Source organism: Pituophis catenifer, unplaced genomic scaffold (genome assembly GCF_029215685.1).
Source record: "Pituophis catenifer annectens isolate HBS135680 unplaced genomic scaffold, rPitCat1.0.hap2 SCAF_1, whole genome shotgun sequence".
Taxonomy (NCBI): Eukaryota; Metazoa; Chordata; class Lepidosauria; order Squamata; family Colubridae; genus Pituophis; species Pituophis catenifer.
In genome coordinates this window covers 62,430,438-62,502,526 of record NW_027256881.1, presented here as the reverse complement: position 1 = coordinate 62,502,526, position 72,089 = coordinate 62,430,438, and the positions used below count along the sequence as shown (strand labels likewise).

The following is a 72,089-nucleotide window of genomic DNA, read 5'->3' as shown; positions in this document are numbered from 1 at the left end:
GCTGAGGGCTATTCTGGAGTTGATAGAAATCAGTATCAGCTTGAAATTTGCTATTCCCCTTGTCAGTCCCTGACCTGCCTGTTGCAAATGATTGCCAGCCACCTGGCTTCTGTTCAAGTCACAAAGTCTTACATATATTTTTTCACATTGTCATTGGATAATGTGGTCATAAAGGGGAATATGCGACTTAGATATTGGTAGAGATAGTTGGAATGTGACAAAAGCAGCATCACTGGGAGAAAAGAAATATTGCCAGGGCATGATTGTGACATGAATTGGCAAGAAAGTGGTTTGAGGGACAAACTCTTAGGGCAGAGTTGAAGGTCTACGAGAGGTGTCCAACCTTGGCAACTTTAAGACTTGTGGACTTCAACTCTCAGAATTCCCCAGCCAGCAAGGGGGAATTCTGGGAGTTGAAGTCCATATTATTTTGTCGGGCCCTAAAAATTCATCTCTTTCAGTTAGCCGGTCTCTCTTGATTTTATGATTTTATGTTTGGTTTTAAATTTTGATATGGATTTTAAATTGATAAATTTTAAACTATGGGCCAAATTTAATTATTTTAAATCTATTTTTAATCGTACTTTATGTATAAATGCTTTTATTTTGGCTGTTCACCGCCCTGAGTCCAAAAGGAGAAGGGCGGTATAGAAATTCGAATAATAAATAAATAAATAAATAAATAAATAAATAAATAAATAAATAAATAAATAAATAAATAAGTTTTAAACTTACCAAGCTTGGCTATCCTGGTCTAAAAGAAGGAAAAGCTGGGAAATGAAGGAGAGCCAGCTGTATAATCAGAACTGACGAAAAACAGAAAAATGTCTGAAAAATTTTGGACTGATCCTCGCTTTTCCCTAAGTGAATCATCCAAGGTTTCCTAGTTTTGAAGTCATGTTTTCCCTCTATCTCCAACACAATTTCTGCTGCCGCCTCCTCCTTCTCCTCCTCTATGACTACTCATCTGGGTTCTTTTTGGACAGAGGTTTAGCTCAGAAAAGGAGTCGACTCAGTACTGAGAGATCCCAGACAGAGCCAGGAATTGCATCCAGCAGAAGGAGTCCCTCACTCCTGCTTCCAACCGCCCACCTTTGTCATTCTAAGTATCTATCTATGCTTGCCCAACTCTGTCTGCTCCAGGACAGATTGGTGGCCTTTTCCAGTTGATAGGAGAGTGGGGGAAAGAACCAATCCCTCTCCTTAACTTGGCTCACTGTTGGCTGTAAGGACAGTACTCTTTGCTAGCCTTGTTAATGTGGCAACATGAGCAGTAAATTTTATGCAGGCATATTTTTTTGGCTGGCTCATGAAATGGAGTAACACTTTAACACTCTCATCTGGAAGAGAATTTTGCTGTTCAAGAAAGGTCCAACTGGAACAGTCCCCCCCCCAAAAGGGGGAGTAGAAGAGGAGGGGACGAGGAAGTCATCCAAAAATTTGTCTTGTACAGTTGTTCAGCACCTCCCTCACTGGGAAAAGTTGTTTCTATACATCTGGCACTTCCTGAATATGATTATTTTGGCTCTTTAGGCATGTACTATTGGATATGACAACATCAGTTTCAGCATGAGGTGAAAATACTGCAGACATAGAAATCACATTGTTAAATTCTGCTTTAAAAGTACTGAAAAACAGCATAGATTTCAGATTGCTGGCTTGGGGAATTCTGGGAGCTGAAGTCCAACCATCTTAAAGTTGCAAAAATTAAAAACAAAACAAAACACTGCTTTAGGACATCTAGTCTCTTAAAAAATACTGATTCCTTATTTCTGATTTAAACCCGTAGAATTCTGGGAGTTAAAATCTATTCATCTTAAACTTGCCAAGTTGAGTTGCTTAAACACCGATTTAAACAATTAAAGAACCAATTAACAGTTTGGTTCCTTAATCATCTACTCTCAGAAAATAATGATTTCCTAATAAGTATTTTAAAGCCACAAATCCTAATGTTCGTTGTGCAGATCATGCACTTCGCCAGCAAGTCAATAAGGATTCAGGCATGACTTCAGTAGCAATGGGGAAGGGAAAATAAAATGTTTGCAAATGAATTAAATTCACTAAAAGAAGAGTGTGACAGTTCACTCTAAAAATGTCTCCTGCAACATAGGTTACTGCTTATAAGACTCATGTCCTGGATAGGTTTGCTGCTCCAATATAGATTTTTTTTAAAAGTACCGTCCTGTGTTTATTACAAAACTGATAAGGGATTAGTAACTACTGTAAGTTAACCATTTTGCTTTTATCAAGTTGTTTTCAGCTCCTAATGACCTCATTTTCTCCATGACAATTTACCCCTAATCTGTTCTTTCTAGTAGTCTACCAATGGTGTACTCATCACTACCATAACTGAGTTCATTCACCTCACTGCTGGTCATTCTCTTCTCTTTCCTTCTTCTTTCCCCAGCATTACAACCTTTTCCAGAGAGCTGAGACTTTGCATAGTGTGCTCAAATTAGGATAATTTGAGCCAAGCCATTTGGGCTTTGAGTGAGAACTCTATGTTGATTTGTTCCATCAGTCTGTTTTCTTGGCTGTCCACTATATTCTCAGGCGTCTTCTCCAACACGAAAGAAGACAAGCATCAGTGCTCTTCCTATCCTGCTTCTTTAAAGACCAACTTTCACTTCCATAGAATGTCACAGGCTTGGCCAGGTGTCAGCAACCTGTGGCTCCGGAGCCGCATGCGGCTCTTTGGGCCCTCTGCTGTGGCTCCCTGTCGGATGATCCCACCACTGGCTGTCCCAGTCCCTCGCCCTCCCCATCGTAAGGGCGATGGCGGGGGATGGAGAAGCGGCCAGGGCAGAGACAGAGAGATACAGAGAGAGTGGGGAAGAGAGAGGGAGGAAGGAGGAAAGGAGAGAGAGAGAGATGTCAAAAGGGTTTTGTGGTTCCCGGTGTTTTTTAACAACTGGTTCTCTGCCCTAATGACCCGCTGGGTAGGCGTAGCTAGGGGGGGGTTTCATGTGACTGGTGGAAGTGAGTGATGTTGAGTTGGCCACGCCCAGCCAGATTTTGTGGCTCCCAGTGTTTTCTTTTCTGTGGGAAATGGGTCCAAATGGCTCTTTGAATATTTAAGGTTGCAGACCCCTCTGCTTGGCTTACAAACCTGATTTACATGTTTCTGATCTTTGTAGGTAAACTGTACATAGAGACTATACTGCTCCTTTTTTGCTTATTTATTTTAAAAAATCATATAGCTGACCATCTTATAACTCTAAGCAGCACACTGTCGCAAACAATAAAAAAACATAAATTCAAAAAAGAGAGAGATATAATATAGAATGCCAGATACAAAAGCCAAGACTCCTAATGCATAATCCTCAGTCAACACATCCACCATTATCTCTGCTTCCCTCAGCTCTGCTTGCAGAAACTGTATATAATAAGTAAGACATGTAAATTGTTCCAAGAAAAGGCCTCCAGCTACGTGAATAAAAACATTTACTTTCACACCTTTCATTTCCCTGTTCTCAGAAGCAGATGGGAAATTGTGAGTCTTATGCTGCCTTGAGTAATTTTACTTTGGTGCTGTCAATCAGGATTAAAAGACTGATGAGATTGCAATTATCAATGGATGGAACCTGTAATTTTGGAGAAGTTTCATTGATCGATTGTAAGTTTTAGTTCGCCTTAGGTATTTATTTGGGTACAAATGATATATGTGTATATGGATGTCTCATGCATGCACAGAATATACCAATTAAGTATATAAAGATATTTGTACACTTCCACAGATAAATACATGTAAAGATTCTGAGAGACCTGAGGAAATAATGTTCATCTAAGTCTTCTTCTCTTCTCACTCAGCCTCCATTTTGAAGCCTTAAACATATTTTTCATGGGGCTTCTCTGGCGTGTAGCACCTAGCATAGTTGCACCAGAGGTGGTATTTGGCAGGTTCTGACCAGTTCTGGACAACCGGTAGCGGAAATTTTGAGTAGTTCGGGGAACCGGTAAATATCACCTCTGACTAGCCCCGCCCCCATCTATTCTCTGACTCCCGAGTCCCAGCTGATTGGGAGGAAATGGGAATTTTGCAGTATCCTTCCCCTGCCACACCCACCAAGCCATGACCACAGAACCGGTAGTAAAAAAATTTGAATCCCTCCACTGAGTTGCACCCTATTCCTTTCAGAAAACCTTCTGGAAAAAAATTGCTCAGATATTCACATCAAAAGACATGCATAGAAAACTGCAAGGGCAGAATTAGTGTGCATAACCCTACATCCCACCTCCATCTGAACAGAGTTTGTGTGCTTCGCATACACAAGGCTCCAGTTTCACTGATTTACAGCTTCACTTAATTCTCTGAGAAGTTTTTTTTTTTTTTTTTAATTTGATTTATATGCCGCCCTTCTCCGGAGACTCAGGGCGGCTTACAATGCGCTAAGCAATAGCCTTCATCCTTTTGTATATTTATACAAAGTCAGCTTATTGCCCCCAGAATCTGGGTCCTCATTTTATCTACCTTAGAAAGGATGGAAGGCTGAGTCAACCTTGAGCCTGGCGAGATTCGAACCTGCAGTAAATTGCAGGCAGCTGGTCTTAATAACAGGGTGCTTTAGACCACTGTACTACCAAGTCTCTTTGAGGGTTGAGGGTTAGGGCAAAGATAAGCCCTAGGGTCAATGAAGCAGTTTACCATACCCAGGGGAGGTTTATGGTCCCTTGAAACCTTTTCCAAAATTTAATGCTTTCATTTTCTTTTATTGCTCAGATCTAAGGTTCCCCCCCCCTTCAAATACTGCAACCTGCATTTTGTTAAATACAAAAGTGAGCTGTTGCAGTACTCCCACACATCTCACCTACTGGATCAGTCATGTACTCCCTTTATGTTGTAAATGAATCTAGCTGATTAAAAAGAAGCAACAGTACTATAGACTCTCTCAAATGCTGCTCATCTCATAATTACATACATGTGGGTAATTCTATGGATACATCCATGTGATTTTCTGGGCAACAGTATAGAAATTGCTTGCCACTATCATTCACTGTAGGTTATTTTTTCAGTTTTCTAGTCCAGCTGTCAGCCCCGAAATTTACTTGTGGTCTCCCATTCAAAATTAACCAGGACTGATCCAAGTTAGTTTTTCAATTCGTCAAAATTGAGTAAGTATTGTGCCACCTGCTGGTAAAACCTCAACAATTTTGTTCCAAAAGCATGATAGTACAGAACACCTGCCACACTTTCACTTCATCCACTCATCCGGCAGCCCATCCAATCTATCAATTAGCAACAGAACAGTGAAATCCAAGAACCCAGGTTTGCCGCTGAATGTTTAAACTTGATCCATTGTGCTAAATCATGCAACCATGTTTTATTGAATAAAGTATAGTTTGTTGAGTTGGCATAATGAGAGGTAGGTGACTCTTTAATGCCAGTGAATTGAAGTTAATATTTCTGGAGAGCAGTGGAGGGGACGCTGATACAGAATGGAAAGAGCTGTCCCGTCCATGTGGATACAGCTAGAATTTTTAGGGTTGTTTTTTTTATTGAGCTGGGAGAGATGGATGATTTTCATTTTTCATGTGCTAAACCCACCTTAGGTCTTTTACTAAAGCATTTGGGTTCTCCTGTTTCAAAATGAAGAAGAATTTCTGACCTGGGGGCAAGGAAGTTCCAAAAGCCATTTAAAAAAGGGCTGGGGACTGTTCTATCAGAGAGGCATTTGCAGATTGCTGCTAATTTTCAGAATTTTATTATTTGCAATCTAAGTGCAACAAGACATGATATCAAGTCCATCTTATTGCAGACAAGTTCCAAACCACGGAAGGTAAATAAGTAAATTTTAGAATGAAAATCAATTACTTCAATTAGCCATTGCCTCAAAGTGCATTATTATTATGGTTAGTTGCATTCAACCACCAAATATTTAGCCTGGATCTGGCATTTGTATCCACCTAACAAATCCTTTTCAAGAACCTGAGATAGGCAGACATTGTTTTAAGTTGCTAAAGGTATTGGGTTAGGACCAGTGGTGGGTTTCAAATTTTTTTTACTACCAGTTCTGTGGGTGTGGCTTGGTGGGCATGGCGTGGTGGGTGTGGCAGGGGAAGGATACTGTATAATCTCCATTCCCACCCCACTCCAGGGGAAGGTTACTGCAAAATTGCTATTTCCTCCCGATCACCTGGGACTTGAGAGGCAGAGAATAGATGGGGGCGGGGCCAGTCAGAATTTTTACAACCGGTTCTCCGAACTACTCAAAATTTCCGCTACTGGTTCTCCAGAAGTGGTCAGAACCTGCTGAAACCCACCTCTGGTTAGGACACAAGTTGTTCCAAGTAAAGCTGCCTTGTGCAGTTGACTGATGGTGGTTTTGTCAATGCCGATGGAATTTAAGTGGTACTCTAGATGTTTTGGGATTGTACCCAAGGCGCTTAATGCTATTGGTGCTATCTTTGTCAGTATTTACTATTTTACAAAAATAATGAGACCTTTTCATCCACAGCATTCCAAGATATAAATAGCTGCAACGTGGATGAATTACAACCATATTATCCTTAGGAGATAATATGGCTGTGGTGGCACAGTGGTTAGAATGCACTACTGCAGGCTACTTCTGCTGACTGCCAACTGCCTGCAATTGCCAATTGCCAACTGCAGTTTGGCAGTTCGAATCTCACCAGGCTCAAGGTTGACTCAGCCTTCCATCCTCCTGAGGTCGGTAAAATGAGGACCCAGATTTTTGGGGGCAATATGCTGACTCTGTAATCTGCTTAGAGAGGGCTGTAAAACACTGTGAAGCGGTATATACCCAAAATAAGACACCCCCTGATAATAAGCCCAATTGGACTTTTGAGTGCATGGCAATAAGGCCAAGGGCTTATTTCAGGGTTCAAAAAAATATAAGACAGGGTTTTATTTTCGGGGAAACACGGTATATACGTCTAAGCTAGGAATCTATGCTAGGCAGGATAGATAAAAGGATCTGAGAGACACAAAGCTCAGGCTAGTAGAAGAACCCAAGCCATATCTTCAGGATGAACCTCTACCACATGCACTGCTCAAAGACTGAGCAAAGAACATTTTCTAAACTGCAGCCTAGACCCCTGCATTTGTTGAGTGTTCATAACAAAGGATGGAATGATTTTGCCAAAAATAATGAAAAACTTCAATAGACCTGCAACCTGAGAGATGATAATGTGTTCAAGAAAAAGACTGGAAAGCTATCTCATTGGATGCCTACATTCGAATTCCTGCAACTTGTCAGAGATCTTAAAAGATCTCTTCTATCTGGTTTTACAGGCAGGATGAAAATAAAACTGGGTTCAGCTTGGACTGAAAATCCTTATACAGCAGTTATTATACAGTTATTTTTTATGGTTTCTGTCACAGTAAATTATGAATTGGGGAGATGCTAATATTTTCCCCCCAGACTTCTTTTGACACACTGTAGATGTTAACTGCTTAATTGCCCACTGCTCTTGCTTTCTTGAATATGAGTTGTATCTAGGGCCCCCTTCTATAATCTGTGTTTAAATAATGTGCTATATATCAGTTGTGAGCTTTTAAATCTCCTACTTTTCAAATTATTCTGTCCAGTATTTCAAAATACCGAATTTCTTTTCATTTAGTTCTTAATGTTTATGCTACTTTTATATCCCAATGTCATGCACTATCCTAACATAATCAGGATTTATGAAAGCTTTGCTTTTTTAAATTTTGTACATCTGTTTGGTAAGAGAACAAAGAGAAAAAAGGATACAGAAATTATGAGAATGATTCTAATAAATATTCTCGAATGTTTCATTGGGAACAATTAGTTGCAGTAGCATTTATTGCTAAATTGTGAAGTGGAACAGGATAATTGTGATGAACATGGATAAATAGTTTGATCTTAAATATTTAGTTAAATATTTCTACCCTGCTAGCATTATTATTGGGATATTTTTCTTAAAGAAAAATATTTTATTTATGACAACCTCTCTCCCCAGGAAGTTCAGACAATAGATACTCACCAACCTCCTTTATCATATTCCTGCCAAATCAAAGACACACACTTCAAAGATGCAATTAAGGATTTAAGGAAATCACATATTTTATTTTCAAGAAAATGCAAAATATGCTATCCCCAGGGCATAGAAATTCACACTGTGGATTTGCAAGACAAATTCCTTGTGTGTCCAATCATACTTGGCCAATAAAGAATTCTATTCTATTCTATTCTATTCTATTCTATTCTATTCTATTCTATTCTATTCTATTCTATTCTATTCTATTCTATTCTATTCTATTCTCTGTAGTCTGAGAGGCCACAGAAGTTCCTTCTCTCCTTTTTGCCTACTGTGTAGGATCCTGTAAAAATTCCCATGGAGCCGAATCAGGGCACCTTTTTTAAAAAGAACCCCTAGTGGTAGTTGCTGACAGAAATCCTTGTAACTGCTGTGACATGTCTCTGTCTACTACAGCTATCTCAGGGAATGGTTTCTCATTTATTTGATGAGATTATCCTGTCAACTTTATTAGAGGAAATGCTGAATCTCCTGTGTTAATTACCTTTAGGTGCCCTGAGGGACCTAGCTGCAGTAAACCAGGAATGGAATGTAGGAAATTTAAAAATCACCAAAATTCAAGCACTCTTTCCTCTAGTTTTTTGATCATGTACTTTATCAGTGCGTATACTAATACAAGACGGGGTGTGGAGGGAAAGAGACAGGCAGGCAGGCAAGCTCCAATTTTTGAATGCATCTTTCATCTGCGCTTCCACTGTTCTCCAGGAGATGAATTGAGGTCCATTGAAAGGAACTTACTTGGCAAAGAATAGCATACTAATATACACTCCAGTAAGTGTCTGATGGAGATAGGAGAATGTGTAGGGCCATGTTAACAAATCAGATTAATTTAATATTAATATACTCTAATAAATAGATAAGATCACCTTTTCATCAAGCTTGACTGCTGGTGACTTCATGGACATTTCTATGTAGTTGCCTTGGCAACAGTGCACAATTAGTTTGTCTTTCCCTTTTTCTGAGATGTTTTTTTGACTGCCCAATCTAACCTGGTCCTGGGATTTTCCCGTGGTTTCCCATTTAAGTAAATAATGTGATCTGACCCCGATAAGCTTTTTGAGATTTAAAAGAAGCAATTGTTTCATTTGATTTATTCTTTTTTTCTAACTTAAAATGAATATATTCTTTATATTTTTGAACTGCACCGTTAACTTTGTATGATTTTTTAAAATGTTTTCTTTTTGTTGTTAAAATAGTGGCAAAAAGAAACAATAAAGAACGAAACTCAAAGGTAAAAATTTCAAAGTGCATTTAAACAAAAAGTGTTTCAAAACAAAATACAACAAAGAAAAAAGTATAATTTTAACAGTAAACAGTTAGAATTCTAGTTATCTAGTGCAACTATGGTATATATTTATATCTATCTATATATCTATATCTATCTATCTAGCTCTATCTAGATATCTATCTAGATATCTATCTAGATATCTAGATATCTAGATATCTAGATATACAGTAGATATACAGATACAGATACAGAATATTTATATAACTTTCATTCTTTTTGCATAATAGACTATATAAATATTACTGTGCACAAAAGGTAAAATTTTCAGACCATAATACTCTGTTGAACTACACAATACTTGGAATTTGACAACTGAACAATATAAATGGATTCTGTGTGCCCTTATTATGATCAAAAGATTGATATTACAGCATTGAAAAGATAAATAGACGGTCCCTTTTACTCAATGTATTGGGGTCTTAACTGCACTAGCCACTTATGGCTGGGTTGCCTATAGACACGGACCTTATATGGACAAATATGGGGCTCATTTACACAAAATACAACATTAAAAATGGCATGATTTCAATTGAATGCAAATGCCCCTCCTAAGGCCTTTACTGTTTCTTTTAAAAAAATTATGATATGACATAGTGGTGCTCATGACTTCTTTGTATTATATTTAAACCTAATTACATGTTACATTGAATTACTTTAATCTGGTTATTCTCCAAATATTCTGCAGACCAGGGGCAGGTTTCAAAACCCGTCACCACCGGTTCGCTCATGGGTGCTCGCGCACGCAGAATTGTAGAGACAGGTGGGCGGAGCCTTCCACCGCCACCGCTACCAGTTCACCCAATCCAGGGCGAACTGGTAGCAACCCACCACTGCTGCAGACCCAGGAGAGATCCAAGGGACAAACTCCAGACGATGGTGTTGAATATAGTCTCTTTTTTCTGTATCAATAAAGAAAAAGCAAGAAATCTCTGAATCTCCAACCTTGAGATGCTCCCAACATATGAACAATACCCTGCAAGCCATCTTTATGAAGTGATTGGGCATGGTCTCAGATTATGTTGTTGTAAACTTCCCAGAGTTGTGCATTCCCAGAGTTGAGTCCTACAAATCAAATTAAATCCGTCATTCAACCAACTGTAATGTTTTTAAGGAATCCTGAATTACTCCCAGCAGTATGAATGTTTGGGCTGCCAGGCAGATCTTAGAGCTTTATTTCATCTGCTGCTAATGATGTTAAAAATAGCATGACTATTAGTTTTATCTCTCTTTTTTTCCTGCCTTTGATTAGGGGTACTTTACATACATTTTTAATTTGTGAGTAGACAGGTACAACAAAAGCATAACCGGATATACCTGTTATTTGCCAATGACCTGAGAGAGTTTAGTTTATGTTAAGCCCAAGGTTATGTCAGAGTTTGCACGCAATTCCCCAAAAAGATTTGCCGCAGGCAATTAGTGGATGGAGGTGTAGGAAGGGGGAGGAAGCCTTTAAAGTGACAGAGTCTTTTTCATGATTCCTCCAATCCTTTTGAGCATGCAATCAAAGTTTTATTTGAGATGCAGCCAAAGTTACATACTGCATTCTGTTCAGGAAAAAAATATATATGTATAATTTCAACCATATTTAGCTGGGGCAATATTTGTTGTAATTTGTTAACAGCTACCGCAATGCAATTTTTTTTCCAGTACAGAAATGTTTTTTTTTTTAAAAAAGAAAGACTTTAAAGTCAGCCTTTACAGGGCAATGACTTCTTTTTCAGCATTATTTGATTGTATTATGTGATTGTTAGATTTCATACTGACAATAAGTAACCATGAAATTCAATGATAAATACTCTCAAAACAAAACTAACTGCAAGCCATATATTTAATTTCCAAGAGTCCTTTGTGTCAGAGTTCTGCATAATTCAAAAGATTATGTAATTCAAAAGATTGCACACTGTTACAGCTTTGCAAGCTGATTCAAAGAAAATTTACTTTCTTTGGTATCTAGTACATCCAACAACCTAGTTAACTCATAAAGATTGAAAAAAATATCAAAATTTATAGTGTATTTTTAATGCTTCAGAATAGTGAAAAAAGAGAAAATCAGCCTGGTAATTCAATAAATAAATAGGGAGATGGAGAACAGACTACTTCATCTCAATATTTTGCTTGTCTCCCTAATAAACTAATCCAAGTATTCCAGGATGATATATTTCCTTCAGGAAAATATATTTTGGAACGTGGTTGATGATATCACATGGCATTCAGCATCACACAAACTAGTTTGTGCTATGAAGTATATATTTTTGTAAACACACAACCATCCTTGAAAGGACCCATCTGTTCCAGGGACAAAATGGAGTACTTTGAAGATGACTGCTCCACATTTCTGCTGTTGTTACAAGTTCTTTCATTTCAGATTCTTTTTCATTTTTATCCACTTCCTTTATCCAAGCTGCATTCTTATATTTCTTTGGGTTGTCACATAGCTGCACCCAAAACTGCACTATTTCGTCTTTGTCAGGGCTTGACTGGTTCATTACAGTCTCTCCATTGATGGATTAGTAGACATGCTTTTGATTCAAGTGAATCGGAGATTCTGCTAATAGTCTGCAATTGAAGATTTGTAACTCCTGAACTTGGCTATGGCTATTATTTGCTTCTGTATTTTTAGTGCTTCCTTCATCTTCTTTGTTTCTAGGTGACATTTCTTGATCAGGTATTCTTTGGTCTTCTTGTTCTTCAGCTTTTTTTTCTTTCATCTGTTCTAGCTTACTTGTATCTGATCTTAGAATGCTGATCTTATTATCCAACCTTATCTTCCATTTTGGTGGTGCACTTTTTGGGTTGTTTTGTTGTTGTTTTTGCTGTTGTTGATTTTGCATTCAACAATGCAACCATGCTGCACATTAGTTGGACATCACTGGAGTTTTTTAAGAAGAGACTTGACAGTCATTTGTCTGAAATAGTATAGGGCAGTGATGGTGAACCTTTTAGACACTGAGCGCCCAAACTGCACGTGCGCGCATGCCCAAACTGAAAGGTGTGCGTGCATGAATGTGTGCGTACATAAATGTGTACAAATATGCATGCATGGACATGCGTGCATGTGCAACAGAGACCAAAAGACCAGCTGGCTGGCGGGAGGCAGGGCATCCCAACACCGGCAGCATGGCAAGAGGTAAGATTTTTTCTTCCGTGAGCTTCTGCTTTGGCGTTTGCAGGGAAACAGAAGCTCATGAAAGAAACGCCATGGAGATCTGACCTGGGGTGATGGCTCACTCTGCATGCCACCTCTGGCACCCGTGTCATAGGTTTGCCATCACGGGTAGAGGGTCTCCTGCTTGAGCAGGGGGTCAGACTAGAAAATCTCCAAGGTCCCTTCCACTCCATTCTGATTGGTTTGTTTCTTGCAGTGAACTGATACTTTGTTTGATATTACAGTATTGGCATCTTTTAATATTTGTGCTAGATCAAGCCTCAATGCAGGCAATGTTATTCTGTTGTTGTTGTGCTGTTCTACATGCTCAGTTATTTTCTGTTTCAGTTCCTCTTGGTTTTTTTAGTTAGAAGGCTTTGTTGAAGGCAGAGGAGAGGGTGCCTGTTTTAGGAATAAAAACAATTGTATAACTATGCTATCCTCCACTGCTGACTGCCCCTGGTTTGTCCCTGGAACAATCTGAGCTACTTCTGGCAAGTCTTCTATTTTTTTGACTTGGGTAGACCTTTGCAGTTTTCCCAGTTCTTCTTCTTCTACTTTATTTTGTATTATAAATCAATGTTGATCTGCTAGCCTTGGTTCTGTTATTTCTGACTCTTGATTTCTTTCCAGAACTGGTGAATTCTTTCCAGATATCCTCTTCCTGTTGGACTTGATTTGTAATAGCAAAGCATTATTTCTTTGTTTTTAGTCTTTGTATATTTGTGACAGTTAAAAATTTTTCTTCCAGTAACCCTGCAGCTCCTGGCCCTAATTGGTCAGCCCACAATCCTTATTTCTGTAGCCCATTTGTCACCAAAGGTCCAGGAACTCCAACACCTAGTGCAGTCCTTGTTGAACTGGGTAATGAACCAGTATATTTCTATAAATTACATCTCATCATATGATTTATGGGAGAGGCACTCTTCATCTGGCTCCTCTGATGAGACCTGTCCAGTACGGTTGAACCTTTGGTGTAGCTCTCATTATCCTTGGAGTGACAAGCTCTACAACCATATCAAGGTAGTGCCTCACTGGGGATTATATTATTATTATATACTTTATTCATTAAACATGAAAATCAACTGAACATTCAAAAATGCATCACAAATACCATTGACTGGTGCTAATGGTTGATATGGGCCAGTGTCCTAGGTATCAACCAAGTACTTTCTTAACTTGCAGTTTTATGCAGTTCTGCTGGTGTTATTGCAGGAAGCTGCAATTTCTTGATGTATTTTATAAAATTCTTGGACATGGCACCAAGAGCCCCGATGACAATGGGTATCACTGTTACATGTTTCATCCATAATTGCATAGTTTTGATGGCCAGGTCACGATATTTCGTGATTTTTTCCAATTCTTTTTCTTCGACTCTGGCGTCTCCTGGTACCGCGATATCAATTTTTATTATTATTATTATTATTATTATTATTATTATTATTATTATTATCTTTTATTCATTAAATATGAAACCAGTCAACTGAGCATTTAAAAATGTATCACAAATATCATTGACTGGTATTATTATTATTATTATTATTATTATTATTATTATTATTATTATTATTATTTCAAAATGGGAAAATGGCCTGCTGTAAATCAAAGCAATAACTTCCAGCATTCCCTTTATTTCAAAGCATGCCTCTTGGTCCCAAATCAGGCATTCTTGGAAAGTAAAAGTAACTATTTAATGCTTTGCATTGAAATTTTTCCACCAGAGTGAGTGAGTGAGTGAGTATCTTAGGATAATGGGGAGAGGCAAGCTTGCCAATTTGTCTTTTTCCCCCTTCCACAATCCTTTGTGATTGGCTGCATAATCTTGGTAACCATAGATATGACTTAATCACAACTATGACAAAATGACAAAATGTCCATCATATCTTAATACAAGTTCTATCTTTCTATGCTTGCATGACATCACATGCATGTTCATAAAAGGCAGAGTTTGCAACAACTGTTTTATCACCTGTTCCCTTGTGTTCCCTTGCCATGGAAATGTACACTAACAGCCATTTTGTGATACGCTCACAAAATTTCACATGAGCCTGCAATTCAAACATGTTACATTCTTGTGCTCTCATGTATATTACTTTCAGCATTGAGAATAGCTCAATAGCTGGAAACTGTCAATATACACATAGGAGAAGATTGAGGGTGGATTGGTTATGATCTCAATATCTTCCAATGTCTGTGACAAAAGCCAACTATAATAATGATGTGCAGAAAATGTATTTTACAGCCAAATAGGAATCAAACAGAGAACACAAAGCAGATGAAAAGAGCTTTATGGACTGGATAAACTTCCTCTTTCTAATCCCATAAATCTCTGGTCTCTCTCTGATTTTGTAAACCAGATGAAATGTTGCCTGAGGTACATTTTTAAGATAGAGTATATAAATATCTCAATGAAGAGTTTTAAAAGGAAAAACTAACAATTGTATTCATGAACATAAGTTTCTCTCATAGGCAGGCAAGTGGAAATGGACTATCCAAGTCAAATACTTCCCCACACACTTTTAAACACTTCTGTACAATCTACTATAACACAAACTATTTTCTCTGTAGTACTTTATTTGTAGTTTTCTTAAGGGAAATCAACAATGGAAATGACATCTAATAAACACATAATTCATGATAGGCTTCTCTACATCTATTCTATTATAGACTGAAATAAAATATATGAAGTAGATTAAAATCTAAAATTTCCACTCAAGTAAATGTACTGTATCTTATCCCTACCAAGTACAGCAGTTCTCCACTTAACTTAAAAAGTTAAGCATATGCCTTTGTAGAAGAATACATCTCCAAGGTGTTGACCAAAGTTGGCATTGCAGAAGTGACCATCAAACAGGAAATGCTTACTATATAGGAAATTTCAGGCATGTTTTCATTTAGATGTGTTCCCAATTCCAATTAGATTAGACTGTACAGCTATCTTCCCCATTCTTCAAACTTGGACTTCAGCATCCAGAATTTCCAAACAGTGGATGTTGGCTGGGAATCCTGGGAACTCTGGTCCAATCATATTTGTACCTTGTCTGGGATTAGAATATAAGCAGGATCAAATAGGATTGTTACTTACTGATTGTTGCAATCAGATAGGATTGTTATTAATAAGATTATTAGGGAATATCAGGGGTGTAACCTAGAAAGCAATAAGAGTTGGAAGGACCTTGGCGTTCTTTTAGTCCAACCCCTTGCTCAAGCAGGAAACCCTATACCATTTCAGGCAAATGTTTCTTCTTAAAAAACCTCCAGTGATGGAGCACCCACAAATTCTGGAGGCAAGTCATTCTACTGGTTAATTGTTCTAATTATCAGGACATTTCTTCTTACATCTAGATTGGTTCTTTCCTTGATTAGTTTCCATCCAGTGCTTCTTGTTCTGCCTTCAAGTGCTTTGGAAAAAAAGTTGACCACCTCTTCTTTGTGGCAGCCCTTAGATATTGGAAAACTACTACCGTATCATGTCACCCCTAGTCATATCCAATTCAAGCAATTGTTCTTCATATGTTTCATGAAGTTATATAAGTCTAAGTGCCCCCTAACCATCTTAATAATCAGCAATAATCAATCCCTTTTATACAGTTACCAAGAAAACGTCATGGCTGAACCCATCTTGATTGACTGATTATGTGCCATCAACTTTTTTTTTACTCTTAATGACCACATAGATAGATTTTCTCCATGACAATCTATCCTTAATCTGTTCTTGTCATTATGTGAATCTCAATTCTCTCATTGACTTTGCTGGTTGGAAGCTAGTTGGGAAAGTTGTAAATTGTAATCACATGTCCATAGGATGCTGCAATTGTCATAAATACATGCCAGTTGTCAAGTGTCCAAATTTTGATTACATGACTATGGGAGCACTGTGATGGTTATACAGTAAATGTGAGGACTGATTTTTTTCATTTTTTTCAGCACCACTGTAACTTCAAACAGTTGCTAAACAAATGGTCATAAACTGGGGACCACTTATAAGCTTTCCCCTCTTTTTAAGATGGCTATAACTTTGAAGCAATGGTGGTGTCGTGCTGGCACCGTGGTTAGAATTCAGTATCGCAGGCTAACTCTGCTGACTGCCAGCAGTTCAATCCTGAGTGGCACAAGGTTGAATCAGCCTTCCATCCTTCTGAGGTCAATAAAATGAGAACCCAGATTGTTGGGGGCAATATGCTGTCTCTGTAAATTGCTTTAAAATGACTGTAAAGCACTGTGAAATGGTATATAAGTCTAAGTGCTATTGCTATCTGAGAATGACTTTGGGAGATAGGAGGAAGAGCTGCAGCCTAGACAGTGGTATGCTAAACAAAATTGGAGTTTGAAGGAGGAGGGGTAGCGAAAATGCCTCAGAAGGGACTCTTTGTAATTTTGGGGACAGTAAAGGTGAAGGACAGATGAGATACATTCAGACTCACAAGATTGTGTTAATGTAATTTAACAGTAAAGATGGAGCCAGTACTTCTAGCTGGGCTTTTCTGGACCATCTCATAAGACTAATTTTTGCAGACAATATCTTGGGAAGCTGGAGAAGGTAGTGGGGAGCAATCTCTCAAGTTTGCATTCTTAGGGATGGGTGTCCTATGACTGGCCATACCCAGAATGGCAACTGTTTTTTTTTTTTAATGGTCATGACCCACTCCCAAAATTCCCAATGTGTCTACTAGGATTCCCTTCCAATTGCAGAATGTCATTAATTCTCCTGTTACCTTGTTTTAGAGCAAGTTGGCTACATGTACCAATTTACACTATCATTTATACGTTCCCAAGAAATAAAACTGTATGCAAGTGGAGAATGTTTTCTGAGAGCCTCTGATTTCTTAAGTGATATTTTTCTATAAGAACATTCACAAATGATAGAAGGTCTGACTCAGCCTCTGATATCCTTCAGCTAGGAAGCCACTACCAGGAGTCACACATTGCATGATGCCATAATATTAAGCTGGCTTTATGTGATTTCTACAGAATCAGCTTTGCCTGTCAGAGAACCCATAAATGATGATTTTTCTAAGGGAACCCACCATTGAGGAAATTTGGCTGGGCAGAACCCACTCAAAATGTGGATTCATGGGGAACCACCAAACCACCAAGCCAATATCCAATATTCTTTGAAGGTTTTGTTTCGGTGCATGGCCTTCTTGATGCCTCCATCCGGACATCCAGGCACGTTGTGACTATAGCAGAGAAAATGGTCTGCCACTAAATTCTTCTGGGACCTTTCTCAATTTTCTAAGCTGTCTGTAGCTCTAAAGTTTTATGGAGGTTCAATCAAACCTGCTTAGCTTCGATGCCCCCAAGATCTACCCCAAACTCCTACCTCACCTTGCCAAATGAAGCTGGATAATAGAAACCGACCACTCTTTTTCTAGCCAGATTTGGGGAAAAGAATGGCGGCATTTGAAAACAGTTCTGGGAAGGGTCGAAACTCGCTTGGTCCCTGGGCGGAGGGCTTGCCTCCAGCCCGTCCCTCTCTGCAATTCCTTGGACTCCCTTCTCTCCCCCCCTCTTCGGATCTCGCGTGTGCGAGCATCTAATGCGGGGAAGGGAAGGGAGGGAGGGGAGGGGATGGCCAGAGGCTTTCCATCAACAGATCACGCAATGCAACTCTGCACGCAACGGGGAGGTGACACTCGAAGGATAGAAACTTTTTTTTCAGCCCCCAGGGATAATAAGAAGAGGAGGGCGCTTTTCCCTGCCGCCATCTCAAGCGTTTGCTGGCTGGATGCTTTAGGGATCGCTCGCCTTGGTCACTCGGGAGACGGAGCGTGGCCGCTTTAAGCGCGCCAAAAAGATCTCTCTCTCTCTCTCTCTCTCTCTCTCTCTCTCTCTCTCTCTCTCTCCCCCTTCTTTCCTTCCTTCCTTCCTTCCTTCCCTCCCTCCCTCCCTCCCTCTCTCTCTCACTCACTCACTCACTCACTTCTCTCTTTCTCTCCGCCCCATCTTTCTCGGCAACTGCAGCGCAAGAGCTAAACTGAGCGGCCGGTGCAACTCAGAGCACGCCAACCGGCTCCTTGCCCGATCGGGATCTCTAACAGGCGGCGGCGGCGGCAGAAACAGACAGCAGCGACTGCGGCATCTTAGATCGCCGGCAGCCCCGGTCTCAGACGACGATCTTAAACTGCTCTCCACCTTCTCAAGACCGCGAACCGCAACCACTTGTGCGCACAGCTCCCTCGTGAACGGCGGCATTATGACCCAGAGAGACCTGGGAGAAGCGTTAATGAACAGGTTAGTCCTGAGACTGGAAAGAGCTCCATCCCTTTTTAGGACGGGATGGTTCTTTTGTGGTTTATGTCAGCCTGTAATAAAGTCGTGGCGATGATGGGATTATCTACCCACGCACATCAAATGAGATAGGCGTTGTTTGTTTGTTTGTTTACTTTCTGATTATTCCAATATTCAAGGCGGCTTACCAAGTGGAATAAAAACCAGAAGGGTAAAGCAAAATTAATTTGTTCAAATAGAAATTAGAATCGGTCATTAAAGTATCGAACAAAAGCTTGGTAGAGTTTACTTTTACCATTTTGCAAAATACAGGTGTCTTCTTTCATTATGGTATAATACCACTGAAAGAAAAGTCTGAAGTCTTTTTTTTTTTAAACCATGCAAAGAGGTTCCTTTCACAATATGTTGTGGGAACTTTCAAATCCTTTTCTCCATAGCAACTCAAGCTACTAACATGTGTTCCTTAGAATCTTAAACTGCCTCTTGTCTTCCAGTGTCTCTTTGAGTTATAACGTTTGACTTTACAATGGCAAGTTAAAAACCCTATTTTTCTGAATTGGAATTTAGGTCCCAATATTCCATGTGATCTACAGCTATCAGCTTCTAAAAATGTTGACTTTAAGATGACCACCAAAACCTTGAGGTATTCCACATCTTTAACTTGAAAGCTAATACTTGATTTTACTGTTCTCACAGTGGCTTGCCCATAATTGTTTGTACCTTCAGGTTTTTTTTCCAGTTAACCCATTTTCTGTAGAACTGTACAGTTGTACAGTTCTATACAACTACCCTAACCCAAAATATGGTTGGCTAGTTTGTGGACGAGTGCATCACCAAATATTACCAACTTGCTGAATTCCGCATTTTTATGTACAAGTATGCTTCATCAATTATTGATTAGATTTCTGAATAAATTGTAGTAACCCTGTTACAACTATAGCTTCTTCTGTTGTTGTTACTGGATTCCTTGTTCAATGTATCTGATGAGAGGAAATCGAGCTGAAGAGTTACCGCCAAGTTACAATTATTCACTTCAGTTTGAATCTAACAATTAACTTCAGTGGTTAGTATCAAGATAAAAGGCTTCATCCTTCACTAGTTATATGGAAAAAAGCTCTATTGAAGTTAATGGACTCCCCGCCTCCAAATATTTATGGATCCACTTAGGACCAAATCCTACTGAAACTGGTTTTTGCCTTCAACTATGGGTTAAATTGAGTTGCATATTAGGATATTTTAGTCAAATTAATTGCATAAGCTAGTTAAGAAGGCAGGCAAAGCATAAATGTTTTATTACACTCAAGAATTCAGAAATGTGTGGCCATAGTGCTGTAGTTTTCCTGTTCTTCACATACATCTCATATAGGGGGGAGGGGGAGTGTTTTGGCCTGCAAAAATCTGGAAAACCACTAGATTGCAGTACTCAGCATTTTCTGAATCTCTCTGCTGCTATCTAAGTCTTATGGTATTTTTGCAGTTCAGACATGTAGCTCCAGGCTTTCCTAAGGATTATCTTGACTTTCTATCCATCCCAACCTTTGTGTTAAGAAAATGAAGAGCCAAGAAGCAATATGGATACAATGCTGTTTGGATTCACTGCCAAATCCCCATTTGTGGGTGGTCTTGGAAATGTTACACTTCATCCTAAGACACTAAGTCATTTCAATAAACAAAACCTGTAAAACACTTTGCATATACAGCAGATCAGATTAGCTCAAACCAGTGGCATTAATTTTGGGGAAGAAGGGAAGTAGTTTGCTAACATCTATTATTTAATGAGATGGATTTATTTTGAAATTGGCAAGTTAGAACAGAGATTTAATAAAGAGATTCGAGTTTAGTAGAATCCCCCGCAAGTTCAGTGAAATGACTTTTTATGGTTGGATTCAATCTAAAATATTGACTAGTTTGTAGTTTACTATGTTATGCATTCAATTCAGGTAACACAGTTTTTAGTGTATTATGCAAACTCAGGGAACAAATCCCTGTCAAATGAACCTTAGCTTGTGAGAACCCAGCCCTTTTAGGAGATGCTCTCATTTTGTGATGTAATCCCAGAGGAGAAGAGAACCTATTAATATAAATGTACATAAATGCTGTTCAGATACCTTTTTTTTTTCATTGAAGGATCTCCTTTGGTCAACGATGCAATAAACTGGTTATACACGAAGATACTCTTTCTAGTAACTTTAGATCTTCCTGTTCCCTGCTATGTATTTTTATTGTTTTTTTTTCTATTTAGATGTGGCTTATCAAATACCACAAATATGAAAATTCTATAGAGGAAAAAGTTCCTATATAGTATTATTGAACTTTCAACTTTCTGGTAGAACTCTATGGAACTGGAAATCTAAACTGGAAATCTTTGCTCTAGAAGTCAATGGTTCTCCTCCATTATGGTTCAATATTACTGCATTAAATCCTGTTTCCCTTAAGTATCACTTGTCCTTCTGGAAAGTATGACTTGACCTTCTGGATATTTACAGCATGAATTCTTCAGCATGCAAGTGAGTTACTCTTAGGAAGATGTATTAAGAACTAAAACTTTTTAGTTAGATACCCAGTGCACTTCACTTTGGGCACCTGAAAGAAAAGTTGTTTCCTACAGCCAAACAGAAATTCACAAATTTCACAGATAAGCCAGCCTCTTTCTGTGACATGGGTAGTGATGATGATCAAAAAAGTCAAGCTGGCAGCTATTACTGTGCAATTGAAGCCTCACCCCTTTTGATAAATATTGCACCCATTTTGACCTTTTGGGCACCATTTCCCTCCACCCACGAAGCCCCCGCCCCTGCTGTTTTTATTTCTAAGTATCTATAACTAGTAATGCAACCAACCACAAAAACACAAGAGGGAGATTATAGGTTTTGGAAACATGCAATACATAATTGAAAGCCAAAACGTGTCAGTTTATTACATGCCTCAAATTATATTCTGTCTGTGAGCTCCTTACTCTAAGCTTCAGAGGAGAGACTGAAGGTCTGAGTATCTTCCCACAGGAGGGGAAATTCTTTGGGATACAGATAGATCCAAGTGTACAAAGTGGAGTCCTTGGTTTTTTTTAAGGTGATGCAATAATGTCGCAACCCATATCTGGTCCCCCTAAATGTACGCATTTTGCAAGCTGGCACTGAAAACCAGCACCGGAGTCTGGTGCAACACATGTAAGTTTTGATCCACAGAAGCGCTCCTAAGGCAGAGCTTCTTTTTCTCCGCAGCGCGCGCCCTCGCGGGCTGGAAGAAGCGCTCCGGGCCGGCGTGCCGCCAATGCAAGACTTGCTGCTCCTGCTCCTCTCGCTGCTGCTCGCCTTCCAGGCGGTGAAATTTCTGGTCTTCGAATGGTCGCGACGGAGGAGGCTGGAACCGCCGGGTCCTTTCCCGTGGCCCCTTCTGGGCAACGCCGCTCAACTGGGCCGCGCCCCTCACCTAGCTTTCGGGCGCCTGGCAGCTACCTACGGCAGCGTTTTCCAGCTGCGCCTCGGCAGATGGCCAGTGGTAGTGTTGAGCGGCGAGCGCGCCATCCGCGAGGCCCTCATCCGCCAAGGGGCCGCCTTCGCGGGTAGGCCTCCTTTCCCTTCCTTTCAGCTGGTCTCCGGCGGGCGCAGCTTGGCCTTCGGAGGTTACTCCGAGCTGTGGAAACTGCAGAGGCGCTTGGCGCACTCGACCTTGCGCGCTTTCTCGGCGCACCGCCTCCTGGAGCAGCCCTTGCTGGCTGAGGCGCGCACTGTGGTGCGTCTCCTGGTCAGCGCTTGCGCCGGCGGCGCCTTCGTAGATCCGTCTCGGAGCCTGGGGGTGGCCGTGGCTAACGTCATGAGCGCGCTTTGTTTCGGCCGCCGCTATAGCCACGCTGACGTCGAGTTCCGGCGGCTGGTGGGTCGAAACGAGCAGTTCGGGCGCACGGTGGGCGCCGGGAGCGTGGTCGACGTGCTGCCCTGGCTGCAGCGCTTTCCCAACCCGGTGCGCTCAGCCTTCCGCGCTTTCCGCGCTCTCAATCACGAGTTCTACAGCTTCGTCCGCCAGAAGTTTCTCTGGCATCGGAACAGTCTTCGCCCCGGAGACCCTCTGCGCGACCTGATGGACGCCTTCATCCGCCTTCAGCAAACGCAGCCTGGCTTGTCTCTGGAGCATGTGCCGGCCACCGTCACGGACATCTTCGGCGCCAGCCAGGACACTCTCTCTACCGCCCTGCAGTGGCTCTTGATCTTCCTCATCAGGTGAGTTGATTGGCGGGAGACTGCAGGAGCTATTGTGCGCTGCACGCGCGCGGTTAGAAATGTTAGGTACCAGTATAAGAAAGTCTATGGAGATTCTCAGTCATCCAGGTCATGGTCGTCCCAAAGCAGAGGTGGATTTCAGCAGGTTCTGACCAGTTCTGTGGAACCGGTAGCGGAAATTTTGTGTAGTTCGGAGAACCGGCAGTAAAAATTTTGACTGGCCCCGCCCCCATCTATTCTCTGCCTCCCAAATCCCAGCTGATTGGGAGTATCCTTCCCCTGGAGTGGGGTGGGAATGGAGATTTTACAGTCACGCCCACCAAGCCACACCCACAGAATCGGTAGTAAAAAATTTTGAAACCCACCACTGTCCCAAAGATGATTTTTCAAGAGGCAACTGGACTTTCTGGTTTTTCTTTGAAGGCGTCCTTCCATTCCCCACCATCTAGTCAGAGCTGAAGAAGCTTCTTGGATGAGAAGCGAAACATCTTCAAAGAAAACCCAGAAAGTCCAGTTGCCTCTTGAAAAAGCACCTTTGGGACAATATAAGAAAGGTTAGTAAAAAAACCACTGTCCAGGGGACATAACTGAGCTAGAGAGTCTAAAATCTATGAAAGCAGCCAAAAATAGAAAAATCAAAAATTGAGAGAGAAATTTTATTCTGTTTGAATGCATTAGGGTTCACGATTCATTCCTGTATCCCAACCATGATCTGGATTTGGACCCCACTTTTGTGCCTTTTAAACATACATTACATATATCTCCTCTATGGTGTCTACACTTGAGCTAAACTATGTATTCTGGACAGCAGAAAAAGTTGATGAATATTTATTGAGAATTTGGAAATGTTCAGAGTAAAAAGATTTGACACTATGAAAGATTTTGAAGCCTTGCAAAGTTATGCATTTTTTTTTTAAAAAAGGGAGGATGATATCACACAAATTTGCATGATGGTTTCTGATATCTAACCTGCACTGGTGCTAAGCAAAAACGTAAGTTTCCCATTTATTCCCACACCACCTGCCAGATAGTTTTAGAGGGTTTCTGAATCATTTGGAGCAAATGAGGATGGAAGGGGGACAAAGGAAACGTGCAAAATACTGCCTCCTTCCCCCAGCCCCCCAGTAGAATTTTATCTCCTGGAAGAACAGAACTCCATTTGTGAAAGCAAAAAACTAGATTTATTTATTTATTTATACCCCATCTTTATTATTTTTACAAGTAACTCAAGGTGACAAACATATCCAACACATCTTCCTCCTCCTATTTTTCCCAGAACAACAACCCTATGAGGTGGGTTGGGCTGAGACAGAGGGATTGGCCCAAGGGCACTCAACTGGCTTTCATGCTTAAGGCGGGAATAGAACTCTCAGTCTCTCCCTTTCTAGCCTGGTACCTTAACCACTAGACCAAACTGGCCAATGACTCATAATTTAAGCAAGCTTTTTATATCTTCCCATGTACCAGAGAATATTTCAGTATTTTAAGGAAATTAAGCAATCTAATATTAGTCAATACTATTGCAGGCTGATATAATCTTGAATGATGAATATTTCAGCTGTTCAAGTGGCAATTATTTTTAATGAATGTTGTTTGTTTTCATCTCTCTCTCCCACCAGATTATAGAAAGCAAAGGGTTATGAGATGTTACTGATAATTTCTGTTTGAAATTTGCAGTTATCAATTCTGGAGAAAGAATGGATTTTCCATGGTTTGCTCTTCATTAATATGAATCTCCAATGAAACTTGTATTCTCTGACATCATTTTTTTTTGGAACAAATAATAGCTCTTCCTTGGATCTTTGGTTAGGTTAAGAAAAACCAACTGACAATTGTAATGTTGTGGGTAGCTGACAAATAGGAAATCTTTGTTGCATCTTTTAATGTATATTTTTATTTATATACTGCCCCTCCATATGGATACATGGCAGTATAAAAAAGGAATCAAGATCATAACAGAAAATCAGAACTCTTAGAAATAATAATCCTCAAAATTGTCAAAAACTTCACAACTGATTGTAACCAGAATTAGTATTAAAAATAAGCATAATAACAGATCTTAATTAAGTAATTTTCATTTTTTTCACTTTTATTCAAGAGTCTGGATTTCTAGTGGGCATTATTATTATCTGTTCCCAACAATGTGGAGTCACAGCTACCAGTTCTTTATCTGGTGTTGGCTTTCATATGCATCGAGTTCTTCCCAAGAATTTAGGATATCATAATATATCAGCCTAGTATATTTGTGGATCCAAGTGGCGCAGTTGACAGAAGAAATTTTGTCTGTGGGAAGATGAAAGCTGGCTGGGTGACTTTGGGCAAGTCACTTTTAGTCCAATTCACCTCACAGGGTTTATGTTATGGGGAAAATAGGAGATGAAAGGAGTATTAGATGTGTTTGCCACCTTATTTGTTATAAAGTAATAAAGGCAGGATAAAAATATAAAAAAGGAACTTTCACTAGGAGTCCTGTTTCAGTCAAATTCAATCAAAATATTACAGTGGGCATTGTTTTAAAGAATAAAGAATAGAAGTTCGGCTATCTTTTCTTTAACTTGCCTATTGTCATATATTTTCTGTTAGAACTGTTGGGAATGGAGTGGTTGGTCAGTTCCTTGTATGCCATGATTTTCAACATAATATGTTTGTCCATCTGTAAAACTATTGGAGAATGATATTAATTTTATACTCATTTGAGAAAATGAACATGAAAGAAAGAGAATATATGTGTGAATCTCTAGCAAGATACTTATATAAAGTAAAAAAAAAAAAAAAGTTGACAACCATTTCCAAAATGGCAAGGCCCAATTACTTTACATCAGAACTGCATTTGCAAGGGAAAACACATAGTCACAAGAGGTACAATATGTATCTTCCCCTTTCCTGCCAGTTGTGCCCTGTCTTCGTGTGTTCCCAGTAGCTTAGGTTTTCCTGGATAATAACTGCTTTCACAGAGTTGAAGAAAGTGTTTTAAAAACAGCTGCTCCTCTTGTTTTTAACCAGGTACCCAGAGGTGCAAACTAAACTGCAAGAAGAAATAGACAAAGTCGTTGGCCGAAACCGCCTGCCCTGTGCTGAGGATCAGCCCCATTTGCCTTCTGTCATGGCTTTCCTATATGAATCTATGCGTTTCAGTAGCTTTGTGCCAGTTACCATTCCTCATTCTACCACAGCCGATACCATCTTGATGGGCTACCACATTCCCAAAGACACAGTGGTCTTTATCAATCAGTGGTCAGTGAACCACGACCCAGTGAAATGGCCTGCTCCAGAAGTTTTTAATCCAGCAAGATTCCTGGATGAGAGTGGATTCCTGAACAAGGACCTTGCTAGCAGCGTGCTGATTTTTTCAGTGGGCAAACGAAGGTGCATTGGAGAGGAGTTATCCAAAGTGCAACTCTTTCTCTTTACTGCCGTCTTAGTCCACCAGTGCAATTTCAATGCTAATCCAAAGGAAGATTCTAAAATGGATTTCACTTATGGCTTGACTGTTAAACCAAAGCCATTTACACTCAGTGTCACACTACGAGATAGCATGGATTTGCTGGATAATGCTGTCCAGGGACTTCAGGCCGAAAATGCATCTGAAAATTGCTTGTTTAATACATGAATGCTCAGGTTTGAATGTTGTCTGTAATGCTGTGTAAGGATTGTATTTCTCCCCTCTTTTTTTTGTAATGAAGCATTTAGAAATACAATGTATTCTGGAGAAATGCTAGCAAGAGACAAAGTAAGACAACGTATGAATACGCATGGTGTGATTTGCAAACTGATGTTTTAATTACCTCAGCAAATCTTGTCAATGTTCTCTGTAGTGTGAATTTAATCATTAGATTGCTTCCCTAATTAAACTGTGGCATTCCTATATTTTGTTCACTTATCTTTTTACTGGCCATCCACACAATTCCCTCATTACACAGTTCCCTTTCTGTATTTTCTTTGTGTTTTTAACCTTTTCAGGGAAGGCTATATTTCTCTAACAACATTCTATCCAGAAAAAGACATGTTAATGCTGAAGACCAATTAAGAATCAATAGATTATAAAATAGTACCTTCTGTCAAGATAATGCACACAAGTACTAGGTTTCAGATGGCTAGATAGATGACTTTTCCACCAACAGTAGAATTGTCAGATCCATCGTGTTAGGTGACAAATAGAAAAAAATATAGGAAATCAGTTTCTGTAATTGAGTGTCTTCTAGGTGTTAGGGCCCTCAGAATTCTCTATATTGGTTTCAAATGGTAAGAACAATGCATATTACTCCTAGAAGATACCCATCTGAAACCTTAAATATTAACTCTACTTTTTAAAAGAACCTACATTAACTTACATATGGTGCATTGACATTTGCTAAGTCTGTGTCTAAGCTCTATCTAATATATTGCATAGGCTTGTAGTTGTATTCCTAATGCTTAACAAATTTTGAAATTCAAATAGGGTTTTTTGTTTTTGTTGCTCATAGGGTGGCTTTAAAACAAATTCAGAAATGCACTTCATATTATCTTAACTAAATGGGTGCATTGCATTGCACCTGCATAACATATTGATAAGAGATGATGTATTTAGTAATGTGAATTATTTTTATCCCCCTAATACATGTTTTCAAGGTATTCCACATATTATTTGTAGTTCAGTCAGCATTTATAAATCAGTTAATTTACCTGGCTTTCTTTAGTTAAGTGCATTCTATAGAATGCATTTTTTTTCAGAAATAGAATGATCTGTCCTTGATCAAAATATACTTAGGAATAATAGGAAAAAATGAAATAAAATGGATTGTCTATGTTTTAAACTAATTGAATAGGAAGTCGAAAGCTCTGTGAATTTTGCTGATGAAATCAGTGGTTTACTAATGAGAGGCAAAAACTTCAAAGTTGTGATCTTTCATTTAAAAAGGTTCTTGGTAAAAAAAAATAGTAACAGCATACAATCATTCTGTATGTTGTATACAGTTTGAGTGATGGAAGATTGGAATGCCCAGGCCCCTTTGAGTTGACTGTCCTCCATCGACCCCATGTGAATTTGTCACTAAGTCATTATTTTCCAGATCATCTAAGCCAAACTACCATAAACTATCTCCTCTCCAGAGACAACCTGAGAACCGAACATGGGAGTCTGAAAGTTGTTTAAGTTGGAAAAAGTTGTCCTCAGACTTTACCTTCCAAATTGAGTGTTCTATGTATGTGTAAATTACTATTTGAAACATTAGCAGTCATTTTAGGAAAATAGAGGGGGGGACAACACATCATGTCTCTGATTTCCACACAGTTATCATATTCCATACAATTTTATCCACATCTGCATAACCTGTTGGCTTGTGCTGAAGTATAGTTTTCAGCAGCCCCAAGCGGCCAATGGTAATAGTTGCAAAAAGAACATGAAGTGCCACAAGTTGCTTATCCCAAGTAAAGATTCTCATGCTGTATTGCCAAACAATGTTCTGGATTACTTTAAAGGTTTAATATCAAGTCTTATCAGGGCAATCTGACAAGTATCAAATTTGGTTCTGAGTAAAACACCCACAGTGAATAATAATTCAGTGCCTTGCTTCTGTTTTTAGATGTCATATATAGAGCACTATTCTCAAACCTGCTAAAAACCGAGTTTCAAAAAACATCCAGCTGTATACATTGGAAAATGAAACGATGGGTTTATGATTGCCAGTGCATTATATTGGTCTTCCCTATCCTGATATCCTGCATAGGTGTTAGATTCAACTTCCATAATACTCTGCCAGCATGGCCTTTGATCCTACTGGGATATTAGTTCAATCCCTGAAAGCATCATACTGTATTCTAGAAAGCTATATTATGTAATCCTGCAGCTGTATAGACCAATGCATTTGCCTGTGCATTCTATTTCTGAAATTCAAAATAGCAATAAACTCATGCATTCCTATACGTAAGAACTCTTAATTTTATACTTCATTTTGAGAGAGAAAGCATAGAGTTTAAAAACAAATCTAGAAAGGTGATATCAATTATTTCATAATCTACAACAAATAACATTTGTTCTTGCAGAACTTAGCCTGCTCCTGTGAAACCCTCTGTATGATTATAAACATATTAATCTCAGGTTAACCAAGGATTGAACATAGGGTAATATTTTTAGTTATGTAAAGAAGGTTTGTAATTGTGTGTTGTGTATGCTTATGAATATGCATATATATTACAGAATGTAATATTTCAACATAATCCTCACTGACTTTCTTTTAACAAATGTTGACTGTAATTTTGTTTATTCAACTTTCCCAAAACCTTTAAAATATATCAGACTGATAATACAGCATGTATATATGCAAACTGAATTCAGTTATATAAATCACTTTTGCAAATCACCGATATGCAAAATGGTCAAATCCAATCTGGGTCACCAGGACAACAGGTTTAGTTTTCCGAGATTTCAGACTCGTGCTGGAGCCCATCCTTGGGCAACTTCTCTCTCAACAGGACGTGTCACAGTACAGTAATGTATCACATTCTGGTAGAGAGAAGTTCCGTGAGAATGGGCACCAGCACGAGTCCAAAAGTTTAGAAGACTAAACCTCTGGATCCTGCAACATTATCCTGGGACACGTATATTTGCCTTCATTCGTAATGGTCACTTCATTTGAAAGCCAGTAGATCTGGGAGGGTTTTTTTTTTAAGCTGGGTGATTAATTAAACAAATTATTACAATTTCTTCCTCTATTCCAATTACTTTGTACTTAATGAAATTTTAAAAAGTATATCACTTTGGATTGTCTTGAATTTTATTATCGTGGCTAGGGTCAGGCAACATGGAGTCACTCTTAGTGTCCATCAAGTTTTTATTGTTTGTACCACCTAACTTTTTTCTTTTTTAATTTGTTTTATTTTAAAAAATGACTGAGCAGCTGGCAGAGCACACAAGAAAATGCCAGTCTTCTGAAAATACTTCTGGCTTAAAATATACTACAAGAACTCTTTAAAAAAAAAAAAACAACCTGTGTGGGGTTGTAATCCAATGCTTTATTTGGATATGTGCCCACCTGCCCAGAAAAAAACTTCAAAGAAAATCTGGGGGAGATTAAAATGCATGCTGAAGTATTACAGGAAACATCTTTCCATTGGCCGGGAACATCTTTTCATTGGTATCTTTTTAATTTTCTTGTTTTATAAGAGTGGGCAGAACATGCTCTTAGCATTCCAAATATGTACGTCCACCCACAAAATTTGCCTGGCTGTCCTCTAGAAGCTGTGTTGTTTTTCACAACAGAACATACATACTTTGTCTCACCTTCAAAAGTGGGAAATTTAAGTACTTCTCTTAAGACTTCATACATTTGTTCTTATAAAATGAAGCAGGAGAGCCAGCATTAGTTGTATTCTGTGTTTAATTATTGCATAATAGTTTTGGAAATTTCTGGCTTTGGAAAACTTAGAATCTAGTTTCTGGGCTTGTTTGCTTGCTTGCCTGAACTTTTATCCTTTCTTTTAAGACTCAACACATTTTCAGCATCCTGATGAACCTGTTGCTGGTCAATTTGATATGGTTCTGTGATTTTGTTTCATTTTTTGTTATTAACCTAGCTTAAATCCCTCCATTTTAGCTGGGTGTCTTGGCCCTTTTCTTACTAAGTACAGTTTGTTCCTTCTCTACCTCCTGTTCATCAACAAAATCATAATCTTTTGTACTTTGAAGCTTAGCAGAGAAATATTTTTTGGGCTTGTTTGATTTGGGTTTAAGAATCAGCAAAAGCTTTGAATTAGCTTTGTGGTAGGTAACCCTGGGATTACATTTAGGGCAGCCAGGCTCAGCATTTAACACCTAATGCCTTTTGGTGGTAAAATATTCTGAATATACAGTACTCTAATGTCCTGTGGAATCAGTTCAGTGGTGGATTGCCCCCGATTCAGACCAGTTCTACAGAACTGGTAGTAAAACCGGAGGGAGGTTCCGCCCACTGACCTCGACGTCATCAGAACTCTTCTGCACATGCCCAGAAGTTTCTGTGTATGCGCAGAAGAGTGAGCGAGCGTGCATGCACAAACAAAGCAAGCGCACGCACGCGGCACCGTTGCGAACCGGTAGTAAAGATGAGTAGAACCCACCCCTGAATCAGTTGCCTTTTATATTTTACTGGCGTTACAAAGAGATTAGTTCTAATTTTATATAAATTTTATTATAATGCACATTCATTTACAGTTTCTCCAGTAAAAAGTAAAATTCTAATTTTATTTTATATTACTTCCTGATAATAGTTTATACTAACCTTGAATCTTTAGATGTACCTGGGTGTTGGTATTTCTCCTTTCTTCTAACTTCCTGGCTATAATCTCAGTGGGAGGTTCTTGATGCTTTCTTTGTTTATGCTGTATTCATCTTGAAAGAAAATGATTTTTCCTGTGTTTGTACCATGTTAATCATATGTATTATTAATCTGAGTTGATCACGCATATTGTTACAATATGATCGTGTGTAAAGAGAATGGGGGTCTGTAACTCTCATATGTCCTTAATCAGTAGATGGTCTATGGGTAGATGTGGTTGGGGATGAAGTGTTTTGGATAAATTATTGTTGGACTACCTAGAGAAGTCTTCCTAATCTTCATTATTGTATTGTATGTCTGTTATCCATCATTATTTGTAACAAGGAACGTAAGTACCATCCTCCACAGAAAATAAATTTCTATTGTATAAATTGTTAATCAGTATAGTTTTAATAAAGAAACCTGGTTTATTTCCACTTGTGTATATCTTGCAAATATATGTAGCAGTCTCATCTGTTTCCTGAAGTTATTATTAGTGCATTGGTACATAATAATGAGACCACAATGCTATTACAGAATAGTAGTTTGGCTGCCAATTTACCAGCTCTGTTGTAAGACAGGCTCACGTGCTTCCATAGTAGGGCAAGTTGACTTCGCACGAGAAAGAAACAGGAGCAGCTCTTCCTTTAGCATCATCCTAGGCCCCGTCCCTTGCCAGAGCCGCCTCGTAAATCGGTACTGCAACCGGGAAGATTCCTGAAGAAATAGTTTCTGGCTAAGACCACAGTTGGGTTTTAGGGAAACTGATGATTGAATTTAATTCCTACAGAAGCAAACATATAATGATGTCAGCATAAACTTGGTGAACTCAACGCATAGACTTTTGTTAGAAGAATACAGTATATACATTTAATGACCCTAGGAAATGGATAGGCAGGTAAGATGTTCATTAATTCTTTTGATCAAGGTATTTCAGTATCAGTTCTAGCTCTTTAGTTCATCTCTTGTCTCCTTAGTTTTTGTCCATTGCTTATGATTATCACATTATTGGAGTTGAAGAAGCAAGCTGTCAAGATTGAACCGGTTTGCTTCTTTCAAACCATAATGTTTTTCAACTTGCCAATGAACTGGGGGGGGGAGGGAAGGGGGAAATGGAATGCTGAGAATGTATGGGGAGATCGTGAGAACACAGAAACCATCAAGGTCACCACTGCAGGTGTTGGAGAAAGAGAAGGACTGTTCCCATAACAAATGGATATCTCCTAATTGGACAATGTGATCACCAAGGGGTGGGAAGAAGGGGAAATTATTATTTAACTTGGTAAGCATTTGCACGGGAAAACCACAGCTGGTTTTGTTCTTCAGTACCAATATGGTGTATCCAATAAAGTTTTACTTTTGGGAATTCAAAGCTCCCGAGATGGTTTCCCTGAATACTCCCATTTTATGTTCCCACAATTTTTCTTGTCTTCAATCTTTAATGGAACCTAATGCTTTTGGAATATTATGCAAAATTAAAATTGCCAATGTGGATGAGCCAAAGCAGAAATCAGATATTGATGAATGATGCAAGCTCTGCAAATATATTTAATTCTCAAAAATTTCAATAAGTTTTAGTTTCTGGGCTTGTAGAAGCATATCTTTAATTTTTCATGTACAGCAAATTTTCCCCTTAGTTGTAGATTTTGGATTGCATCAGGCCTCTGACTTCGGATGATTGATTATTTTAGTTCAACCAAAACAATATAATTGAAGATTAGTTTCTTTTCCAAGATAACCTCTCAAGTGGAAAGGAAGCTTTGTTTGAGAGATTTCTCTAAAGTCTGGGCTTCCTTCCGGTTGCTGAGATTCAGTCAAGTTGAACAGCCTCATTCTGAAGCCTTGGCTCACGTTGCTGCTTGTTCCTAGACGGTTCTGCTTTGGCCTCTTCAGCTTCTGGCAGAAGTGAGAAGCAGTCTTCTGAATCCGTAGTTCGCACAAAACATTGTGCCTTCTGGGTAAACTTTTCAAAGGATGCAAGAAGAAAAGGAAATATGGATCCACCCACCACCATTTTCTGTTCAATGCATTATTTCTCTTAGGTATCCCCATTTAGCATCCTGTACAATGTTTCCAAGTTATATTTCTGAAGTGCGTGACAAGAATGCTTGACACATAGTCGACTACAGAGCGATTAATTCAGTCTCCTGAGGGAAAAATAAGCATACAACAGATACTGAGTCTCAATATTGTTATACTGAAAAAGATATGAAAAATGGGAAGAGCCAAAGGGGCTACAACCAGTTTGGGGTTAAGGCATCAGGCTAGAGACCGGGAAACTGAGTTCTAGCTTGTTTTAGGCACAAAACCAGTCACTGTATCTCAGCCCTAGGAAGAAGACAATGGCAAAACACTTTCAAAGTCTTACTAAGAAAACTGCAGGGACTTGTCCAGGCATTTGCCAAATGTCAATCATAATGTGAAGGTGCGCGCGCGCACACACACACACACGTAAGCAACCTTGTATGAAAAAAGCCAATGAAATAATGAAAGAAAATTCTGAAAAACAAACTAGTCACAGTGTTGTCATCAGTGTTGTGAGGTAGTACAAAAATAAGATGGCAAAATTTGTTCTGACTACATAGCTAGTCTTTACGCCTTCTCCTTAATGTGGCAAGCAGATAATATTGTCTGAATAATTTACCGCAGGGGTAAATTAAGACCCAATGACATGCTAGTGGAAAGAATAATTAGTGAAACATCCACCTTTGTAGTTCTGCACAAAAATTCCTAATCTACCCCTTTCTCTAGGAAAGCTGATGCTATGTTATCAACAGGAAATAGAACAGGCGCCCTTGTCTAATACATGGTCCTAATCAGGGGTGGGCTGCTGGGGGTTCACAGGGTTCGGGAAAACCTCTAGCTAAGATTCTGTGCAGTTTGGAGAACCCCCAAATCCCACTCCTGGCTGATCCTGCCCCACCCTGCCCTGCCCACCCCTCCCAGGAATCCCCACGTGGTCCGTTTTGGATGCAGGTAGGTGCAGGGTGCGTGCGGAGGCTCAGCGAGGGCAAAAAATGGGCCTACCAGAAGTTCAGGAAGGCCAGAAACGGGCCCGGTTCCAGCCTCCAGAGGGCTTCTGGAGCCCGGGGAGGCCGTTTTTGCCCTCCCGGAGGCTCAAAGAAAGCCTCCAGAGCCCAGGGAGGGCAAACCCCCACCATGCCCACCATGGCCACGCCCACCATGGCCACGCCCACCCAGCAACCAGGCAGAGAACCCCTTGCTAAAATTTTTGAAGCCCACCCTTGGTTCTAATCTACCTATAAGTGCTAGCACTAAATTAGGATTACTAGCAGAATTAGTAAACCAGGATATCTGTACAGCACTTTACAGTGGTTCTTGACTACCTCCTTTCATTGGAACAGTAGCTTTATGTAAGATGGAATAAATGGTAGATCAGGCCTCCTCTAAATGACCTGCCTGTCAGATCTGTGTAGAACCAGGACAACCTGTCTGTAAGGATCTTTGTTCCTCCACATCTAACAAGTAGAGCATTTTTCTCTCTCTAATTATCTTGCTGCTCTTCCCACACTCCTTGTGTAATATAAGCCATCACCATGAACAAAAATGGCTGCAGGGGAAATCAGCAATGACCAGAGAAGCAGGGAATGATTGCAAAAATCAAAAACAGCCAATAGGAGGTGGCCAGATCACAGTCCCATCTGGATCATCACCATGGTCACCACCACCACAACAAAGAAACATGCAGCTAAGCATGTGTTGTTTCAGAAGGAGATGGAAAACACTACTTTTACTCTGGATCAGACAAAGTCCAGAATTAGCTGGTCTCAGCTATGTATGTGTTAGAGATGAGAAAAAGGCTATAGCATGAAGATGTATTCTTAGTGGTTAGGGAGATATCTTTGAGCCAAAGTTAGGGAGAATGTGTGGGTGTGCTGAAAATTTGGGATTCTTGAGGAATTTCTCATTTGACCAGAGGCAAATCTCTTTTTTAAAATCAATTTTGCAGAGCTGGGTTGCAAAATCCTGATGACCTCTAGATGGGTGCTAGTAGCTAAATTAATATATCTAAATATTATACATTTGAATATATCAACTCTAATTTTTATATTAAATGTTGTCATCTGGTGGACGTTTGGAATTTTGTAGTCCAGATCTTTACCCCAACACTTTGTAAGCTAGAAAAAAGTGGGATAGATAACTTCACCACCAGATGGATTCACAACTGGCTGACAAACCGTATTCAAAGAGTAGTCTTTAATGGGTCTAAGTCTACATGAAGAGAGTAAGCAGTGGGGTGCCACAAGGTTCCGTCTTAGGCCCAGTACTCTTCAATATCTTCATAAACGACGTAGATGAGGGAATAGAAGGGGAACTCACCAAATTTGCAGATGATACTAAGCTGGCAGGGATAGCTAACGTCCTAGAAGACAAGCTCAGGATCCAGATGGATCTTGACAGACTTGAACACTGGACCCTATCTAATAAAATGAAATTCAATGTAGAGAAAAGTAAAGTCTTACACTTAGGTAAGAAAAACCAAAAGTACACCTATAAACTGGGGGAAACCAGGCTTAATAGCAGTGACTATGAGAGGGATCTTGGAGTCTTAATGGACAATCAGCTAAATATGAGCCAGCAGTGTGCAGTGGCAGCTAAAAAAGCCAACGCAATCCTAAATTGCATTAACAGAGGGATACAATCAAGATCAAATGAGGTGCTAATACCACCCTATAAAGCCCTAGTAAGACCACTTTTAAGTGTTATATCTTGTATACAAAAACAATGTTGCCCAGCCCTAAACATTTCACTTTATGTCTTGCTTTTGGAAAAGGAAAAGAACATAATTTATTTTCCATTAAATTAATTCCATTAAATTAAGCGAGTGGCTGAAAAATGCAGAAACTGTTAAAAACTATGAACCCCATTCAAATTTCTTAACAACCTTGAACTCAGCAGTGACCATACAGAAAAATCTTCCTGAGTTTATATTCATTACTTTATCTGAATTCCTTCCATTTTTTCTCAGAAGAGATTTTTTCCGGCAGCTCACAACTGATTAACAATTGTAGAACATCATTAAAATAGCAGCAAGCAAGAACAACCCCCCCCCAGAACTGAACAGCAATTAAAAAGCAATTCTGAAACCTGATTAATTTGATCAAAGAACAATAACAAACAATCCCAATGTTCTTTTTAAAAAGGAAAGCGTTATAAATCTTCTGAAAGGCCATTAAGGAAGGGAAAAAACATGGAAGGGAACTCTAAAATCTAAGTCCAGCCATTGAAACAACCTTCCACTTCAACCCAAAAAAACATATTCCTGGCATTGCTGCAATTACTTCCAAACATGAACTCAAAAGCAGTAAGTGCATATGTTGAAAGACAGTTTTTCCCACATCCTGATCTTAAACCAGGGATGGAAATGTTTGGTGGCCAAGAGTAACACTTAAGAGACAGTGGGGGAGAGCAGCAGTTGAATCATAATGGGTGAAGCCATTTCTGCTGTATGAGTGAAGCTAAGATCTGAATGGGTTTCTTCTAGATGTTTTTGAGTCTTGGATGATTTATTTGTTGTTGCTTTTTACTATTAAGCAGTCATCGGCAAATCCTTTCAATCCAGGAGCAGCCTTCAGTTAGCTTTGTAGGTACTTCTGACATGAATACAGACAGACTACTAAGAAGATTTTAGGTTTGACAAGTCTTGTATATCTCCTGTGGGATTTATCTATTTATCACAAGTCATATACTTCTTTTATGCTAAAATCATGTGGATTTGTTTGTTTGTTTGGTCTGATTTTCAGCAACCACATTCTAAGTTGGGTAGAAGGCACAGAAGTAGTAGGTATGGCCCTGTCATTTCCAACCTTGAAGATGTTAAAGGCAGTAGTGGGCTTCAAATCCTGGTGCTACTGGTTTGCTATTGGGAGCGTGTGGATGCGCACCCTCGCTTTGCGAGTGTGCAGTGCTTCTGCGCATGCGTAGAGCATTTTTGATGATGTCTGGGTGGATGGGCAGAGCCTCCCACCCAGTGGTGGGATTCAAGTAATTTAACAACCGGTTCTCTGCCCTAATGATTTCTTCCAACAACCAGTTTGCCAAACTGCTCAGAAAGTTAACAACCAGTTCTCCCGAAATGGTGCGAACTGGCTGAATCCCACCACTGCTCCCACCGCTGCTACCAGTTCGCCTGAACTGGGGGAAACCGATAGCAAGCCACCACTGGTTAAAGGCCACCAACCAGCATTTTGAATCATCCCCTAAGTCAAATGGAATATAATGCAATTAGTAGTCACATGTTCAAACACAAACCTTGTGACCAGCCTAAGAACCACATTCTGGATCAGTTTGTATCAGCCTCCAAATTTTCTCCTGCGGCAGTCTTGCCTCAGAATACACTGCAGCAATCCAGACACACTTCCAGGGTTATCAATGTAATGGATAGGAGCTATGTAGTAATTCAATTCCCAGTATTTCTACCTTGGCACAATGCCATATCTCTAGGCAGTCTACATATCAAATAATAGAAAATCAGTAAGCATTGTAACAGCCTAAAAATAGTAAAATTTAAAATAACCCATTGCCATTTGACTAGGAAGTGAAGTATAGATATTAACCTCCATAATTATTGAGAATAGCACACTACTCTTGAGAAGGTTGGGAAACAGTAGGTGTTGAAGAGTCAAAGGTAGCACATGACAGCTGTTACAAAAACATAACCCAGAAAAGAAACACTCTGCCTAACTTTCAGGTTTCTATTATAATCAATATCAATAAAGCAGACTTCTAGTATTTCTTCTAGTTTAGTCTATGTTGAAGGGGTGACATCAGTCTTAAAAGCTGGACAGATATTCCCTTTTCCTCCCTCTTAAGCACATGAAAATCAGTGTAGGCTAATCTTGAGTTTCTTCCTCATCCCTTCCTGTCTTTCCAAGATAAGCTGATGACTAATAGAAGGTCTAGACTCTAGCTGGATGGAGCTTATTCCAAAGAATGGGGTTGCAGCATAGCATCAATTCCCACTCCTTCCACCTGCTGAACTGAGGAAATTCAGAATATTTCCTTAACAGCTAGAAGGAACAGGCTGACCAGTGTTGCTAGAGATGGGACAATCTCATTCCCCATGGGGGCTTTGTTAGTTAAAACCAGCACCTTTAATTGTACTCATAAATGCATTGGAAGGTAGAGGCACTAATAATATTAATAGGACATTGATGCAATATTTGTATTAATGAACAGGGAGAGCACCTATAGCAAGTGCTTACTTTATCCATCCATCCATCCATCCATCCATCCATCCAGTTTGTCTACTTGCAATATATAACGGTGGGAATTACTTGCCACAAGTAATCAGTCAGGTTTCCTTGGAGTGAAATGAGCTGGCAAGTTGTTCATGAGGTTTCACATGTTTCTGTTTTGTGCTATAATGGAAACCGTCTGTATTGCTTGGCCTGGCTTTTCTACAAACACAAATGCTGGTGGAATTAAGAGTGCAGGGAGGGGGGGCATTAACTGGTACACAGGAAGAAATAAGGAAGTTTGATCCTTGGGCTGGAGTCAGTGGTGAAATCCAAATTTTTTTACTACCGGTTCTGTGGGCGTGGCTTGGTGGGTGTGGTGTGGCTTGGTGGGCGTGGCAGGGGAAGGATACTGCAAAATCTCCATTCCCACCTCACTCCAGGGGAAGGATACTGCAAAATCCTCATTCCCACTCCACTCCTGGGGGAAGGATATTGCCAAATCTCCATTCCCACCCCATTCTGGGCCAGCCAGAGGAGGTATTTGCCGGTTCTCCGAACTGCTCAAAATTTCCACTACCAGTTCTCCAGAACCTGTCAGAATCTGCTGGATTTCACCCCTGGCTGGAGTACTATTGAAAATTTCCGAGATTGAAGTATTAGCAAACAGCTACCGTAGTTTCTATGTTGATTAGGACTAGCAAGGACTGAAACCTCTTCAGTGTGAAATCATCTCCACAATATATAAGTCACTCTTTGTAATGCTGCCCTGTCCAAATGACCTGAGCACTTCCCAGGGATGTCACCTCATCCAGATTTTCTGAACTGGGTTATGACATAATTACAGCAGTCTTGTGCTTTTGGGTGGGCCTCAGTTCTCTTTGATCCTTTTTGAATGGTATAAGTTCCAGCAGTACCGATTAAGAAGCAGATTAGAGGGGAGCAAAAACAGTGGAAGACTGGAACAGAGAGGGAGCATCAGAGAGGAAGTTTAGCATTTATTTGTTTTGATTATTCTCCTGGGAGGACTGTTGGTTTTATTATGAAGATAAAAAATTACAGAAAATATCCTTGAAGCAATTCAGTAACTTGGCCAGTTATTGTTTTCTGCTGGGTTTTAGATGGGCAGAGTGATATTTGCTCCCCTCCCCACTGAAAAGAATTTGAGACAAATTCTCAACTCCATAGAAAGATAGGGTACACTGGACACTATATGAGTTTGCCCCTATAGCTAAATCAACTCTTCCACTACTCCTACTCTGTCCCAGTTGAAGGATATATAGTTGGGGTTGTAAATCAGCTAAAGGACTATAAATTCTTTATAGTCTTAGGGGCAATAGTAATTTCTGACTGCATCTTGCAAAACTGAGAATTGTTGCATTAATACATGTGTTTGTATAACTGACACAGCAGATTGCTTTTGTGTCATGCAGACTTTCTTTGCCAAGAATTCATTAAAAGCATAAAATTCAGGTATAATACAGCCTAATTTGCACCAAGTGTAGATAGTGCAAGTTATAAGCTTCAATTCCTTTTATTGCCTTTTTCCGATGACTTTTGACATGCAGCTAATTATACTCAATGTTTATAAATTTCTGAATATTTAAGTCTTCTATAGGGAGACTGTTCTCTCTGTCTCTTTTTTCCCCCTCCCCCCAGAGGTGGGTTCAGCAGGTTCTGATCAGTTCTGGAGAACCAGTAGCGGAAATTTTGAGTAGTTCAGAGAACCGGTAGTAAAAATTCTGACTGGCCCCGCCCCCATCTATTCCCAAGTTGTTTGGGAGGAAATGGGGATTTTGCAGTAGCCTTCCCTTGGAGTGGAGTGGGAATGGAGATTTTACAGTATCCTTCCCCTGCCATGCTCACCAAGCCACGCCCATCAAGCCACACCCACAGAACTGGTAGTAAAAAAATTTGAAACCCAGTACTGTCTCCCCCCTTTTCGTTGGAGAGATGGAGAAAGAAGAGCTGGACTCTGCTACATAGAGAAAATTGGATTGAAATGAAGTTTCTCAATCTCTCATCTAGCAAGGTGGAGACATTGCTGTGACAGATAGATATTACTGCAACAAATTGAGTTAAGTCATGGAGAACTGGGGCAAAGCTTGGTCTTCATCTCACACTTTGACCAACCTCTACCATGCTGCTTTATCTTCTATCCAATTTAAGAACATCTGATGTCGGAAGGAGCTGGCCTCTGGTGATGAGAGTGAATTAAGAGGTTGAAACCCACAGCCCCGTCTCTTGGATAGTACATTCTGCATTTGAAAACATCCTAAATTTATATAACGTGATAGGACAAATAATTCAGCAGCAGCACCCCAACTTTGCCATCTCTGGGATATTTTTTTAGCGTAGGTAGATATTAGAACATAGTGAAATAATCTGGATGGCCATTTTGCCATGCCTTCCTCCTATCCTGAAGCCAGGGTGAATCATGTTAACATCAATTGTGTTATTCCCATTCCATGTACTTAATGGACTTCTGAATTTTTTTTCTATAGTATTGTTGACTTTTCAATCCAACAACCACTTAGTTGTCAGAAAGCTTTCTCTTGCCCAATGTCATGCAAGTATTCTTCCCTCTGGAGTATTGGATGGTAAATCCTAAAAAGTACCATCGTCTGAAAGGTTTTGTCCCTTGTAATTTGGAGAGGTAAAAACTGCAGAACGTATTATTCTTTGTTGGTCTTTTTATAGGCATTTGAACTAGATTCACACTACCTCTGATTAATAGATATCCTGGTCACCCAGATTCAGCCTATGCCCAGATAGTGTTCATATTACTTTTGTTACAACATATGTAGCTAGATTTTGTGAAGCATCACAGATGATGGGCCAATTTTCCAATGCACTCTATGTAACTATAATTCATTTAAATTTTAGATCACTTTCTTATATAACATTTGATGTTATCATATTTAGTATAATTTTAGTGGTTGCATTATAATTTGATATAGGCTGTATCACTTATATGTATTAGGTTGTTTTAAAAAAAGTTTAAGACAAAAATGTACTTTTGTCTTAAACTTTACTTCTATGTGAATGATCTCAGTGTAGGGCAGTAAGGATGTGGGAACAACACAATTTAACACTGTAAGAGACTTCTAACAAAGTAAATAGGTAATGTTTAAAACTTTACACAAGTGGTGTTCAGGAATTACATTTTCCTGGGCATTTTTTTTGTCCTTAGCCATGGACTCTTCTATTTCACAGTTGAATGGTCTGTCTGTCTATTTGGCCCCAGCATCATGGACTAAAATCACGTCTGTCTCACAAGTTTAAGATTACATTTTGGCTTGCTCTTTTGAGCTTGGATGTGAATGGCAGTTGGTTTGGCAAAAAAAATGGAGGAGAGTCAGCTGTTTCCTGCTTCAGGGGGCTCAAATAATATCTACAGCCTGTACTTTGAAATGTGTGCTAGTCAGAATCCAATCTCTCTTTTCTTCCCCCTCTGTAGCAGAGCCATAATCTCCAAGGAGAAATATTAGCCAGATGAAGGAAATCCAAAAATATTTGGGTGCTCAGAAATGTCAAAATATGACAAATTCACCATATCTTTATTTTTTTTTTCAATTTAAGATTCAAAGACCAAGTTATATCCACAAAGTATAATTTTCCCACAGAATTGATATTTTTCAAGAGAAAAGAAACACATAATATAATATCTCCCATGTCTCTTCAGCAGAAAAACTCAGCTACATACATCTGCATTCAGGCAAAAAACCAACTAGATAAGCCTTCTCAGCAAAATTGTGCCCATCATTCAGTAACTACAAATATATCCATTGCCAGCAGTGGATTTCACATTTTGGAGAGTCCCAACAAGTTAAAATTAGTATTTTAAATGCTAAATTCATTGTCTCTATGCATTTAAAAAATGAGAAAAAGAAAAGATGGTTGATTTCCCTGGATTAAGATCATTGGTACCATTGATTAAGAATCCTGAATCGCAACCTGTTTGTTGGAGATAAATGTTATGAAAATAAAAGGAATGCAGTAAGCACTGTTCTTCTGCTTGACGTTGCAAACATAAAGCCATATCCCAAGTGAATTGCTTTTTCTTCAGCTTAGAGAAGGGTAGGTCCAGAGGAAAAGGATAGATGGTTTCACTTTTCTTCTGCATTTTTTCACACAAATCAGCAGCCCCATACAATGGTCCACATGGCCTCAGAAAACCCATCTTAATGGGGTTGCATGGACAGAATGCAAGACTGTCCTGTTGAACTGATAACATTGCACGTAAGTCTGTTATTATTGCAGGCCCTGAAGTAACTTGTACAAAAATTATAGGCTTAGAGAAGTCAGTCCGCTCATTTGTCACTGAACCGCCATAATTAAAAATGAAAATTCCTCCCTCAAATCCTAACTTCAAAATGGGCTGAAATCCCTCTGAATTCAACAGAATGCTTCTTCTGCCTTTTTTCACAGAAACCTAAATGATGGTTCGTGTCATCATCAAAGCTTCAAGGGTGGAAGTAAAGTTTCTAAAACTTTCTCAGCTTCTTGATCCTAAAAAGAAAAAAGAAAAAAAAAGAATTAAGCTTATGTAATTATGCCTTAAGAACCACCCAGAGCTGCTTGAAGCCAGCACCAATTTCTGCATCAAAACAAGAGATTATGTTCACTGTTAATAGTGCAGAAAGGATTACTGGTTCATTCTTCTTCCAAATGCAGTACAAAAACAAAGTAGGGGAAAGGGAGAAGACCCTACTTTTATACTATATTTTTCCCTTTCCAATTTCCTTCTAAAGAAGTGTAATGAAGTGTTATCTACAATTCTAATGGCTTATAATTAAAGGTTTTCCTCTTCCAACAGTCACCTTTGGAGGTATTTCAGTGAACTCAACATTCCTGAGGCTTGAAGTTTCTAATTTGCATTTTCTCCCTCTCCTTTGTTGCTGTTACACACAGATACTCTGAGGGACCGCAGCTTTGTTGGTTTTACAGCTGCTCTGCTCCTCTGAGCGTTTTGTTGTTCTTGAACTTCAAGTTCAGCTCCCACAAAGCTGGGTGGCCTTTGGAAATGAAATTGTATTAAGTGACACATCTCTAAGTAAAACATTATTGGCACGAAGTCGTTTTCTATCTGGTTTAGATTCCATAATTGTATCGCCACAAATTTGCTCACAGTGTAGTTGAAAACAAGAAAATCATGTAAGGTATTTATCTATACAGTTGGCCTCATTTAATGGCAGCATAATTAGCATCCCTTCACAGTTGCAATGATAAGGACAAACTACAGTAATTTTGTGACCAATATTTGAATTTACAACCTTTGCAGGTCTGTAAATCAAAGGAAAGCTGAAGATTTTATCTTCCTAGGCTCAAAAAAAATACACAGAGGTGCAATAAAGAGACATCTGCTTTCTGGGGGGATGTCAATGACAGATTTTGACAAAATATACAGAGAAATCACATTATGCAGCTAGTCCTTGACTTACGACCACAACTGAGCCCAAAATTTCTCTTGCCAAGTGAAACAGAATTTTGCCCCATTTTCTGGCCACAGTTGTTAAGTGAATCACTGCAGTTAAGTTAGTCACACAGCTGTAAGGTGAATCTGACTTTCCCGTTGATGTTGCTTGTCAGATGGTCATAAAAGGTGATCACATGACCCCAGGATACTGCAACTGCCATAAATATGAGTCAGTAGCCAAGCTTCTGAATTTTGATCATGTGACCATAGGGATGCTGAAATGGTTGTAAACGTGAAAAATGGTCATAAGCCAGGTTTTTCAGTGTCATTGTAACTTTGAACAGTCACTAAATGAACTGTTGTAAGTCGAGGACTACTCATAAATGTATGGCAATAAAAACATGAATTGTCAAGGCCATGATTTTCCCAGCTGAAACATACAGCCATGAAAGTTGGACCATCAGAACTAAGAAGAATTGGTACCCGTGCTGGACAATATTACTAAAATACGTTGGCCTACAAGCAGAACAAATCATCAATATAAAAACTCACTGAAATAAAACCTCCTCATCGGAAACATTAATAATAAAGGTAAAGCTTAAGTATTTTAGATATTTTAGATGCATAAAGAAGCATTCTGAAGACAAAAATTATTTGAGAAGACCTTTAAACCTGGAAAAATAAAAAGCAAATGAAAAAGATGACAAAAGGCAGGAACTATGCGTGGTAGACTTGTGAGAAAGCGAAGAAATTTTGGATACCAATTCATATAATGATGCAACACATTTTTAAAAATGATATTGCAAACAACCCAGAACTCTTTTTACTGGAATTTATGGGCACTGAATTAGAAAAATATTCATGGTAGACTGATTTTGTATATGGTCACTGCAGCAAGATTATTTGATGTATAAGAAGAACAACTTCTTCACAGTAGAAAAATGGGTTGTGAAAATGTCAGAATTCACAGAAATAGCAACATTGACCTGTCTGGTCAGGAAAAAAAAACAAACACAACTTTCTTGTCTGGAAAAAGTCTGGAAACATTTTTTGCTGAAAGAAGAAAGAAAGGACATAATGACTTATGGGCTTGAAGGTTAAGAAAGATATAAATTAAGTAAGAGGCTAAGGGACTTATATAATATCTAAAAGGGGGGAAGGACTATAAAATTGTAACTATTTATTGAAAGGCCAAAGGTTGTATTTCTTAGCTTTAGGGGTTTCCCTCCCCTCTCTCTATTTTGTTTCTTTCCTTTTTTCTTTTGATTTATCTTTTACTTTATGATTTTTTAAAAAATAAATATAAATAAAAGGAAAGGAGCTGACAAAAAAACAAGGGAGCCAGATACTATCACTTGTGACACAAGCATGAACTTACAATAACTTTAAAAAAAAAAAATACCGGAAACTAATCCTGGCAAAATAAGAGTCAGAAGTGACTGAACTGAATGAACAACAAATTTAGCAAATTCAACGAACTACAAAAACACTACTTTAAAATAAATATAAGCATTTATGCACAAGCACATGAAGGTATCCGTTTGCCGCAAATGTCAGAAACGTCAATATTGGAATTTATCTATCCGTTGAGAAGTATCAGAGAACTTGGCACTGTACTCGCTAGAATTAAGTAGCAGGACAGCATGTTGTCATTGAGCATGAAAAAGTTTTCTTCAAGTTGAGTTTAACTCCTAATGACTTCACAGAGGCAGCCAAGTGGTTTTCTTGGCAACAATATGGACATTGGTTGTCACTGCTGACTTCTGAGATACATTTTCCCAATCTAATTTATTATGCTGGGATCCCTGGTGTTCTTCTATCCAAGTTTTAAACAAAAACAATATTGCTTAGCTTTAGAGTCAGTTGAGGCCCAAGTGTTGCCATTTCCCAAGGATAGTTGAACACTAAGTATTATTTATATTGGAGGCCAGTATTAAAGCTTCATGTCTTCAAATGTGATCTGTATATAGTTGCAAGTAGACAATCAAAATAACTAAGCAATAACATATGGAAAGGAATTTATAGTATTCATTCCCAATCTCTATCTTCATTGCACAAAAGTTATACTGCATATATTACCTAGTCAAAAGTGTTAGATAACTAAATCACAATGAGATATAATTTCTATGATTCCTTATCCCCCCCATTTTTAAAGTCATTTTAAAGCACGTGGGCTTAATAGGGTTAATTAACCATTTTCTCCAGCAGAGTAATTTCTAAACCAGACAGTAATAATTTCAAAATTAGACCACAGCAATCAGTCACCAGTTGCACTGCAAATTGTCCAGTTCACAGTCAAATTAGACATTAGCCCTGTGATCGTATCATCTACTTAAGTATAATTTCATAATATCGGATTTTACACATTTTCAACATTGCAATCACAGACATCAGAAGTTCTTTTGTTTTCTTATGCCTTATTTTGCAAGACTTTGAACACATAATTTCCCTTCCTTTCGTTTCTAGATCTTCCTCTATAGTGTTAAAAGAACTCAATTTACCAAGAATTTCTTCTCTGCATCTTGACTGAAATTAATCAGAGTTGCTGAAGACAGACAGATAGTGGGAAAAGTAGCTATAGGGAAAAAAAAAAAACTTTTTCCTCCATCAGAACATGAATACACAACTTTCAGACCAGGGGTGAAATCCAGCAGGTTCTGAGAGGTTCTGGAGAACCAGTAGTGGAAATTTTGAACATTTCGGAGAACCGGTAGCAGAAATTTTGAGTAGTTCGGAGGACCAGCAAATACCACCTCTGGCTGGCCCCAGAATGGGGTGGGAATGGAGATTTTGCAATATCCTTCTCCCAGGAGTGGGGTGGGAATGGAGATTTTACAGTATCCTTCCCCTGCCATGCCCACCAAGCCACACCCACCAAGCCATACCACGCCCACCAAGCCACGCCCACAGAACCAGTAGTAAAAAAAAATTAGATTTCAACACAGTTTCAGACATACCTCTTTGGTGACTGGCAGAATGGACAATGCTGTTTCACAGTAACTCAGGGCATTGCTCCTCTGGCCCAGATCTTTATAGCACTTAGGTAGAAAGAAGGACAAGGAAAAATAATATAACAGGTATTTAGTGACCAGAAATTTGTTTTGCATTCAAAATCAAACATGATAAAAGAAATTAAAGCAGAGAAAGTCAGCAGTGCCCCATACCTTTGCCAAATACATATAGTTGCATTTAGAATATCTGGGATGTATTTCTTCAGCCTGAGTTTAAGGACAAAAGATAGAGAGATGAGAATGCCATAGCAATACTAGGCATATTTCATTTAACTATTGCTTTCGTGCCCCAAACCTTCAAAATATTTTGTACTGCTCCTATGTCTTCACAATGCCAATCTCCATTTCTGGACCTGAACAGCTCTCTCCCTTGAGTTGCTAATGGTTGAAGATACACATCGACAGGCAGCTAGTACTGTGCTCTCATTCCTATTGTTACTTTGCTGTCTCTGTTTTTACAGGGAACAATATTAAAAGGTATTGATCTTTGGTCCAAGTGGGGTGTTTTGGCATTATGTGGCTTCCCAATTGCAGGGAAGGAAGAGAGCCAAGGACCTCAGAAAAGGAATTCCCATCAGTGAGGATTAACTTGCTCCCAAGCTTCGGAGGAGTTGCTATGTTGAAAATCAACAGAATTTGGGTGATTCATGATGCCCCATAGAAGTCAATAACCTCAGCTACTCAGCAGGGCAAGGAATCGTAGAGATATGGCACCCATCCAGAACTGATGCCAAAGCCTCAGGTGCCAATTCTCTAGCACATCGATGACGTGATTCTTACAAAGCAAATAAATCTTCCCAAAACTTAGCCAGTAAGAGTACGGTTGTGCACATCCATAGGGTGTGGTTCATCCAAGATTGAAGCCAGCAACATACAAAGACTGTACCTGGGGCAAGCAAAAACTAGACATGTCAGTCATGTAGGCACCATATAGCCTCCACAGGTTTGACACTTCTGCTGCCGTTAGCCAGCAGCTCACTTACCACTGAACCATGACAGCCAATTCAGTGAGCAGAAACAGACTTAATATCTGCTCGGTTTCTACCAAGTGTTGAAATAGTACACCTTGTAGACTGGTGGGAGATGGAAGGAAGGAAGACAAAATCATTTTGCAAGGCCTATTCTTCTCCCATGATCTTCATACCCTTTCTTATCAAAGTCATTCAATAGAGGCTGCTGGACTATTTGTACAGTATATCACTTTCAGGAAGGGATCCGAGGGAGACAAGAACAGGGAAACTGTCTGAAATCTAGACTTGATCCACTATTTCTGCTTCTTAACTAGCACTAAGGATTAAAGTGAAGACCTCCCCTCCCAAATGAAGTAACAAAGAGAAAAAGGTGGGGGGGGAAGCAGAGGAGAAGGAGAGAAGGGGATGAAAGCTCTAATCTCTTGAAGGCATTTGTGCTAAGCAGCAATTATTAAATTGCTCAGACAAACTTCCTGTGTTTAACTAGTCAAAGATGACAACAGGAGCTATTCCCACAGGAAATGCTTGTAAACAACTCTACGGATGGAATTCAAAGAGCTGAATATTTAATTGCAAAAAAAAAAAAAAAAAGAGCAACGTAGCAGATCCTGAAATTCAGCTTAGGTGAAGAGGAGTGGTCACTCTTCTAAAGATATTGTCTGAAAAATCTTTTGAAGAGCGTTGACTTTATAGCTCCTGAGAACAATTTGTCGAACAAATTTCTTGAATGCCAGCCAGTTGGCAGCCAGAGAGAAGAGGGAATATTTTATCTACCTTCAGAAAATTCTGCAAAGCCTCGTGTATTGTTGAAGTTGGCGGAGTCCCAAAAAGAGCAGCAGCTACTTTTTTCTCAATCCAAGACAACTGAGCGACCTTTGGAAACCCCAACAGGAAGAAGAGAAAGGTGGGGGAAAAAAAACCATTTAGTGTGTTTTTCGGTATCAAGACAAGTGTCATGAAAAAATATCTCTATTAGAGGTCTCCAACCTCCGGACCGCGGACCAGTACTGATCCGTGGCCTGTTAGGAACTGGGGCGCATCACTGGAGGTGAGTGGCGGGCAAGCAAGTGATGCTTCGTATGTATTTGCAGCCACTCCCTGGCACTACCGCCACTCAACTCCACCTCAGATCAACAGGCATTAGATTCTCATAGCAGCCCAAACCATACTGTAAACTAGGCATGTGAGGGATCTAGGTTCCCTGCTTCTCCTCTTCCGTTCCCCTTCCCCCCCCCCCCAGTCTGTGGAATAATTGTCTTCCACAAAACTGGTTCCTAGTGCCAGTTTCAGTTTAGGGACAGCTGATCTCTATATTTTTTATTAATTTTGCTGGACCTTACATTTCCCCCTTATTTTAAAAAGTATTTTAAGCCTATTTGGGGACAGATCCTATATTGTTCATTTTTTTCTACTTGCAACTGACAGAAAAGCATTCTGCCCATTTTTAAAATTATCACACTGCTGTATTTTCTTTAGGGTCAAAAGGGGCCACAGGGGCTGCACTAAAAAGATTACATGGTTGCATGCAGCCTAGGAGAGTTTAAACACTTGGACTACCAACTTATTTGTATATTACTATGTTTGCCTTTGGGGTTTTGGACTAAGGACCCAAAAACTTATCAGAACAAGGCTGATTGTATTCCATTTATAAGAAGAATAGGCTGCATCATGAATACACATTTTATGTAGTTATTGGAATGATTTGCAAAATGATGGAAACCTTTCTCACAACACCTTTGTAAGAAAAATGTGGTCAAATTCACTACCGAAAGAGTTAAACTTTTAACAGACTTTTACTTTTTGTACAGATAATCCTTGCCTTATGACCACAACTGGAGCTGGAACTTTCATCCCTAAGTGATGCAGTCATTAATTGAATCGTGCCCAATTTTACCATTTTTTTTGCCATTGGTTGTTAGAGGCATAGTCCTTATAAATCACAGGTTTAGAACTGAGGAGTGCTAGACCTGTTTTTAAACATATTTAGTCATCTTTTGAAAAAGAAGTCTTTTATAAACCAATAACTGTGTCTTAACAATAAAAGACTAGTGTCCTGGTTGATTTAAATGGGCAAAGGGATTTCTCACAAATGAAGGCAAATTCATTCATTCGTTCAGAGAGAGTTCTGCCAGCTGTTTACTACTCTCTGCTATTTTGAATAACTTGACATTTTACATGATTTCCCTTTTTACTGGTTGTGTATTTGTGTGTTGTTCTGCCTACTCCAGTGCAATTTTCTGTACTTTATGGGCTACTCTTGCTGACATTATCCTGCAGCACTTACTGATTTGGGATATAGGTGAGATACAGTGAAACTGACTAGAATTCTGCCTGTTTCATCTTTCGGTCTCAAAGAGGAGCCACTGGCATAGGCTAATCTGACCCAAACATTTCCTGCCAACACTGGCATTGCCTTGAACCACTTCATTTCCCTTTACTCCATCCCGCATAAAGTGCTAACAAAGGAATAGAATGACCACTTTTGATTCTCTTTGAAATTGCAACTTTTGCAATTTCCTTGTAACATCATTTCTTTGACCTGTCAGGGTATTTCCGAATGCATGTCCACCACTCTTCTGGAAGAACACTACCTAAAATAGTCTGGGCAACAGACTACACATAGAATAGAAGGGCATAGAAAGAAACAGATATGACTTCTTCACACTTCACCCATCATGCTTGTGACCTATCGGCTTCTCTCTTCTTCATTTTGGACATGGCTAGAAGGCTCTTCCAGAAAAATGGTAGACATATGCAGCCTGGATATTTCTGTACTATGGGGAACCTCAATAAAAGCAAACTGTAATTCAAGCAATTTGAAGGTGGGTATAAATCTCCATTCCAGGCACCAGTCACAGTACTCCAGGCAGGCTCCACCTCACATTAAAAACACACTAGGTCAGGGGTCAGCAACCTGCGGCTCTGGAGCCACATGTGGCTCTTTCACTCCTCTGCTGCAGCTCCTTGTCACTCAAAATATGCATCACAACTGCCAATGTGTGACACCTGCCAGCACGCAATTTATTGAGCTTTTCAACCCCCAGTAGCCAACCACAGATAAATCCAAGAGAAGAAAAGTTTCAGAAGAAAACAACATTTAATTCAACTACATATGCTAGTTTTGTGGCCGCTCAAGAAATAGTCAGGCACGGGAAGGATTTTGTGACTCCCTGTGCTTTCTTTTCTGTGGGAAATGGGTCCGAATGGCTCTTTGAGTGTTTAAGGTTGCAAACCCCTGCACTAGGTTGAAGGGCAAATGCAACTCCAGAGTTCAGCCAATTGCTACACGTGAGCTGCCCTACATTAAAACTGTTAGGACAGCATCAGACTCTAACTTTGCCACTGAAGATGAATGGGGCTTCAGGCATCATGGCCATGCACTTGGAGTTGGTATACTTTTTGCCAACTCAAGGACAGAAGAACTCTGGAAAATCAGAGACCTTTGAACCCACACCATTAAGGTCATTCCGTCCAGCTGAAGCATATACGGATTGTTGGAAAAGTAAAATAAAGGGAAATACTGTTTCTATAATATACTAGAAACCATTCAGATTTTAATGCACATATTGGCAAGCATGCATGCACACACACTCGGAATACCACAAATTGATGGCTCACAAACAAGTTTCATCTGTGATATTGAAGCACGCAGGCTTCTAGATTTTCCAGGTGGAATCTGAAATCAGCTTCTAAGACTTGTAGCTGAATTGCAAAATAAAGGAACTGTCTGGGGCAATATACATTTTCTTGCAAAACCTAATACGAACTGATATAGAGGATTTCAGTTTCACATTTTGGTTTGGATGCAAATTTGGTCTATATTGCTTAATAATCTTTCTTTCCCCAAAGGTCCTGTTTTACTTGACTCTAGTATATTCTAAAAAAAAAATTAAAGCATTTTTAAAAGAAATGTTATTATAACTGTAATTTAAAAAGGTCATATTATAAGAGTTGGAAGGACCATTAAGTTCAACTTCTGGTGAAGGAATCCAAATTGAAGTATTGCAGACAGATGGCTCTCCGGCCTTGACGTCAAATACTGTACATCCAACCAAGTGAACTCCATCACTCCTCTAAGTAATTGACTTTGCTGCTAAATTGATCATTTGATCATTGATCATTGGGATTTTTTTTCTAATGCTCAGCTGAAATCTGCCTTCGTGTAATTGAAACTCTATGACTTGCACTACAGAACATGAGATGACATCCTTTTATACAAAGTACTATCAAGTTCCTCTCTCAACCTTCTCAAGGCTAAACATGCCATCTTAGAAGTGACAGTATCATAGGACTCGAAGGGATCTTGGACATCTTCTAGTCCAACCTCCTGCTTATGTCATTCTGAACAAATTGTTGTCCAATTTTTTTTCTTAAAAACCTCTGGTGATGGAGCACCCAACATTTCCAGGAAGTAAATTGTTCCACTACTTAATTGTTCTCACAGTCAAGAAATTCCTCCTAAATTTCAGGCTGAATCTCTTTCTGACAAGCTTCCACCCACTGCTTCTTGTCCTGCTCGCAAGTCCTTTGGAGACTAGCTTGACTCCTCCTTTTCCGTGGCAGCCCCTCAAGTATCAGAAGACAACTATCAAGTCACCCTAATCCTTCTCAATACGCTAGACATACCTAGCTCCCTTAACGATTCTTCATGTGGTTTAGTTTCCAGATCCCTTATCATCCCTTTGTTGCTCTTCTCTGCACTATTTCTAGAGTCTTAGCATCATTTTTGTTCATAGTAAGCAGAATCAGACACAGTATTCCAGTAAATGTGAGCAATTGAAAATACATATATAAACTATAAGGAGTATTTTCAGTTTATGAAAAAGAGTAGGTCGCGATTATTATTAGTTTTATTATATGAAGCCCGATGTACAGATTATCAACTTGGATTCTATTCTAGGAGGTGAACAACTATTAAACAGAAGGGGAGAAAAAATAAATAAAAGCAGGCATATGTAGTAACTAAAGTTAGACACTGTTCCTCTACCTTAGGGTTAGGTTTTCTCCATCAGATCTTAAATTAGAAAGAGGATGTTGTGAAGTTACCCTGGACATAAACTCTTTAGGACTTTAAAGTACATCTCTCATACCAGCATGAGTTTTAATCCAGTCCCAAATTTTATTTAAAATAACTCAGCTGCCCTCCCTTTTTTTCCCCTTTTCAAAAAAATCTTCATAAACTTCTGATGAGTACATGCTTAAAAGGATCACGGGATACTTACTTCATAACACCACCTTCCAGTTAGATAATACAAAAGGGGATCTTGTGGCTTAAGTGCAATTGCTTTGTCAAGATGTTCCTGTAAGAAAGAAGATTGTAAGAAAGAACTGCCCTTCCTGTTTTCAGCTGTTTTGCCACAATAAATTTAGGCATCTTGTTTGCTTACATATTCCATAAATATTAAGAGTTCATCAAGGTTATGTATGCATTAAAAATGTCTAACGGCAACCGAAGAATACGTGTAAACAGAAATGATAAAAGTGGAATGCATTTCAGGAATCCTCTCTCAATCAACTGAACTCAGGAGTAAATCTGTTGTGAACAGAGACACTGTCAGAAGTTGGAATCCATGGAATCAAGAGCAAATGAATATTTCTAAGGCAAACATATTGAACCACATACTCTGGGCCTCCAGGTCAGCGGAGTCTCATGCTGCTCCTTCCGAATTTAGGGTAGGAGCAGGATGAAAATATTGTAGCTAATCCAAAAGAATTCTTTTCAGTTTGAAAACTAGTTTAAGTTATCTGGAAGATTATACACACACACACACGCATGCACCAAGCGTTCATCAACGTAACTCTGACAGTAAACTGTGCCTCCCAGGCAGAGTTAGTTTTACTTTACACATAATCTTCAGTACTGTCAGGGTGAATTAAGTTAATAACAGTAGCAAGCAGTTTAAGAAAACTACCCAAAACATACCTTAAAAAGATAGCCATTCCTGATTTTGTTTTGTATAGTTTCAAACTGAGACATATAGCCACACATCATTGCAAACCTGAAAAGGAAGTGACAAAAAAGAGAGGAAGAGGGAGGAAATCATTAGACTTTTATGATCATTACAATACAGATATCCCTTGCTTAGCCACTGCCTCATTTAGTGACCATTCGCAATTATGATAGAGATGAAAAAATAATGACTAATTCTCGCATTTAAGACATTCACTTTACAGGTCTGTAAAGCAAAGGAAAGCTGAAGTAAAATTGTAAGCATAGTCACGGTAAACCATTTCACTTAATGACCAAGTTGCCAGTCTCAATTGTGGTCGCTAAACAAAGACTACCTATATTGCCAGTCTATTACTTTCAGTAGATAAGTACTGTATTTATAAGGAAGGGAGCCATCTTAGAAGAGGCATTCCTTCTCTTTTCATGTTACCCAACCTCTTCTAAGATGGCTCCTTCTGATTTGTACAAACATCAACAAAAAGACTATATAAGTATTTTATTTATTTGTTGTTCTGGAAAAAATAATTGCTATAAACAATCCTAAACTATTTTGCAGTAAAGAAAGTTCCATTAGATCTACTGGAATGAAGCCTTAGGCACTGTGGTGCTTAGGCTTGTTGCTTTAACTTTTTAAAACTGCATAGGGTGAAGCAACGAGGATTTATTTAGCTAGACAACAGCCTCATTTTTATTGTGCAACTTTAGTTGCATCTGCTAGCTCAAAATCCATTTTGCGTTAACAAATTCCCAAGTGTAGTTTTCAGTTATTCAAACTTTTATGTTTTCAATCCTGACTCAGATCATCCATAAAGATTAGGGTGGTTTTAAATGAGTTTCAACTTCAGGTATTAAGTATTCACACTCTCCAAGCAGCAATTACACACTGCAATTGACTGGCAATATATGGAATGGAAATATATTTTTCCAAAACTTGTGGATACAATTAATATCTGTCTTCTCTAATCTAATACCCATTAGCTGTAGAGAGCCACATGCTGAAATGGTATTGCTACCCAGGTGAAGAATGCCAGGTGGGGAAAGGAATAGAGCAGGAGTGTCAAACTCAAGGCCTGTGTGCACCATTTTCACTGGAAGAGGGTTGCAGGAGGCCGTTGCAGCTGAAAACGGAGCCTGAGAGGGCCACACACAGTCGCCCCAAGTTCTGTTTTCACTAGCAGAGGGCTGCAGGAGACTGTTGCAGCCAAAAATGGCGCCTGGGAGGGGCCATGTGCGCCCCCCGCCAAGCTCCATTTTCACTGGCAGGGGGTTGCAGGAGGCCGTAGCAGCTGGAAACAGAGCTTGGGAGTCCATTTTCACTGGCAGACCACTCAGGCCACCACAGATGCCTCTCCGGCTCCCCAAGTCAAACACAAGCATGATGTGACCCTCAATGAAATTGAATTTTGACACGCCTGGAATAGAGCAATTCATTATTTTATAGTCTGTTGCGTTATCCCAATCTATTTCCTTTACAAGTCAAATTCAGGATATTCAGGATTTTCTTCTATCCAAACAGTTGAGATCATCTTACTGTAGAACAACTCAAAAAGAAACCAGACTTGATATTCCTAGCAAAGACAGTTAAAGAATTTCAAGTATTCAGGAGAAACAAGGTTACTAAAACTTGATTTCTCGTATGTTGCAGGACAGCAACGCCACTTTCTCTCCAGTTCCGCTTGGCTCATTAGGTGATAATCAGATAAACTCAGCATACCATAGCTAAACGGATTACAGCTAGAAAAGAAAACAATGAAATACAAATAAGCTAATCCTGAAGTTTCATAGAATCTCCAAGTCTGTGCGTGACAAGAGAAGAAAAGTGCTGGGTTAAACCAGTTAAGGGCTATATTTCTGTATGTGAGGGCTTTTCTGGATGAATAAGAAAGCTGCTTATTTTCTCTTAGTGGAAAAGTCACACGAACAATAATCCGCAGTCTATATTTACTAACATCTACGAGAGAAAAGCTGTAGTGTCAGATAGGATTGCAATTTTATGTTCGTAAGATCCACTGCTATACCATTGCTGTTTTGGGATATGCTGCATCATTATTTTGAAAACCATGATCAGAATCAGTAGAAATGTGATCTGTGCCTAAGGTATTTCAGCTACCTGAAGTGAGCAGTTTGAGTGACTTTCTCGGCGTTCTGGCAAGCAATTTTTTTAAATATATACCGTTTCCCTGAAAATAAGACATCCCCTGATAATAAGCCCAATCGGGCTTTTGAGAGCATGTGTTAAAATAAGCCTCCCCTCAAAAATAAGCCCTCCCCGAAAATATTTAAACGCAGAGCTGGAAATCAGGTAAGACGGCAAGAGGAGCACCATCTTGTTCCATGCACCCCAAAATAATAAGACTTCCCCGAAAATAAGGCCAAGTGCTTATTTCGGGGTTCAAAAAAATATAAGACAAGGTCTTATTTTCGGGGAAACACGATATATATATAAATATATATATGTTTTTCTTCTAGCCAGGTTTTCCCTACGTAGCCAAGGTTTTTTTGTAGCTCCAGCTCAGTAGAATCTCATCTACTCGGTTCTGGGCTTTTTTCTTTTCTAACACCTAGCAAGCTCTCACTGCTAGGTGGGAGACCTAAATAGATCCTTTTCTAGCTCGTTAGCTGTCATCAGTAGGCCACACCCATCTCCTCCCTGTAAAGGCATAGTATCAATTTTCTTACTTCTTCGTAGGGTCTATGTGTGTTTTTCTTCTAGCCAGGTTTTCCCTACGTAGCCAAGGTTTTTTTGTAGCTCCAGCTCAGTAGAATCTCATCTACTCGGTTCTGGGCTTTTTTCTTTTCTAACACCTAGCAAGCTCTCACTGCTAGGTGGGAGACCTAAATAGATCCATTTCTAGCTCGTTAGCTGTCATCAGTAGGCCACACCCATCTCCTCCCTGTAAAGGCATAGTATCAATTTTCTTACTTCTTCGTAGGGTCTATGTGTGTTTTTCTTCTAGCCAGGTTTTCCCTACGTAGCCAAGGTTTTTTTGTAGCTCCAGCTCAGTAGAATCTCATCTACTCGGTTCTGGGCTTTTTTCTTTTCTAACACCTAGCAAGCTCTCACTGCTAGGTGGGAGACCTAAATAGATCCATTTCTAGCTCGTTAGCTGTCATCAGTAGGCCACACCCATCTCCTCCCTGTAAAGGCATAGTATCAATTTTCTTACTTCTTCGTAGGGTCTATGTGTGTTTTTCTTCTAGCCAGGTTTTCCCTACGTAGCCAAGGTTTTTTTGTAGCTCCAGCTCAGTAGAATCTCATCTACTCGGTTCTGGGCTTTTTTCTTTTCTAACACCTAGCAAGCTCTCACTGCTAGGTGGGAGACCTAAATAGATCCATTTCTAGCTCGTTAGCTGTCATCAGTAGGCCACACCCATCTCCTCCCTGTAAAGGCATAGTATCAATTTTCTTACTTCTTCGTAGGGTCTATGTGTGTTTTTCTTCTAGCCAGGTTTTCCCTACGTAGCCAAGGTTTTTTTGTAGCTCCAGCTACAAAATATATATTTATTAAAAGGAATATATATATATGTATATATGTGTGTGTGTGTGTGTGTGTGTGTGTATATATATATATATATATATATGTATATATATATGTATATATATACATACACGCAGAGAGAGAGAGGGGGGGGAGGGAGAGAGAGGGAGAGAGAGAGAGAGAGAAATGTTTTAATGATTTGATTAAATGACTGCAATGCTAGGCCAGCCTTCTTTGGAATCTTTTGATGCTATTGTAAGCTATCACAGATTTGTGATTTCATATGAAGAGAGAAAGAAATGGTCTTAGAAAGTAATTTAAAGATAGAGGCGGATGATGCAGTCCCAAGGAAGTCTGAAATAGATCTTCAACTCCACAAACCATAAACTGGTAAGTTTAACAGAGTTTTTAAAAATTTAAAGAATTCACAACCTCTTCTCTAAAAAGCTGGATTTCTAAATTTTTACAAAATAGCAATCCCTTTCCAGTAGATCAAAAATAATCTGGAATCTCTCTTTCCCAGAATATGTTCGTGAAACTAGCAGATATTAATCCATTGGTTAAAAATATGGGAAATTGAAAACAGACTTTATAAAACAAAACAACAGAAAATGATAGCACATTTTTGCCTCATATTCAGCTTCCAAAAGATGAGAGACCAGCGTTTTTTCCCCCCAACAAAAGCAGGAAAAGTGAACACTATAGCTCATAAGGACAACACGATTGAACTTTTATTTCTTTGTGAATACCATCCATTGCCATGTCTGTCTCTCAGCAATGAAAGGGATTTGACAATAGCTATCATATACATTCTTGTCCCTATTCATATATCAAACTATACAGTACTAGAAATTGATGTTGCAGGACAACTTTCATTTTGAAGAAAACTATTTTAAAAGGATGTAGAAAGGTCTTTGGGATGAATCAAGCTTTAGACAAGATCCCTATTATGATTTAGTGTATTTTCTAGTCAACCAACCATTATTCAGTTGTAGCAGTAATCCAGACTGGCTTTAGACCACTCCACAATGGCTGGGTGATACTAGATGATACTAGATACTAGTGACTTCCCTTCACTGCTATATTGGAGGTCTCCTCCAATCTTTTCAGAATGGCATACAGATAGTCCTTGACGTACAACAGTTCACTTAGTGACCATTCGAAGTTACAGCGGCACTGAAGAAAGTGACATGACCATTTTTCACACTTATGACCATTGCAAGCATCCCAATGGTCAGGTGATTTACATGCAGACACTTGATATCTGATTCATATTTATGATGGTCGCAGTGTCCCGGTGTCATCTGATCCCCTTTTGTAACCTCCTTGTAATCAAGGAAAGAACCTAGAACTAGAACTAAGGAGAAATTTCCTGACAGTAAAATCAATTAACCAGTGGAACTTGCCTTCAGAAGTTTGGGTACTCCATCACTAGAGATTTTTAAGGAGAGATTAGACAGCCATTTGTCTGAAATGATATAGGATCTATTGCTTGAACAGAGGGTTGGACTAGAAGACGTTCAAGGCCTCTTCCAACTCTGTTATTTTGAAAATTGGAGAGCTTTTATTTTATAAAAACCTAAGTCTTACTGATCGTACTGAATTTAACCCTGGATTCCCTCTTTGATATTTTGCATGTTTCATGTTTGTTTGTTTATTTATTAAACATGTTTATCTACAAGCATTAGGTCTATAATAATAGAACAACTTTAAACACAATTAAAAACAGAGATCTTAACTCAGCATTGACCCAGCACTTATTATGACTTAATTTCTGGAGGATCTAGATTTTTTTTTTTTTGCATAACTAGTACAGATAGGGTAACAGTTTCCTTTATTAAAATCAGAAAGAGGAAAATGTATTTCTTTTTCATCACAACTGAACTGAGAAATAATTCACACCTTTCAATGTTTCTCACAAATAAATAAATATAATGGGCAATATAAAAGATGATAGAATAACCCTGCAATCTGTGAAGGATGGAGTCTTTGTACAACAGGAGTTTGTGGATATCTACTGCTGCTATTGAGGGCATAATGTGCAACTGAAAACATTAACTAAATACATACAGTAGCTCTTTTGTGATCCGGTTTCAACCTGTTATACCAAGATAAGGATCTAGGTGTTGCCATACGCTTCTTATTGCTTCAACTACAATATACAAATGAGAAATCAATTCTCACAGCTGCTCAAATTCTTAGTGAAAATAAATCCTTATCCAAAAGTTTACATAAAGCAGATTTCCAACCACTTTGTCTAAACAGAAATCCAGACACTTAAGAGCAATACGCCTAAAAAATCTGACCAAGACCTTGGTCAGCCATTTGTCTGGAATAGTACAGGGTCTCCTGATTGAGCAGGGAGTTGGATTATTTGATCTCTAAGGTCCGTCCCAACTCTGTTATTACTGTTCCTGTTGCAATATTAGCTTTTATTGAGAGCAAACCCAATGCATCTCACAAAATATGGGTAAGACTTCCTATTGAAAGCTCCATTGATCCTTGGGTTCTTACATTTTACATAATGGAGGTTCTTTATGTTTTTAAACATTTCAATTGTACTTAGAGAAAAGAAAAGATCTACCCTGGGAAGAATATAGGAGAGATAGAATAGGACAGAAAAAAAATCTGTTAATGGGAACAGGAAAAGAAACAGATGTCCAAAGTTGCAATATTACGGGAAGAAGAAGTGATAAAAATGTCCGCCATCATTTTTTCATTTGAATAGCTGGATGAATTTACCTCATTACCATACATTGGCTAAAAAAAGGGAGAGAAAAATACATTAATACAGGGCAGAAAGATGAGCAAAATTATTTCAGTTCTTCAGAACTGAAGATGCTTCTTGAACGAGAATTCATAATTGGGACAATTATGATTGAGAATCTCTACAAACATCTTAAAAAGTGAGGTGAGTCAAGCCTCACTCCGTTTAATGCCCTTTGCATGTGCTGAGACTAAATTCATTTCCCCAGCATTTGGAGGGTTCCAGGCAAGAAAATCTGAGCTGGTTTTTACTAAATATAATATTGAGGGTGTCACAGTTAATTCTTCTATAATATTGTAAATATAAAACAAGAGAGAGAGAAAATTCAACACAAATGATAAAAATAGTTCAGAATATGAGTTAAATACGAGCTAAAGCCTTAAAACAGCAACGCTGTTTTTGTCTGATTGAAATCTCAGAAGAGAAGCCGTCTCTTCTGAGAAAGAAAATCTACAGCCTTGGTGAATTATAAAATAATTCAGTAACTTCGAAAGATTCTGAATGAAGAATGAGAATTTATCATACAGTTAGGAAATTAGAAAAATAGAGAATCCAATGGCTCCATCTAATGGCCAAGGTTAAAAAAAGCAGTAACTATAGAGATGTTCAGAAGATGATAGTATCTGAGCTATCTTATATTAATGTGGATGTTCAACAGGATCAAACCTGATTAGGATTTCAATGGAAACCCACTTGGGAAAAGCAGGGCTGATGACTAGACTGGAAATATCCTAGAAGAATGTTTCTCAACTATGGCAATTTTAAGACATGTGAACTTCAACATTTAAGGGCTAAAGTTCACACCTCTTAAAAGGTTGCCACAGTTGAGAAATTCTGTTCTACAAGGTGGCATTGATGAGCTACTTTCATGCTAGTGGCAAGAAAACAATAAATATTTGTCATAGCGTCACCATGAATCCAACTCTATTTAAAGGAAACATTATTATTCTTTGGAAAGATTTTTATCAATAATCTTCAATAGTAGCTGGCAATCTAGTAGCACAAAAAATGATGAGCCAGACTGACCAATCATAAAAGAGACCTGCTACATCTAGGATAACTTTCCCAGCTCTACTATATGAAGATGTCAAGGACTGAACCTGTGAATACAGGTAGTCCTCGATTTGCAACCATTTGTTAATGACTGTTCGAAGTTACGGTACTGACAGAAGTCACTTACGACTATTTTTCACACTTACTGTTGCTTAGCAACAAAAATTTTGGGCTTAATTGTGGTAGTAAGTTGAGGAGTCTGAATGCATTTATTATAATAGTTTGTCTGTTTTAGGCATTTCATGATTAAAAGTTGTAGAAACAGGATCAAAGATATGGTAAAATCTCCACTATTCAAACTTACCACTGATGATTCTCAGCACTTGATGGATCCAAGTTAATTGCATTCTCTCCAACAAGTTTTCCTGAAAAAGGTGCATTTTAAAATTTTTAGCAATATGCATAAAGTAATATTAGCTTATGCTCCATTCACTCAACAATAAATATAATTATATATTGATTGTGACCTTAAATCGGGAATTTATCTTATTTGGCTCCAGATTAATTTAATTCAGCAGGACACACATCTAGGATAAAACCAATGTGGTGTAGTGATTAAGGTATTGGACTAGACAGGGGACATCCAGGTCCAAGTCCCGCCTCAGCTGTTGAAGCTTATGTAGAACTACTGTCTCTCAGCATAACCTTGTACCCAAGGCTGCTTTTAGGAGAAAATTGGAAAAGGCATGTTGCCTTCAATTCACAGGGGAAAGATGTACTAAATGTATGTATTGTATGTAATAAATAAACAAATATATTCAGCTTTGCAATTAATATTTTGAAAACTACAATGCATGATTTGGTAGAAAATTAAAAAGAACCTAAATCAGAATAAAACCTGAAGCCCTTCCCCTAACATTCCCTGTGTATTCAGAATTGAACTGGGGCAGGGAAGCTGCTTCTCTGAAATTCCACTAATATACTTGCTTAGCTAAATATTCTCACCATCTTTCTTGGTGTGAGGCTGCCCTGGTACAAGCAAAGAAAAGTAAAGAGGGAATCAGATTAGTTCCCAGCAGGATTGTTACCAAAATTATTTCTCTGCCTCAGCTGGCTAAATGAGCCACATCTTATTTTTAGCAGAAGCAATAAAACAGCATTCCAGATATATTTCTAGTTTGAACAAATTTGCATTAAAATCTATCTGAACAGCCAACCTTCAGCAGCATAATTCTTTTTCTCCTCAGCATCTGTAGTTAACTCAAACATGTCCCCGTAAGCTCGGACAAGTCTCCAAAGAAAGTCAGGATGGTTTTGATACTGCTTGCAAACAAAAGAGATGCATTTGATTGGCTTTATTGCAGAGATCTTTTGAGATATTTAAAATGCATGTCCCCCCCAATCCCCATGTGCCATTCTGTAAATGATTACATTTCTTGTATTTTAAATTCATTGGGTTCATGCCAGTGGTGAAATCCTAACTGGTTTGCTACCGCTTCTCTGGCTGCGCATGTGCACTGCATGCCAAATGTGTGCTGCATGTGCATGCACAGTATGCGGCAAAAGGAGGCTTGGGAAGGTAAGTAGAACAGTGGGGGGGGGGGGAAATCAGCCATGGCGCGCGATTTCGCTTTGCTAGAAAGCAGGAAAGCTAAACCCTGCTGCACAGCTGATCGTCGGAAATACCGGTGAACTGGTAGCTTTTTTTAACTACCGATTTGCCAGAACCGGTAGCTAACTACCAGTTCGCCTGAACTGATAGCTTTTTTTTTATCACTACTGGTTCTCCCGAACAAGAGAGAACTGGTAGCATTTCATCTCTGGTTCATGCATTATTGTGTTGTGCTTTGTTTATTTACTACACTTTTGAAGCTGCCTGACTCCAACCAATTTGGAGCTGCTGACAGAATGAAGAACAACTTAAAACAATGAAATACAATAAATTAGGCCAAAACAAATTACAAGATAATTACAAGGTAGCAACCCAGACAACCCATAAAAAAGCAGGGGGAGATCCATCCACCCTAGGCCAAGATTTGGGAGAACAGCCAGGTTTTCAAGGCCTTCTGGATACCATTAGAGTGGGAGCTGTATGGATCTCATGGGGGCCCTAATTCAAGAGGGAAGGTGCCACTAGAGACATTGTACCCTTCCTGGGTCCCAAAATATGACACTGTTTAATTGCGGAGACTCAGAGTGCACGTATTCTGCCAGATCAGTAACTCCAAATAAATGACCCTATGCCAAAAAAAAAAAAAAACTTTTTCCAGAGTTTTCTGTTGTAGCAAATAATAGGATCTAGAATTTAATATATATATGTTTTAAAGTCTCTGCTGTAAAGTAAGATTTTTTTGCTGTACGGCCTGCCAGATTTCTATAAATAGTTACATGGAAGCAGTATTTTTTTTTCCTTTCTGCAAACTGAACTAATATACAGTAGCTTATTTTGACCCTTCAAATGCATTTATCTAACTACTGAAATTCATTCATTCATTCAGTTCAGGGGACCCCAACATTTGTTGAAAACATCCTATGGGGTTTTGTACAAACCGGTTGCCATGGTGGGTACATCTAGCAACAGCCATTGGCAAAATGCAAACTGACACCTCCCCTATGCATTAAAGACTCTTTTTATCACCCGAGCCAATGTTTGTCTTTCTTTCCTATGCAAGGGGGCTGCCTCTGAAAAAAGCATCACTTGTATTTCCTTAGAAGGGGCACAGGCATTCTATATGATGCAGTGCCAGCTCTCTCCCATCACCTTCATTTTAGCGTAAACAAGAGAAGTTCCTAGCAATCTTGCCTTGCATTCTTTGCTTTGGTACTAAATTCTGTTTGTATTCTACAAACAACATGGGAAGTCCTTGTTTGCTGCTAGAACCCCTCCATCCATGATTGAAAACTAACCAAGGAGAGAAGCAACCTAGAATTAAGGAGAAATTTCCTAAGGGTGAGAGCTATTCACCAATGGAATAGCTTGCCTTTAGAAGTTCTGGGTGCTCCATTACTAAAGGCTTTCAAAAGGAAACTTGACAACCATCTGAAAGGATACAAGGTCTCTTGTTCGAGCAGTGGGTTGGATTAGAAGACCTCTGAGATCCCTTCTAACTATTATTCTATGTTCTATCTTCTCTCTAATCCCACAGTAAAAGCCACATTGACTCTCATATAAACCAAAAATTTAATGTGGGAAGAAAGGCTATGCTGGTCTGTTGGCAACCAGAAAAGGGAAACCAGGATAGGCACAACTTGATCATGGATGTGGTGCAGTGGTTAGAATGTAGTATTGCAGGCTAATTCTGCTGACTGCTGACTGCCGGCAGTTCGAGTCTCACGAGGCTAAAGGTTGACTCAGCCTTCCACCCTTCCGACATTGGTAAAATGGGAACCCAGATTGTTAGGGGAAATATGGTGACTCTGTAAATTGCTTAGAGAGGGCTGTAAAGCACTGTGAAGTGTATATAAGTCTAAGTGCTATTGCTAAGTCCTATTTCCCATCTGCACTGAATAACCATAGCCACTTATATGGGGAGCACACTCTCAGCAAATATTTGGGAATGTTAATCAAAGGGGACATTTTTAAGCAATGAAATTTTTTCCCCTTAAAACCAATCTACTCAAATGTGTCCTTAAATTTCAACATGACTAAAACTTTTAAAAGTACATAATAAAAGGCACCGAACCAGTGGTGAAATTCAGCTGGTCCTATCTGGATCGTGCGATCCGGTAGTGCCGGCGGCCAGAGGCTCCACCCACCTCCCCCTCATCACATCCTGTTTACGCTCACATGCGAACCGGTAGCAAAGGTAAATGAATACCACCCCTGAACTGAATTATTGACCATACCGCTTCTTCTCTTTCAAGCAATAGTTTGAAGCTTTCTCTTTTCTCATGTTCCGAGCCATCATGCATTCTGTCCACCTCCTGCAGGAGATTAAATAATTCTGTTTTTTCTTCTGGTGTCAAAGAAGATACAGAGGAATTGATCCATCCTTTTTCTTCCTCAGATTCTCCTTCGGTATCAGTATGAGCTGTCATGTAACTAAAATAGAAGAGGAGAAATATAATATTTTCTTCTTGAAAACTACATGGTTATATTGTCACTTGTAACTGTTGGTTTTTTTCTAATTAACATATCTTAAGAATGCAGCAAAGTATGCAATGTTGAGCATTTTCATTAATTTTGCAATATCCACAGACAGACCAATTAAATTATGCTTAAATCAGGCACAGTTCTTTGGTACTTTGCACAACAGGTAGTCCTTGTTTTATAATCATTCATTTTAGAGACCGTTCAATGTCACTGAAAAAAGTGACTTACGGCCATTTTCAGACTTATAATCATTGCAGCACCCCCACAAAATCAAAATTTAGACTCTTGGCAATTGGCATGTATTTATGATGGCTACAGTCCTGGGGTGATGGGATCATCTTTTGTCAACTTCTGACAAGCAAAGTGAATGGGAAAACCAAATCCACTTAATTAGTATGTTACTAACTTAACATCTTCAGTGATTCATTTAACAACTGTGGCAAGAAAGGTCATAAAATGGGACAAAATTAACTTAACAACCATCTTGCTTAGCAATGGAAATGTTGGCCTCAATTGTGGTTGTAAATCAAGAACTACCTGTACTGTATTATTATTTTTATTTATAAGAAACTATTCAGTAAAATTACAGTGACATTTTTGATGTTGAAACATAAAGCCAATCTGAATTTATTGAAATTCAGCAATTACATCTTTTCCAATTAATATTGTCTTTATCTTCAGTTTTGGTTGAAATGTTTATCTTTTTAAAACGAAGAAATTGTTTTTTAATTTTAATTTTGTTTAAAATTACCAACTGAAAAATTCTTCAGACCATTGAATTGTAGAAAAGATACACAACGGAATTACAGTTTTTTTTTAAATGCAATCATTTGGAACTAACAACATTTCTGCACCAAATTAAAAAATGTTCTGATATTCAGAGGTATTAAGATTTATTATGGCAGTCAGTATTATTTACTAAATCACAAGACCTTGAGACAAGATAAATTATCTCTTAGTTTCCAATGAAAACATTTCAATCCTTTAAAAAAAACAACCACCAAGGTCTTGTTCTTAGCCTTGAAAAGACTGTACTGGATACTGCAAGTTGTTGTTGTAGTTCTTAGGGTTTGTCCCACAAGATTTCATAGTCTGCTTGTTTTTGAACTGTGCTCACCTACTTCTTATAGCAAAGCTATCAATGCATGATGCAACAAGGGAGTTTGTTTTTCAGCTGGCTTATTGCAGAATCCGAAAGTTATTATAGCTGAGAGGGAGTAACTGACCAAAGTCCACCCACTGGACCTCTGTGTATGGAGAAGGACCAGTACTCTCTGCTTCTAGTCCAGCACATTAACCACTACACCACACTGGGTCTCTTAGTGCAGTATTTGTTATGCCAGTAAAATTCAAGCTGTCAAATTCATAATTACAAGTTTGCAAATACTGTACTGATTTATTACAAGTATTTGCAAATACTGTACTGATTTATTACAAGTTTGCAAGAGCTTTTTAAATCTGCTATAGGTTGTTTTTGTCTATGAAAATTAGTACATTCAGTATCGGGAAAGAGGAAGAATTTTATTTCAACTTCTCTCTCTACTGTAGAGTTTAGAGATTATAAATAAAGAAGACAAAGTAGTAATTGCATTGGTAAAGACAGTCCTTACGGATAAACCAAGCATCTCTACTTCTTGCAGCTGGTTCAGCTTTTTTTCTTTAGAGAATGGCAGAATCCAAGCATATTGGCCTTCCACATCAAGGAATATAAATCTGTTTATCAATCTTGAACATGTTTGATGAACATGTAAAAAAAAGCTAGAACAAATACATACACTTACACAGAGAATTTTAAAGATTAATATGCAACTGAAACCAGATTTTTTTTCTTTTGGGATTGATGGACAAAACAATTGGGAAAAATGGTTATGGAGCTTTTTTTTTTACATAACTGTAGTGAGATTATTGTATGCATGATGATAGAAAGATGCAGCACAACCTACAGTGGAGGAATGGTTGGTGAAGATGATGGAACTTACTGAGATAGCTAAATAGAATTCTTTGATCAAAGAAAATACAATACCTATGTTTATTGTGGAATGCAAACTCTTTGTAAACCTTCTGCATGAAACAGGAAAAAATGAACTTATGATTTATGGTTTTGATGATTAGACAGGGTAGATTATAGAAAGAAGAGTTATCTTGTAAACATGGAGTATAAGGTAAAATTATAATTGTATTTCTAACTGCCGCAAACAAAACTGGAAGTTATTTCTTTGTAACTTTTTCCTTTCTTGCCTATTTTTCTTTTACTTTTCCCCTTTCTTGCACCTTTATCTTTCTGTTTGATTTCTTTCTTTTTCTTATATTAATTTGTATTAGTTTTTAATCTTTCTTTTTAAAAAAAATTAATAAAAATTATGTATAAAATGTACCTTGCTTTTATGGGCTTTTTATCTTTTAAAAACTAAGCATTTCATTAACACAATTCCAAATATTTTTAAAATACCCACCCGCCTTCACTTTCAGCCTCTTCAGAACTGGTGGTATCAGATACGCCTTGAGCTGCTGCCTCGGTTCTTCGCTTCTTTGCAAGCCTATGTGAAGGGCTGGTTCTGCGACTTTCTGTTTTTCCTTGAAGTTCATCTCGAACAAGTTCATCCAACTTTGGAATAGCTTCCTTCAGAAACATCAATTCTCTTTTAAGTTCTTCCACACTTATCACCAAGCCATTCAATTTCTCCAGGATTTGAAGCTGTCTTCCTTGTAACAGCAAAACTGTCCTTTCCTCTTGGTGAGTTTCATGTGGAAAATCTACTAAATCAAAACTGTTGGCTGAATTTGGATATATGGGCAAATGCATACCTTTGCTGCGTTTGTATGTCTTGAGATACCAAGAGACAAAGGTTATTCCAGCAGCTCCTGCCATTAAGCCAAATAATAGCCTTTTGTTTTCAAAGTGGGACATGCCTGCTGCTTCTGAGTGTACAAAGCAGAAGAGAAACCATGGTTTAATGCTTTCTGTGAAATACCTTGCTTTTTGCAAAAGACAGGCTAGAGCATGGGGGTCAAACTCAAGGCCTGCGGGCTGAATCCGGTCCACGGGGTGCTTAGATCTGGCCCATGAGACCATCCTGGAAACAGTGAAGGACTGACCCACAGTGTCTCACTTCTAGATACTTCTAGATACTAGATACAGGCAATTGTAGACTACTTTGTCTACTGTTCCTCCCACAGCCCAATTTCTCAAGTTAAAATAATGTGGGGAAATACAGAAATGGGACACAAGGCAGAAATAGCCTAAATTAGGTGTGGGTCAGATTCTTCCATGACCGTGCAACTAACAAGTGAGTAGTTATTGGATAACCAAGTGTCTTGTCTGAAAGGTGTTCCCCCCCCCCCTTCAATAGATAACTGGAGTCCAGTTGCCTTTTGAAGAAAAAAAAAGCACCACAATGACCTGGATGACTGAGAATCTCCACAAACAACTATTGTTTATTGGTGGAAGCAGAGGGTGTAGGAATAACAAATGCTGGGAAATAAATAATTGCAATATAACATGTGTTAGCATGTTGCATCCAAAGTGCTTATAACAGAACTGATCACACCTACAATAGATCAACTAGCTTTGGGCCTTTCCCAAATATCAAGCTGATATCACCAATTCAGATTTGATATGCCTTGGAGCAGTAGGACAGGTTTGGCTTAATACAAATACACTACAATACTGAAGTGAAGACTTCAGTAGACCAATTTAAAGGAGACGGTATCTGATATTTACAAATGTCCATTAAATCAAAGACAACTGTTGTTAGTCAATGTGTAAAAACAGATTTGTTCTTGCAAAGCCAATCCCATTGATCTTTGATACATCAAGGTTTCACTGAAATTTAAATCCAGTGCAAAGGGGACAGGACAAGGCTGTTTAAATTATTGGTCTGGAATGAGAAGAGGAAAGTGTGGCTGGGTCAAGGATGAAGTATTGGTATTTTGGTATATTGGTATTTTCATACCATGACTGCATTGCATTAAGATGCATATGGAGCAGAGCCTACATTGAAGAAATAACAATAACATCCTATTTCCTAAATGGGATTAGAAGGCGCCCTGCGAGTAAACAATTCATACTGTTGAAACTATCCAGCTCCAGTTTTCCATACACTGCTAAAGACTTGGTTGAGACTTGGTTAACCTGCTTCAGAATAATCATTCATTAGATTTTTAAAATGTTACTTAGAAGCAGATATTAGTTAAATCTCATACTCCGTATGGTAGTAAATAATCCAAGGAAAATCAGTTTAAGATCCAGGGTCATAACTTCTGTTGGGCTCAAATATTGGTAATCTAATGATACCTGAAAGGCTAACCTCAGAACTAAACTAAATTCAGGAAAAGTTATTTCTAAGAAGTCCTGCCTATGAGTGTTTTGTGGGCCTTTTATTATAATAGAGCAAAGAGGTCATCCACCTATGACCTAATAATAATAATATTCATTTCTAGGGTGCCTAAAACTCTATAATTGTGTTCTCTCCCCAGAAAGTCTGTCTCTTAACTATGCTGTCCCCAATGCTTTAGGTGAGTTGCTAAGCTGCAGAGGTTGGCTTTCTTGTAACCGAAACAACCAAGCATAACCCGAAAATCCATGTATCCATGCTCATTGTGGGCATACAGTCACAAGAAGCGGTGCTATATACAGCCCAGGCAGCCCCAACCGAGCAGAGCGCGCCTAGGCGCAAATTACGCGAGCCTCTGGCGCTGTCGAGGAGGAAACACGCATCCCTGCACCCGCTTCTGAGCGCCTCTTCTCCTTCAGCCAGCCCCGTTTTCCCTCTGCGAAGGACGCAGGCATGCTCAGTTTCCACCTACCAGGGAAGCCCTCCCGATCCGGCTCACCGCTGCTGCTTGCGCTCCCGCCGCCGCCTTCTTCCTCGCTTCCGCACCAGAGCCTGCGGAGAGACGGCGGCGGAGAAACCGCTCAAGGGCCACCCACACAGTTTGAGACCCGGATACGAATGGGCGGGCGGTGGACAGCGCTCCCGGGAAAGCGCCGCTTCTTAGTTGTTCGCCAGATGGTCGGACGGCAGCTCCCATCGTCCCCTGCCAGCGCCGCTTGTGGGGCGGTGGAAGTTGACCTCCAACACGGCTCGAGGACGGTTTTTCATGGAGCTGGGAGGACTTCCGGAGTCCTAGGTCAGGGATGGAGACCTTGTTAATCTCCAAGGGTGCTCGCAACGCCAACGCCGCCGTGGATCCGGCTGGCTGAGCCAATTTGGCAGGTTCTCTCCTCCGCTGCCCCTCGCCTCGTACGTCTCGGATACCAATACCGGCGGAAACTATTAGTATGCCCATTTATCCGTACCGAGTATGAGGATTTAACTAATATAAGCATTGAATGTAGTTGGAGTTTTGACGTAAATAACTTGGCTGTTTTGTTTGGGAGAAAATCTGAAGTGCATTTCAGGTGAACGCATGGGAGTGAATGCGTTTTGTCTCCAATCACCAGAAAGGAATTTTGTTTATACCAGCGATGCAACCGCTAGTTGAAAATTTATCTTTGGAAAACGACCTTTCACTATTTACTTGAATTAAATATGTATTATGCACAACAAATGAGTCAGAATACTGCTTAATATGTAAACTGGCATGGAAGGAATCCAAATCTTTAACCTTGTGTTAGGCAATGGCACAGTTGCCAAAGACAATAAAAGAAATTAAAACTACTGTACTTTTTTTCCAGTCATTTTACAGTAAATCCTTTAAATTACATTCTAAATAGTACTTTACACTCAAACTATTTTCATATTTTATTTGTTATCTTAACATATTGTGTTGAGCGATGGACAAACATCATAGAAACTTGTTTGTTAGGTGAAACCAGACCCAGATTCCTAGTTGTGAATAAAAGTCATTATGGCAATGACTTAATTGCAATCTAATTAAGATTGCGATTGATGTGTCTCAATGAAACTTTGCTGTGTCTTAATGTCAGTTATGAGGGAAAAAAATGGTAGCAAAAGGAAACATATAAAATGCCTTGAATTTTTGGAGGACAAAAAATATAGTCAAGGAATATATCCATTACTAGTCATTTGAGTCCAGTCACCTATGCAGGGCAGGAATCCAAATGATGCCTTTCCAGCTTCTGCTGAACTCATCCAATATAGGGGAACACAACCTCTATGGATAATTACCGGTAATTCAACTTGCTTTGTGGAGAAATTTATTTTAGTCACTAATGGTGGAGCCTACAGGAAGGATTCACTTTGACCCTTCCCGACTTTTGCATTTGGTGGAGAGAATTTCTCCTTCCTCAGTCTTAACTATGCCATCTGGCATTTCTTCTCAACGTCATCTCAGATCAAGAAACAACTTTTCCTTTTCACTTGCATTCAATAAAAAACACAAAAAGAAAAAAGGAAGGAAGCTAAATGTGAAAGAAGAGGTGCATGGCAGAGGTGGCATTCTTTTCCTCCCTGCAATTCTGATTCTGTTGTTGTTGTTAGTTGCGAAGTCATGTCCGACCCATCGCGACCCCATGGACAACGTTCCTCCAGGCCTTACTGTCCTTTACCATCCCCCGGAGTCCATTTAAGCTCACGCCGACTGCTTCAGTGACTACATCCAGCCATCTCATTCTCTGTTGTCCCCTTCTTCCTTTGCCCTCAATCTTTCCCAGCATTAGGCTCTTCTCCAGTGAGTCCTTCCTTCTCATTTGGTGGCCAGAGTATTTGAGTTTCATCTTCAGGATCTGGCCTTCTAAAGAGCAGTCAGGGTTGATCTCCTCTAGGACTGACTGGTTCGATCGCCTTGCAGTCCAAGGGACTTGCAGGAGTCTTCTCCAGCACCATAGTTCAAAGGCCTCAATTAGAGTCATGCAAAGTAACAAAGTGTTCTGCAAAAGGTCCTTGTGTGTAGGATAAGAAGGGGCCAGTGGTCAAGGGAGCCCTGATAAGGTGATTCCACATGGGGAACACAACCATGTGATACTTCTTTTTATTATCTACCAGAGATAAAGGCACTTGGCATGTTGTGACTAATTCCAGAAAACTTTCTGTCCCAACTCCCTGCCCCAGGAAGGAAGCCCAAGAGCAGCCAAA

The 72,089-nt window shown here is 39.1% G+C and overlaps 2 protein-coding genes across 4 annotated transcripts; one reads left to right on the top strand and one right to left on the bottom strand.

The window, feature by feature from the left end:
- The first annotated feature begins 18,648 nt into the window (after positions 1–18,648).
- CYP1B1 (cytochrome P450 family 1 subfamily B member 1) lies at positions 18,649–26,510 on the top strand. 2 transcript variants are annotated; one of them, XM_070950238.1, is made up of 3 exons: positions 18,649–18,686; positions 21,905–22,900; positions 25,904–26,510. In XM_070950238.1, the coding sequence occupies exons 1-3, from the start codon at positions 18,649–18,651 to the stop codon at positions 26,508–26,510; spliced, it is 1,641 nt and encodes a 546-aa protein (XP_070806339.1). The 2 variants fall into 2 exon arrangements, with proteins under 2 accessions (XP_070806339.1, XP_070806347.1); XM_070950246.1 differs by lacking the exon at positions 18,649–18,686 and adding an exon at positions 21,171–21,190.
- A 15,468-nt stretch (positions 26,511–41,978) lies between these two features.
- On the bottom strand, positions 41,979–69,991 carry RMDN2 (regulator of microtubule dynamics 2). 2 transcript variants are annotated; one of them, XM_070950219.1, is made up of 11 exons: positions 69,859–69,991; positions 67,506–67,971; positions 64,806–65,001; positions 62,177–62,282; positions 61,324–61,384; positions 53,694–53,769; positions 52,993–53,070; positions 48,545–48,643; positions 46,953–47,006; positions 46,746–46,826; positions 41,979–42,881 (listed from the first exon to the last, which is right to left on the bottom strand). In XM_070950219.1, the coding sequence occupies exons 2-11, from the start codon at positions 67,958–67,960 to the stop codon at positions 42,828–42,830; spliced, it is 1,260 nt and encodes a 419-aa protein (XP_070806320.1). In that variant the 5' UTR covers positions 67,961–67,971; positions 69,859–69,991; the 3' UTR covers positions 41,979–42,827. The 2 variants fall into 2 exon arrangements, with proteins under 2 accessions (XP_070806320.1, XP_070806328.1); XM_070950227.1 differs by having other exon boundaries at positions 62,177–62,279.
- Between the last annotated feature and the right edge of the window lie 2,098 nt (positions 69,992–72,089).

What these genes read in the sequence shown, in the direction of transcription:
- CYP1B1 (XM_070950238.1), top strand. Translation starts at nt 18,649, where the DNA reads ATGACCCAGAGAGACCTGGGAGAAGCGTTAATGAACAG. An exon ending in GGAGAAGCGTTAATGAACAG is followed by an intron (nt 18,687 to 21,904) that starts GTTAGTCCTGAG and finishes TTTTCTCCGCAG; the next exon opens with CGCGCGCCCTCGCGGGCTGG. An exon ending in CTCTTGATCTTCCTCATCAG is followed by an intron (nt 22,901 to 25,903) that starts GTGAGTTGATTG and finishes GTTTTTAACCAG; the next exon opens with GTACCCAGAGGTGCAAACTA.
- RMDN2 (XM_070950219.1), bottom strand. Translation starts at nt 67,960, where the DNA reads ATGTCCCACTTTGAAAACAAAAGGCTATTATTTGGCTTAATGGCAGGA. An exon ending in TGCTTGAAAGAGAAGAAGCG is followed by an intron (nt 62,283 to 64,805) that starts GTATGGTCAATA and finishes TTTGTTTGCAAG; the next exon opens with CAGTATCAAAACCATCCTGA. An exon ending in CTTTGCAGAATTTTCTGAAG is followed by an intron (nt 47,007 to 48,544) that starts GTAGATAAAATA and finishes CCTTAAACTCAG; the next exon opens with GCTGAAGAAATACATCCCAG.